We start from the raw sequence: 55,362 nt of genomic DNA, 5'->3' as shown, positions 1-55,362 counted from the left end.
AAATCTAAATAACAAAGGACTATCGAGTGCAATATAAAAAAATAACACAAAAGATATAAGTGTAATTTATTCTAAGGGTGTAAGCGGCAATGGGTAACCCGCGAAACCGAACTGATCCAAATCAATCTAAGGAGTTTGGATTGAATTTTTTTAGTATTTGGATCAGACCCAACTCAATTCGATCAAAATTCAGTACTGTATGGGCCAGGTAATGAGTTTTGTATTTTCAACTCGTTATCAACCCAACACAACCTGATCATATATAATAATAATAATAATAATAATAATAATAATAATAATGTTTGAATGATCATTTACTTAGGACAATACTAATTGTTACTCTTATTTAGTAATAAGTTTTGTGTTTTAGCTTAATAACATTATAACAATATATTATATTTATTTTAAATTTTATTTTATATTTTTGAGTTGATAATAATGTGACAGATTAACAAATTTATTTTAGAATTTAATTTGTATAATTTTTTTCTTTATAGATTGATAACATAGAATTTGCAATAATGTATTAAATAATTTACATTTATTTTAAAATATTTAAATTATTATAAAAAATAAATAAATATAATTATGTCGACCTGATTAATCCAATCTAATACAATCCATTTGTGATTGAGTTGGGTTAAATTGAATTTTTAAAAAAGATTGTAGGAATCCAATCCATTAAGTTTTGATTAAATTAAATAATAAATTTATCTAAATTCGACTCATTCTAACTCACTTACACATGTAATTTATTCATATTATTGTTGGTATTATTATTAACAGCAGTGTTGAGAGGACCAAACGTTGTAAGAATTCACAGAACCTCAGCACCAGTGAGAGCGACGGAGAAATTATAAAAGCAAGATTTTTACTTTCACGTGGAAGAATGTCAAGTCAGTCAATATGACCAACTTACTTTATTATTTTTTTTTCTTTTGGCCCCACATGCTCAGTCTAAATATTTATATTTTAAAAAATATGTTTATTTTTTTAGAAACGTATATTATTTATGTTTCAAATCTTTATGATATTATTTATATTTAAATTATAATTATTAATTTTACTTATTTACTTTTTAAAAATAAAATATTATCAATATTTAAATTTCTGTATTTGTATAGAGTTCATAAACAAAATTTTGGTAAAATCCTCCTTAAAAAATATCTCTTTAAAAAAAAACTCCAAGAAATCGCTTAATTATAAGATTAGTGTTATTTTAATTTAGTTTCCAAGGAACAGGAACGATGAGTAGTGAGTTTTTTTGTCACAAAATATTTAAGGAAGGAGATGAGGTCCCAGTTTAAATCCGGAAAAATCTCTAAACTCAAAGAGTGTTGTGTGAGTTTGAACAAATTTCTCAACATCATTGAAAAAAAAATCAAAGAAACAATAAATTAAACTTCACATTTAAGTTAAAATAAATATATATCGTAATCTTTTCAGAAATTACTTCAGCTAACTTTTCCATAAATTAATTAATACCTACATATAAATTTATTTTTAATTTATAGAGTTAATATTTTTACCTTATCAAGTCTTAGTAACAGAGGAGATAGAAGTTCTAAGCAGTTAATCTAAACTGAGCTATGCAAGAGTAATGAGTTGTTTTTTTTCAATATCGTGACTGTTTATTAGCAAGTAAATTTAGTTTGCATATGTGATGACAGTATATATGAAATATTCCGATAGATACCATGCATTTTGTGTAAGAATTAATCTAGTCAGGAATCTTAGAATCGAAGTATTATATAAAGCAAGTGCTACAATGTTCGTTCTGCCTTTTTATTTGATACTGTCTACCAACCCAACTTAGATTCAAGTGTCTTTCTTTCTTTCATCCATCGTCCACTTTTACATTTTCCAAATGCTCAGTAACTGTGCTATCAGGTAGCCTTCTTTTGGAAAACAACAATGAGGTGAGAGAAAATGTAAAGATATGATGCATGGTACATACATTCTTATACATCAGTACTGTTGTTTTTGTTCTTTCTATTTCCTTTTTCTCCTCATTCAGTTTCCCAAACAAAATCTTCACCCAGAAACTATAGATAATTTTCATCAAATTTAGTTAACAGAGTAAGTCCAAGCACACCAAGTTCATTCCATATATATGTTAAGGATACCATCGTGCAGTAATATTGGTTTGCACAATATATAATCATTCGATTGTCAGTAGCATCTATCATAAATATGAGATCATGATCATCTGTATTTATTGATGGACAATATGTGGGTAAGGTACAAGAGATCGACATATACGAGATTGGATGGGGGAAGAGAGGAACAATTAATCCAATGTCTAATTAATTGTGCACATCTATATTCAAATTTTGTAGATCTGGAAGTTGGGAACTCCCGATTTATCAGGTGCATAATGCATATAAAACAATATATGGTACTGATGAGAAGGTAATTAGAAGGCAAATCAAAACCAACACATAATTGCATATGCAATAGAAAAAAATGAACAACAGCAACAAAAGAAACAGTTTTAGGTGACTAGAGAAAATATTTATAAAAAAAAAAAAAAAAAAGAGTCTCCAACCCCAAGGTAGTACAGGACGCACCAAATTAAAACGTGTTACTGTCACACTTGAATCCTGAGCATATGCCAACATCCTTAGCCTCTCCTCTTCTTTTTGAAAAAACCAAGCAACATATGCCGATTCAAATGTAATCCCCAGATTTAGCCAACACAGGAATACAACAATCCAGCCATCCAGAAAACATGCATATATTTATGTGAAAAACTAGAAGAGAGGGAAAAAAGAAAAACAATGAAATAGTATCCACATGTTCAAACATATAAAGTATAAATACAAGATGCAAGGATGAATTGAAGAAACCTTTTCTAGGGTTCTATGAACCGGATGAGATTCTTCTGGAGGAACTGAAAGCAAATTAGGGTTTCTATATGCTTCCATTCAACAGGTGAAGCAGCCACATGATCTGTTCTTACCATTATTTGAAGGTAAACTCAGATCATGCTGGCAGCTTCAACTGCTGCAGGTACACGACAAGAGAGTATACAAATATATGACCCTTCTCTCCACAGACCGTAGCTTCTTGTAATCTTCATCTGTACTTGTTTAATTCTTAGGCTATGTATGTATATATATACACATCTTGTGTCGTTCTTCCTCGTCTCTTCAAGGTTGAGGATTGCGTACAGATAAGAGAGATGGGAAGATGGTAAACATATAGCTAGCAAAAGCATAATAAAAGTATGTGGTTCCTTTTTAGTTTTTTGTCTCCCTCTTTTCTACGTTTTTTTATTAGGCTACATTTTGGACCATCTCTGGTTCTAAGTAGCTAGTTTTGCTGTTTCCAGTGTCATCTCTTTTGTCTTATATGATGAAGATAGATCACTGTCTTCCCTTCTTTTTCTTAATTTGTATTTTTGTGCAAGTCTATACAGTTTTTCTTTTCCTTTTTTTAGGGTGTGGGGGTAGTATATATTAAAATATATATATTCATTCATTCATGCATACATATATACTGCTTAATACATACCGTATATATGTAACCATTTTCAATTTTTGGAACCGCATAAGAGATACTAATTTATGAATGATGCGTAAATTAATCCCTTTAGAAACATAAAATTCTACCATATTCTCTCTTTTGGGGAAGGATAATGTATTTTGTGGAAAATTTTGCATGAAAGGGATATATATATTTATATATAACACAAACAAGTTTGATAGGGGAAATTTAAAGAGTAGTGCCCAATAATCACGGGTTGTGATTATTGTGAATTGGCCATTTTGGTAACTTCACAGATGAATTAGGGAGGGGAAACCACAAAGCATTAGAAGATGATGAAAAGTAAAACAAGGAGAAAGATGTGTGCATGTGGTCCTATTGTTGAAACGAATTTAATAATATCACGCTCACGCCACCACATGCAGACACTCTAGCGAGAGTTTCTATATATTTCAACGGGCTTTAAAAACATTGGTTGGGTGACCCTTTCATGCTTTTTCTTTCCCTCTCTTTTTCTCATATATTGTTTGTGTTGTATGTAAGGTAGGCATCAGTTAGAATGAACCAAATAGAGTATGGGAACAATGAGTATATAGGGGACCATTGTGCAATTTGCACGGATCCGATTGATCCGTGTAACAAGGTTCACACAAAAAGGAAAATAAGCAAACCAACAGAGGCAACATTTTCAAAACTTTTCTCTCTCTGCAAGGGATAAAGTGCTACACATCATTAAACTCAATGTTTGTGATTAAATAGCCTTTAGCTCCCTACACGATAGAATAATTTCTCTTTTTTGTTTTAGGAGGAAAATAAATAAAGAGGAGTAAACATTGTACCAACGTAATTCTTTAATTGATGTTTTGCAACCGACATGTACATAATTGCAACTTCCTTGCATTTGTATTGGTCCCTTTCTCTTCTTTACGAAAAAGGGAAGTGATACCTAGCTTTTGCTCGAACTTTTCTACCTAAACTTCCACTCAACCATGTTATATCAAGTTAACCTCAAAATTAAACATCATATATATCTGTCTTTCACAAATGATAATAAATTAGGCAAACTAAACATTGGGGGCTGTTTTGACTTGGGAGGTTCTTATTTCTTTTTCCTTTCGTTCTTTGTTCTTAGCTTCATATATGAACCGAATATTCTTGAGATGCAAGCAAGCTGATTGCGATACACATGCATGCGCACACTCACCTTAATTTTTTTTTCTTTTTCTAACAACCAACTATATATAGGGTCGAGGCAATAAAAAATTACTTAATTACTATGCCACAAAAAGAGTTTAAGTTCTTGCGAACGTGTTTAGTGGGTTATTAATCTTTAGCACTTTTGGCATGATTAATTGTTCCGTATATTTCTGGTCATGTAGTGAGTTCAGCCAGCCTTATAATTAATTTTGTTAACCCAAGAAAAAGAGTTTATTCAGTAAAATCCCGTTTTACATGTCCCAAATATATGATGAATTGGTCTCCATAAAGTGATCGTCGGAGTTCTTGCAATGTTACTCAACCCAACGTTGGGCACATGGTATGTGTTAGAATTATGAAAAAGGTTTGTTTGGGTCGTTAAATATGAAAAAGTTGATGTTTCAATTTTATGGCACGAGGGAAGAAACGCTGCCATTATGAGAACTGACAAGGTCAGTTGTGACTAAACTGCAACCCCGAACTAGTAGTCACCCCAACTCCAAACTGTCCCTCCAAGGAAAGGAAGAGAAGCATTTTGAATTGAGACAAAGAGACAACGAAATCTGCTACTGAATCAAGTGCGACCACAAAAGTTTAAGGTCTGTTTATGCATGGTAGTTGTATATTTTAAGTTGTTTTTATTTTTTTTAAAAATACTTTTTTATCTCTATAGTTTCATTTACTTTATTTTAATTCTATAATTTAAAATAAATATTTTTAGTCATTATATTTTTTTAATTATTTTCAATTTTTATAATTTAAGATAAATTTTCTGAGTTTTTATATTTGTAGTTTTTTAATCTTAGTCTCTAATGCTATTTTTTATTTTATAACTTTATCTGTTTTGTATTAACATAATAAAAATGTTCAATTTTGTGAGCGTAAAAAAAAGTGTCTCGATAATGAATATCATATGAAATAATACAAAAGAGATATTCAGCGTTGAAAAACATAATTTAAAATAATTTTAACAAAATAAATTTTTATCAAACCTACAAAGTTGAATAAGATCTCTATCACCTCAACACAAAAGAGACATTACAAAAAAAAATTAACAATAAAAACTAAAAAAATTAAAAATTGTAAGTATATAAACTAAAAAAATTAAAAATTGTAAGTATATAAACTAAGAAGATTCATCTTAAATTATAGTGATTAAAAATGATTAAAAAAATAAATATAAAGACTAAAAAATTTATTTAAACTATAAAGACTAAAATGTATAATCATTAAAAGTATAAAAACTAAAAAATATTTTAACCAATTTTTTTTTATGTACATACTTCAGAGTGTTCCAAAAGAAAATGACTTTTACATAGACATTTTGTTTTTACAAACATAATAATCATGGATAAAATAAAAAAAGTCACTTTTACTTGTAAATATTTAATTTAATTAAAATTTAATATTTGGACTTATAATTGTTTATTATTTATTATACATAAAACCTAAAAATCTATTATTATATAACTCATAATGAACGAATAAATAATTTGCAGGTTAATCTAAAATAAATATTTATTTATAAATATTTAATTTTGATAACAACGTTTATCCTACAAGTTAACTTTTGTTGTTGTGAGATTTATTTTAATAATAATAACACTTGTGATAACAGCAATAGTATCAAAATGTATTAACAACACAATAAAATAGTGTTCGGTTGACGATAATGATGCTACTTTTGGTTTTATGAATAAGAAACAAATATTTGAAAGCGATAAAATTAGTTAATTTTTTTTATAATCATATTAAATTGCTCGTTTTAATTTATAATAACATAATTTAAAATTTTATTTCAAACATATTATAAAATCAAACAATGAGGTTTTTTTTCAACACAAGAAAGGCTGATTCCGTGAAAGAAAGAAAAAATCAGTACTGTATTATTGTTTAGAATTAACTTGAAATAGCTCGCTACATATATACTGAACTAACATAAAAAAAATATTGCTACTTATTTTTACCTAAGCTTAATATTGTTACTCATTAACTTCCTCCATTTTGCGTCCTCAAATAAATCGATTAAATTATACTCATTATTTTATTATTGTGACATTCTTATTATCCCAACACATGTATTGTAATAATGTAAATAAATTAAGGAAATAAAATTTTCAATATAGATAAAATGGTTCACATAAAAACCTTTAGAAACATTTTTCAATATCCAAAATATTTTGAAAATGAAACTTGGAAAATAAAACTTTAAAAGGTTACAAAATGTTTTCAAAATAATAGGTTCAACTCCATATACAATTACAATTTATGTCCTAAAAATCCTCTATCTCGATGTCACAATATCATATCATACCCATAAGTCAACTGTTGACATTCTAGATGTCACTCAAAGCCAGATCTTCCTCACCTAAAACATCCACAAATTGTACGGTGAGAAAAGAAAACATCTATATGTAAAGCACATAAGGAAAACACAACACAATCTCATCATTACTCATTACTTAATGAAATATTCACAAGCATTTCTATATATCATAACTCTATCAATCATACATCATCTTCACATCATAATTCGCAATCACACTCATTCATCTCAATCTTGCAATTAACATTATCATTTTCACATTCATAATTCACACAAATCTTACAATTAACATTATCCCAAGGTCGCGCCACAACTGAAATAAGTGATACGGGTTAATTGTCTCACTCATCCCACACCATGCCAGGGTCACGCCCTCCCTGTAGCATCACTTACCCAGGGGTCGTGTCATCCCTAGTCATTGATGTGAGGAACCATAATCACATCACAATCCACACAATTCTTGCAATTAACCCTATGCCAAGGCTACCCCACATTTGACATAAGTGATACGTGTTAATTGTCCCACTCATCCCACACCATGTCAGGGTCACGCCCTCCCTGTAGCATCACTTACCCAGGGGTCGTGCCATCCCTGGTCATTGATGTGAGGAATTACAATCATAATCATATTCACATTCATCACATCTCATCTTATAGCTCAATAACATATCACATACACACAACGAATAAGTCCAACAAAATAATGGTTCACATACCTCTTAAATAATTCACATCTAGATCATCAATTTTTTTATCATATAATATAACAATAACATTTATAAATTAATATAATACTCAACCGAATCACCAATTTAATACAATATTAAATCAAATAGTAAAACTCTCAATTTTCCAAAACCTAAATCACAGACACTTTTCTATAATTTCGTTCTCTCTCTCAAATCATCATTTTTACAATTTAAATATATATTCATAATCCTAAATTCATACAGAATCACATAAGACCAATAATTCTCCAAACAGAAATAATTATAAAATTACTCATAATCTTATGAGCTTCCTCTTCTACCCAATTCCCTCATATAACTTTGCATACAAATAATTCCCTTTTCCGTATCTGGATAAACAGTAACTGAAACTAAAACAGAGATCTCCTTAGTCTCCTCCTCTGAATACCCCTCGGTCTTCAGAGAGTGTAGAAGGAAAAGAAGAGAATGTAGAATAAAGGAGTCAGAACTGAAAGGTGTGCCTTTTGGGAGTGCCAGAGCTCTTTATTTATAGGCATCAAGCGTCGTCAGAATGACCCGTTTCAAATCTAGAACGGCCTGTTCTGGAATCTGATGGCATGTGTAAAATTCACATCCAGAACAGTCTGTTCTCAAACCAGAACGGCCCGTTCTGGGGTTGCATTTAACCCATAACGTTTATATTTGGAACCGCCCGTTCTTAAACATTACGTCTCGTTCCCAACTAGGGTTACAAGTCTTTTTCGTAGTTTGGAATGTCCCATTCTCAACTAAGATTTGTAGGCAACTTTAGTATTTTGGAACGACCCGTTCCAATCTGGAAACGACACGTTTTGAGATACTAATCACCATCGTTTTAGTAGTTTAAAACGACCCGTTCTGGACTACTAAATCACCTCTAATGGGCTTTGGGCTCTCGTACAGTGAAAATCGAGCTGTTACAATTATAAAAGAGAGTAAAAACAGAAAAGTCACCAATAGTTTCACAAGAATACAACACTTCTTACATTGGACAAAGTCAATTCTCAAACTCGTGTACATGGAATTCGAATTGTAAACAACTTCGTTATTAACTATTTAAGCCCGACTTACTAAATGTTTGATTGATTCTCTTTAAGTAAATAAAAAAATTCATTCAAATTTAATACTGAATTTGACTATTTAAATGAGTCAATATATAGATCGATCCTATATTTTATTTTAGGGTATGTAAACAATATATAAAATCATTTTATATATAAATATTCTAAATACGTATATTGCATAAAGGAAATAGGCTCATAATTTTGTTTAAAAATTATTTGCTATATTACATTAAGCAAATAATAGAATTTCAACAAATATCAAACAAACGTAATACATTTTCTATTTTATTTAATTTTGTGCCATTGTCATTCGTCAACAGAGTATTATCACATCAAATTAAAACTTACACGCAGCTTTTTTTCTGTACCTGTCTAGAGGGTACACCAAGTCTTCTCGTATTCTGAAGGCCGAACGAGTACTCCGATCCAACGCGAGTGAGGGGTTGGTACCTGCAAAAGGCACTCCAACGCTCAAGTCAGGACAAGCACCAATATCGAGAGTAATTAATGAACAGTGACGTTACCTTTTGACCTGAGCTATTTATACTGACATTTATGGGCCTTGGACCTTATGGGCCGTATGATGTATTTACCATATTAGGTAATACACCTTAATAGTAATTATCCCTTAAGCATAGATTAACTATCGAGTGATGGACTTATTCAGGTGACCGATTGGCGATCGGCCACCTGACTCTGCCATTCGTTGGCCGATAGAGATATGGCCGAATGCCCCTACCTGTACACTTTCCATTAATTTACTAACTTTATTTTCTTTATGATTTTATAGTTTTACCTTGCATTTTAAATTTGACTTGTGTGTCTAATTATTTTGTTAACATATATTTGATAAATGTCGTATTTTAAAAAAATAAGTGTTATATTAATTTTTTAATGTAATATTACTTTTTTTATATTCTATATAATATTTATAAAGTGGTTATCGTGTCATATCTTTCATAATAAAAAAATTATTTATTAGATTAATTTTGTAAAATTATCATTCTTTTTCATCTATTTATTAATTTTTTTTATGTGCAAAATAACCTAAAATGACACTTATTATAAGACATAAAAATCATACAACTTAAGAAAAATGTGAAAAAAATTAGCATTGTTAATGATTGTATTAAACTTTGAACCAATGCACTCACTTCTCCTCATGTTTATTAAAATGACACACACATCTTCCTTATAATTTTTAAAAATCACTTATCTTTCTTAGAATAACATTATTAGTTAAAGTAAGAAAGGAGAAAAAATAAAAATCAATTTATATTCTATCGATTATGTATGTGTGTATCATTTATTTCTAGATTACTTACAATATTATGTATTTTTAATGAAAATTTTCAGCATTCTTTAATTTTGAAATAATAATTTTTCAACTTGTTATTTGAAATTAGTATATTTTTAAATCACAATATACATGAAATTTATGATATAATTTGAGAGTTAAAATGTAAAGAGATGAAATCTCATTTAATTGTTAACACTTGCATTGATAATTTGTTTTTTTTTTAATAATACATTAATAATGTGTTATCTTATATAAGAAATTACATGTGCTAATATGTCACTTAGATAAAATAAGAATATTTAATATTCACTTATAAATTAAAGAAGAAATGTGTCATTTAAAAGACCTAATCCAATTTTTCCAAAAAAAAAAACAAATAATTAAAAGAATAAGGGGGAAATTATACGAAACGATTGGCTGCAAGAAGTTATGACTAATGATGTCCACTCATATTATTAGGAAAACTCTTGGGCCTGAAATTATAGCAAGCATTTTTTGTTGAAGGATATAGCAAGCCTTTATGGTATTGGACCAAAGGGGAGAAAATTGTTAAACATTTGCTGACAAGCTAGTGTTTTTTCACTTATATTTTTCTACTTCTAATATCCTTGGTTGTTGCTTGAAATGAAGAAAGAATCCATCACAAGGGTAAGAAATAAATCATTATATATAATGAAATAATATAAGGATGCATAGAATATAAGTAAAGATGTTTTTTGTCGTTAATAATAAAAAAGTTATAAAAAGTATATTTAAATTAGAGAACTTAACTTAAATAAGCTATAATAAGTATTTTAAAAAGTCATAGTTAAAGTTTAATTAATTAACGATGTAAAAAGAATATTATGCAGGTGTATTAAATATTAAAAAAAGAATTTGGTCCTCCAATCGAATATATTTATTAATCGAATGTTTTAAATTTAAAATAATGAGCTCGCGGGGGGCGTGGCAATTTTTGTATTAAAGTTTTTGACATGAGGTAGATGAATGGGAATCGGGATTGAAGTTGAAACGCAAAGGAAAAATGATACCTCGCGTTAAACTTGGAAGGCAAGGCCTGCAGGTATGTTGGATTTTGATTTTGCTATATTAAAGTTTTTCATTCATAGCCTTGCCTTGGTTGTATCTGAATCTGAATATTTCATGACAGGTTTCTAAGTTAGGATTTGGCTGTGCGGGGCTTAGTGGAGTGTTTGATGGTCCTGTTCCTGACGAGGTTGTCATCTCTCTCATAAAGGATGCATTCAGTAAGGGAATCACATTCTTTGATACGTCCGATTTTTATGGACCCAACACTAATGAAGTTTTGGTAGGAAAGGTATATATTGCATTTATTATTTAATTACTACATATATATGATATATATCCCTCACTCATATTCAATCAATGAGTGCGTGGATTCATGGGAAAGTGATTCTCAGGCACTGAAGGAGTTGCCACGAGATGAAGTTCAGCTTGCAACTAAATTTGGGATTGTGAAAGTTGAGTCAGATAATGCGATCGTAAGAGGTGATCCTGAATATGTGAGATCATGTTGTGAGGCTAGCCTGCGGCGCCTTGGGGTGGAATATATTGATCTCTATTATCCGCACCGGATTGACACAACAGTGCCCATTGAGGAAACTGTAAGTGCTACCACCTACAATCTACCTCTTTTATACTTTTATTTCAATAGTAATAGTAATAGTAATAGTAATAATATTAATAATAGTAACAGATGGGAGAGCTTAAGAAGTTGGTTCACGAGGGAAAAATTAAATACATAGGATTGTCGGAAGCTAGCCCGGACACAATTAGGAGGGCCCATGCTGTTCATCCAATTACTGCTCTGCAAATGGAGTGGTCCCTCTGGTCTCGTGAAATTGAAGATCAACTTGTTCCACTTTGTAGGCAAGTACTGTTCTTTGCTCTTTCCACATTAACTTCGGCCTAAAATCAAAACTCAAGCTTAAATTATGTCTATATATATATATATATATATCAAATTTTAAATGAGTTAGATACTAATGAATGTGTAATCTATCTGGTGTGTATATATATATAAAGCAAAGGGGTGGGGTTTTAATTAATTTTTATATTATAGGAAATTTTATAGATTATAACTTTAAGTTTATCAATTGAATAAATAATTTTATTAAAGGTTATCCAAAGTGTTATTTCAAAAATCACAAGTATGTTTTTTTAGAAAATAATCCTATTCGAATTGAGTATATTTTATATGTAATATTGCTTGTTTACTTTTTATAAAATATAAATTTTATTAATATAACTATTGAATCATTTATTATCATATTGATAATATATAATGAATATTAAAATTTAGATAAATTAAAGATTCATAAATATAAATTTTTTTAATTCATATTTAATTATAATTTAAAAAATATATCATATTGATGAGGGAGTCTAAGAGTATCCAAAAGGGTTAACTCATTTTAATCATCACCAAAAAAATTTAAACCTCTTTATTCAAAAACATTGAATATATATAAGTCAAATCTCTTATGTATTCTAGAAAATTATAAAGTGATCTGATGATTTGGAAGGAGGAATATAAGACTGAAATGATAAGAAGAGATGAATTTAAAACTCTCCGCTAACATAACAACTAACTGTTAATATTTGTTGATAAAAAAAATCTCTTATTTATTCTTCATTGAACTCTTATATACTTGGAAGTAAATTTCTAATACATACACTAAAACGAAGTTAATTAATAAATTTTCTACTGATGTTTAATTTGTTTGAATTAATGTATCAAATTCTTTTTATTAAAAAAAAATTCAGTGTTTAAAGAAAATTGTTTGAACCTCTAGAGTTGATATATTGTTATACGGTTGAGATAGATGTAACTGGACTTAGATTGGATATCCATTGTTATCTTTTGTGCTCATCAAGAAGAAAAAAAATATGGAACAAGTTTAATAATAAGACTTATTCCGGCAGGGAAGTAAGTCCCTTGCGTGTGTCTTGTGTATATACTGAAACTGGAACCTTTGGATTCATGTAGAGTGTAGTTCCCTAAGTTGTTTCATTCCTTCTCTATACCTGACCATATCCTTGGGGAATCTTCGCTAAATGACTTTGGTGAATGTTGAACATTTTCAGGGAACTTGGAATTGGAATAGTACCATTCAGCCCCCTTGGCCGTGGATTTTTTGGTGGTAAGGCAGTCATAGAAAGTGTACCTGCAGACAGTTATCTGGTATGAAGTGAAGTCAATAGTTTCTGTTTATGGGTCATACTTTCAGAAATGTTGTGTTGTTTTTCTTGTTTCTAATAACAATATTATGGTCCTTCATTATTCACCAACATCCTACTTCATCAGTCAGTCCAGCCAAGGTTTCAGGGGCAGAATTTCGACAAGAACAAAACCTTTTACTTCAGGATAGAAAAGTTAGCAGAGAAGCATGGATGCACAACACCACAACTAGCTCTTGCATGGCTTCTACATCAAGGGGACGATGTGGTGCCCATCCCTGGTGAGTGATTTTTCCATTTTGTCACCTGCAAGTATATATATGTTTACTCATATAAGTTTCTGTGCAATCATATCAATTAACAATGATGCATAGATATCTGTCTTCTGAAACATGGCATGACATTTTTATGAAACCTTATGTGTTGTAGGAACAACAAAAGTAAAAAATCTTGACAACAATATTGGTTCATTAAAAGTGAAGCTGAGCAAGGATGATTTGAGGGAAATTACAGAGGCGATACCCATATCTGAGGTGGTAGGGGATCGAACTGTTGAGCCTTTTATGCGTTGCTCGTGGAAGTTTGCTAATACTCCACCAAAGCGTAGCTAGATACCAGTTCTGCCACACCTTGCAACTTATAGTTTACCAAATTTAGTCACATCTCATGCCACTTAATTGCTATGTTTGAGATACGGATTACTCTCATGTAACTTCTGATACTATTCAAAATAATTTGTATTGCTAACTTCTGCTATAGTAAAGTTTGCAACTATAGCACATTATTATGGATAAACAAGAATAATAAAAACAAGATTTTCATTATTTTTAAGGAATCAATTTCGTGGATGACGACTAATTGAGCCTGTGCAATAGCACTGATATAGAGTGAGTAATGATATGTGAATACTCTTTCACTCTAAACACGTCATGACACTCATCATTTATATTTAATTCTGTGTAATATCACCCCATATCACTTCATACCTACATTTCTCTTTCTTAAAAAATGTGGAACAGATTTCTGGTGTCCACAAATTTTTATTTTACCAACATGTGAATTAGCCTCGGTGGATGGAGCCTAAATCCTTTATGTGACTTCAGGTTCGATTGTAAGATTTGTGTAAGAAAAAGATGTAGATGGGAGAACACTCAAGTACCTGACTGAATTTTTAGAGATGAGATTAATTTCACGATTAAAATTAGATACAAAAGGAGAGATATTTTTTAATAGCGGATGTTTTGCTTAGCAATTTTTTTCCCTTTTCTAATATTAAGTAAACAGTAATTTCTGCTCTGTACGACAATAAAAATAATAACTTAAATCATAATTAAAATGCTAAATGTTATATAAGGTAAGAAATGATAAATGTAATCATGAAAAAGAAAAGAAAGACTGAATAGTAAAGAAATATGCAAGATGATGTAAAATTTGGATGTTAAAGCCTTAAAGGTTAGGTGGAATTAAGGCAGAACAGGAGTGGAAACGCAAAAATGGAGATACCTCGTGTTAAACTCGGAAGGCAAGGCCTCGAGGTATATTAGATTCTCCTTTGATGCCGTTAACTTGAAGCTTTTTATCCATTTGTGAGTATGATTTTATCATTTTCATCACCTTTGTTTTGTTTTAATAGGTTTCCAAATTGGGATTTGGTTGTGCGGGGCTTAGCGGTGTCTTTAAGGCCCCTGTTCCTGAAGAGGTTGGCATCTCTCTAATAAAGGATGCATTCAGAAAGGGAATCACGTTCTTTGATACATCGGATTTTTACGGACCCCACACCAATGAACTTCTGCTGGGAAAGGTACACCTATAAATCCTTACTGTGACGAGTTGCTAATTCGATCATGGAAAAGGGACTTGATAACATTAACTCTTCTTCACTCTCAGGCACTCAAGGAGTTGCCACGAGAAAAAATTCAGCTTGCCACCAAATTTGGGATTGTCAAATTTGAGTCCAACCATGTCATAGTAAAAGGTGATCCTCAGTATGTTCGGTCGTGTTGTGAGGCTAGCCTACACCGCCTTGGTGTAGAATATATTGATCTCTATTATCAGCACCGTGTTGACACAACACTCCCCATTGAGGAAACTGTGAGTGCTAATATCTTTTGATTTGGCTCACCTCATGTTGGTGAGTGCCAAGGTTATTCCTAGTCCATTGAACAGAAGACTAATTTCACTGATACTGTAATTATCGCTAATTTGACAAGTTTTCGAAATACCATGAATATTAATTTTTCTTTGAATGAATAGATGGGAGAGCTTAAAAAGTTAGTTGAAGAAGGAAAAGTAAAATACATAGGGTTGTCAGAAGCTAGCCCGGACACAATTAGGAGGGCTCATGCCATTCATCCCATTACTGCTCTGCAAATGGAGTGGTCTCTTTGGTCTCGTGAAATTGAGCAAGAAATTGTTCCACTTTGCAGGTAAAGTTCTACTCTTTGATGATAACTTGAATACACTATCACACAATTGAAATTGGATCGTTTCCTCCTGGGTTTAAACATTACTTGGGAGATCTTTAATTGTTTCAAAAATGATAGCAACATACTTTATTTTTTGTGATTTCTTTGGAGGAAAGTTGGTTGGTTCATGGAGATTCTCTTTTGATGAGAATTGGTTCACTTTTATCTATTCCAACAAAATGTACTTATGTATTGGAACTTACTTTTGTTAAGATGTACTATGCTTTAGTTAGGAATATAACCAGAATATTCCTTAGAAGACTTGAACAATTCTCTTTCCCTTAGTTAACTTTGGAACTGAACTTGGCCAGTTCGTTTCTAATAGCTTAATAGGGTATAAGAGCTTATGTAGTCTTAATATTGGGTCATCGACAGATGTTCAATCTTGTGAATTCTATGCATCATATGTGTTGGAGATCCCTTACCGATTAGTGAGATGACCATTATAAAGTGTATGTAATCATCATCTTAAAAGCTAATTTTGCAGAGTCAAATTAGGTTCAAACTCAATATGTCCAATTTTGGGCCAACTCACATTGGGTAGGAATATGGCTTAAGCTAGTTTTTTGTAGTTAAGTCCGGTCTGTTTCTAATAGCATTAGTTTGGACCTTTTGATTTCTTTATTGAGTGTGCACTCATTAAGGTTTTAATTCTTTTCTTAATACCATTCCTTGTCCTTAATGAATTTTCATTAATAATTTCAAATGGCTTTGTGAATGGTCACTACACTTACAGGGAACTTGGAATTGGAATAGTACCATTCAGTCCTATTGGCCGTGGGTTTTTTGGTGGTAAGGCAGTCATAGAAAGTATACCTACAGATAGTTTTCTGGTATGCAGCAAATAGTTTCTGGTTTTCAATATATCACGTTATAAACTTAATTCATATTTTGGAAATGGAATGCTGTGTTGTTTTCCTTTCTGATCACATCTTTTACCACCAGGCAATGCAACCAAGGTTACAGGGGCAGAACTTCGACAAGAACAAGATCTTATATTTCAAGATAGAAAAGTTGGCAGAGAAACATGGATGTACAACATCACAACTTGCTCTTGCATGGCTTCTTCATCAAGGGAATGATGTGGTTCCCATCCCTGGTAAGTTTTTTTTTTTTTTTTTTTTTTTTTCATTTTTGTCACCTGCAGCATGAAATTGGAAAACATTATTCATGGAGAATCATAAATTCAACAACCTAAAGCTCTGATACCACATGTAAATTGCAGCCTTCATATGTCATTCATGATTCAAGACAACTACTGCATAAGGATTTTAGAAATTATGATTCTCACATACATTCATAATAGTAAGAGAGACTTACCTTGATCCATGACAACCGTAATGAGAATAAGTTATTCAATCACGTTTCTTTATCTATCTCTTTCCATACTTCATATCCTCATGTCAGATAGAGGTGGTAAGTATTATGGAAGATATGATGAGAGTGGACAACATCCTGGTCCATTTGCTAAGTTCCTTGAAAAGCGTGGTATTTGTGCTCAATACACAATGCCAGGTACACCACAACAAAATGGTGTTTCAGAAAGGCGTAATCGAACCTTAATGGATATGGTTAGGAGCATGTTAAGTAATTCATCTTTACCTATATCATTGTGGATGTATGCTTTAAAAATTGCCATGTATTTGTTAAACAGGGTTCCTAGTAAGGCGGTTCAAAAGACACCTTTTGAATTGTGGACAGGTAGGAAACCCAGTTTAAGACACCTACATGTTTGGGGTTGTCAGGCAGAAATTAGAATATACAATCCGCAAGAAAAGAAACTGGATGTAAGAACAATCAGTGGGTATTTCATTGGTTATCCAGCAAAATCAAAAGGGTATATGTTTTACTGTCCTACTCATAGTACAAGAATTGTTGAAACTGGAAATGCTAGGTTCATTGAAAATGGTGAAATCAATGGGAGTGAAACTTCACGAAATGTGGAGATTAAGGAAGTTAGAGTACAAGTTCCTTTAACTAGTGCTTTTACTTCAAGAATTGTTGTTCCCCATGTTGTTGAACCAAACAACAATCAAGAAGAACAACAAATTAATGATCCTGTGGTTAACAATGAATCTATAGTAGAACAACCACAAGAAATAGTATTAAGAAGATCTCAAAGGGAAAAGAGATCTGCTATTTCAAATGACTATGTGGTTTATCTACAAGAGTCAGAAAATGACTTAAGCATTGATAATGATCCAGTTTCATTTTCAGAAGCTATTAATGGTGATAATTCTGGAAAATGGTTAGATGCCATGAATGATGAGCTTAAATCAATGACACAAAATGATGTATGGGATCTTGTGGAATTGCCTGAAGGGTGCAAGAGAGTTGGGTGTAAATGGGTCTTTAAGACTAAGCGTGACTCTCATGGCAATATCGAACGACACAAGGCTCGACTTGTTGCCAAAGGTTTTACTCAAAAGGATGGCATTGATTATAAGGAAACCTTTTCTCCGGTTTCTAAGAAAGATTCTTTCAGAATTATCATGGCATTAGTAGCTCATTATGACCTTGAGTTACATCAAATGGATGTTAAAACTGCCTTTTTGAATGGGAATTTAGAAGAGAATGTTTATATGGATCAACCAGTGGGATTCATTGAAGAAGGAAAGGAACACATGGTGTGTAAACTTAAGAAATCAATATATGGACTTAAACAAGCTTCCCGACAATGGTATATTAAGTTCAATGATACTATTATGTCCTTTGGATTTAAGGAAAACACTGTTGATCGGTGTATATATCTGAAGGTCAGTGGGAGCAAGTTTATATTTCTAATTCTATATGTTGATGACATTTTGCTTGCAACTAATGATCTTGGTCTATTAAGTGAGACTAAGAAGTTTCTTTCTAACAACTTTGAAATGAAAGATATGGGTGAAGCAGGCTATGTGATAGGAATAGAAATATTCCGTGATAGATCACAAGGACTGTTAGGCTTGTCTCAGAAAGCCTATATTAATAAAGTTTTAGAGAGATTCAGAATGGATACATGTTCAGCATCTCCCGTTCCAATACAGAAAGGAGACAAATTTAGTCTTATGCAATGTCCAAAGAATGATTTGGAACGGAAACAGATGGAAAATATCCCTTATGCATCTGTTGTTGGGAGTTTGATGTATGCTCAAACATGTACAAGGCCAGATATTAGCTTTGCAGTTGGTATGCTTGGTAGATACCAAAGTAATCCAGGATTGGACCATTGGAAAGCTGCAAAGAAAGTCTTAAGATACTTGCAAGGGACAAAGGATCACATGCTTACTTATAAGAAATCTGATCATCTTGAAGTGATTGGATATACAGATTCAGATTTTGCCGGTTGTATAGATACAAGAAAGTCTACATTTGGTTATGTGTATCTTTTAGCCGGAGGAGCAATTTCATGGAAGAGTGCGAAGCAGTCAGTCATTGCTGCATCCACTATGGAGGCTGAATTTGTGGCATGCTTTGAGGCCACAGTTCAGGCTAATTGGTTGCGGAATTTTATTTTGGGACTTGGAGTAGTTGACAGTATTGTCAGGCCGCTGAAAATTTATTGTGATAATTCCGCAGCTGTTTTCTTTTCTAAAAACGACAAGTATTCCAAAGGTGCTAAGCATATGGAATTGAAATATTTTGTCGTTGAAGAAGAAGTTCAGAAACATAGAGTGTCAATAGAACATATTAGCACTAATCTTATGATTGCTGACCCTTTAACAAAAGGGTTACCGTCCAAAGTATTTACTGGCCATGTAGAGAATATGGGCATTTTGTCTACCAGTGAATGTTGAATGTTAATGTTGTTATTAATGCCTATTTGACACTCTGAGCTCATTTAATATGCAAGTTTCTGAAATTTGTGTTTTCTACTTTATGTATATGCATGCAAATTATGATGTGGAAAACATATTATGTGTTTATTAATGAAAGAGTGACTTTATGTTTGAACCCATTATGAACTTCTCATTTTACGGTCATATTAAGGAGAAGGATAATATAGTGGTACATGGAAGGAAATGTGTTGATTAAATGACATGTAACCGCCATGACTCTTATTATTTCTGTATCTTTAATTATGATTATGATGGAGCCAATTTATCTAAGGTCTTTAATGCGCATTATGATTTATGTAATTATTAAATCATGAAGTGTTATGAGATCACATGAGTCAAGTGGGAGAATGTTAGAAAAATATTAAATAATATTATAATGTGACTCATGTGAATTAAAAGCTTAAACGTGATTTAATAAAATAAAAGGACCTATTGGCAAATATGGGAAGTTACTATTTTCAAATCTTATAACCGCCGATAACCAACTTGATGGAAGTTGGTTGAATAAGAGGAATTTTTGGGTTCTATCTCTGCCATAGAAACGACTCTCGTTTTTGCCATCAAAGAAAGTGACACGAGGATATGAAGTATGGAAAGAGATAGATAAAGAAACGTGATTGAATAACTTATTCTCATTACGGTTGTCATGGATCAAGGTAAGTCTCTCTTACTATTATGAATGTATGTGAGAATCATAATTTCTAAAATCCTTATGCAGTAGTTGTCTTGAATCATGAATGACATATGAAGGCTGCAATTTACAAATTTTAGCGCTTCGCCTTTAAAATCCTTCAATTTATGCCCATCAAGTTTTGATAGTATAAATTTCAACCCCTTTTGTATTCAGAAGTATTTGGTTCATAGAGATTCATCTATTAAAACATACTGCGAGATGAGACTGTTCAGTGAGTAAAGTGTAGAAAAAAGTGAACATCATGTAGCACTAAAAATTTTAAGTTCTAAAACAACAGAAGAGAGGAAGATATTGGTTATACGACTGTTGATGAATTATTGTGGTAAAATGTTTATGGCGGTTGTGGAAGGTGCTGTCTCCTTTGTATGGAATAAACATGGTGTTTATTGCTTTGAATTGGGAATTTTTTATAACTCATTGGTTAACAGTTTGTGCGTCAACTGAACATTTGAACAATCTTCCCCGTTGACTGAACCAGTAATATATACACAGCCATGTTACTTGTTGTGCAAGTTCTAAAACATCTCGAGATCTCTCAATCTCTTAACAGTTTTAACGTATGGATTAAATTTTTACCGAACCTCATTTTGTAGGAACAACAAAAATAAAAAATCTAGACAATAACATTGGTTCATTGAAAGCGAAGCTCTGCGGCGATGATTTGAAGGAAATTACTGAGGCAATACCAATATCTGAGGTGGTAGGGGATCGGAATATTGAGCCTTTTATGCGCTGCTCCTGGAAGTTTGCTAATACTCCACCAAAGCATAGCTATTGATAATTGAGTTCATTCTAGGCCTAGATTTTAAATTTTATTTATACATTTTATTTTTTTATGAACATGATGTACACAGTATCTTAAAGTTGACAATGGACTAATTTTTGCTTGCAAGACGTGATTTTCATTAATTAGACATTATTTTAGAATAGACAAAAATTGAATTTGGGAGCACCAAATGATCTCGTGTCCCATATTAAATTATATATTTACTATCGACTAGAGTGCTTTTATATGTCTAGTTTAATAAATTTATGAGTTTAATTTCTAGGACTCCAGCAATCAAAAATTTATTATTAATAAGATTTTTAAGGTAAATATTAAAAAAAATTAATGTTTTGTACGTAGATGACATTATAAAAACTCATTATGATTATATATATATATATATATATATATATATATATATATATATATATATATATTTATGATTATTCGTTAATTTAAATTAATAAAACAAAATATCAAATAATTTTTAAATTTTTTTAAAATTTGTGAATTTGATATATGCATTAAGAATTTTAAATTCAATAGTTGGATCGTTGAGATTTGGTATAAAGCATGAGTTATTAAATGGAATAAGTCTATCTCTTATATATATATATATATATATATATATATATATATATATATATATATATATATATATATATATATATATATATATATATATATATATATAAATTCATGCATATTTGACAAGTTTAAAAAGTAAAATTATTGAATTCTTAATTTCCAGAGTTTAGCATATCTTCTGGCTAAATTATTTAACCCACTGCATGTTTTGCTTTCTATCTTCCATTTTTGTCATTACCTTATCAAAAAGTTCATGTATTACAACATAGACTAAAATAATAGAAGATATTTAGTGAAAATAAAAATATTTATTATTATTATTTTAAATAAATAAAAGTATTTAATTTCAAGTATATATGTTTCTTAGTTAATAACTTAATGTCTATAAAATGCCCGTACCGACAAGGTTTGAGCAGAGCTTGTAGATATACATTTACTAACGATATTTTGTAAAAAAAATGTATGTTTCTAATATTATATATTAAGAAAGAAACTAATAAAAAGTTAGAAAAACAATTTTGAGAAAAATTCATTAAAACCAAATTTCTTTATCAATTTATAATTTCCTATTCAAATTTAACAAAAAAAAATTAATTGGATTTTCCACTCTCAATAGTTTAGATTGTCCAAAGACTTCCAAATCGTCCTAGTTTCGATTTTATGACTATACTTGAAATAGTGAATAAGTACTAGTTTTGGGCAGGCAAAATCCCAGACAAAACACCCTATAGATGTGACTAATCAAAATAATTTGCAATTATGTCAAATTTCAGTCATTATTTAAAATATGTGGGAGTTGTTGGGCACTAGCATCGGTCAACAGTTAATATAGCATGTCTTTTTCCATTTACAGTCAACATCTTTGTTAAGTAATTTTGAGATATTAGTTAAGTAATTTGAAAACATCATAAATCAAAATGACTTATTTGGCTTGTGACTTTAAAGAATTTTAAAATGATTAAAACTTTAAAAATAAAATGAAGGAATTTAAAATAAAAGTTTAATGGCAATGCATTTATAATATAAATTTATGTTGTCATCACAAATCACCATTTATGTAAATTTATTAATGTTTACAACTTTAAAAATCATATCAATCATGGTTTGTGAATGATTAACAATGTAAAATCACCGATCCATATAACACTTAAAATAATACTATTAATCTGGTATATAATCAAAATTAAATTATTTTATGTACATTAAAATATTAAAACCTAAGAAATGTTATTATGAAAAACTAACAAATATGAATTATTCAATATAAATAAATATTTTTAAAAATAAAATAAATTTAAAACTTAAATATATCTTTAATTTATTAGTATCTATAATTTAAAACAATCTTAGTTAAGCATCCATACTTAAACATTAATGAATTTATCAAATATTATTACACAAAATTCACCTACCAATATCTTTATTAATGAAACTATCAAATCAAATTAAATTAATATTACATAATTGTCTTAATTTATTACCGATAATTATACTATTAATAACCTAAGGGATTAAAAAAGCCATACATACATACATACAAGCAAAACTTTCGATACACTTATTTTGATCCTTATTATAAGACATTTTTACCAAATCACACAAACCAATATAAATAGTTATCTTAATTGATTATTGAACTTATAAAACAAAATTATCAATTATCAATTTTATTCTTATTATTAAATTAATAATTTTCATAAAGTGAAGATATCACTTCTCATTACAGCTTATGCATCAATACCCAAAAAAAAAATGTTAATTGAAGAGGGTTTAAGAAATGGGACAGAAAAATACACATTTTCACAATCATTAAAATGACAAACAAAGAAAAAAATAATTTAATGTTTTTTAAAACCTATAAGATGCTTTATAAAAAGGACAAAAAATTCTTCTAAATTATGCTTTCTAATAAAGACCAGAGGAGAATTCTACTGGAATGAGATAAACCCGCACCCGTTAAACCATCTTAGGGCAGCTACTAAACTATTTACTGCCCAACTTTGGCGATTATAGTTGTACTTTAAATACTTGTTGACAACTGATGTTGCAAAATGCGTCAGATAAAATTTTCCACGCCTAGTTCATAACAAGTAATAAGCCATGCACCCCAACTACAGTTCAGAACTCTTCCGTTATTTAATGATGGTATAGAATAATGGTACAGGGATGAACAGAAAACATAAGCATGAGAGCATGACCCTATTTGGTTCTGGTAGGGGTGATATTCCTATATCCTATTCCTAGTGGTGTAACTCATGAGGATGACACCTTCAATGCAGTCTAGCACCTTCCAGATTCAGTCATTTAAGGTAATTGTAATAACAGTGTAGTTTACAGGTTTTAAAACATGTCAAAAGACACAACAGATAACCATGCCGCTTGATTGTTACCTCCTATCACAAATTGTCACAACCATGTAGATATATTATGCATCAGTTTTATTTGAAATGAGAGACATTAGAAGTCATAAACCATTAGAAGTCATTCACGAAGCTGAACATAACATTTCCAATCAAAATTTCTAAGGGAGGATTAGGAGCAAACTTTAATCTACTTTTTCCAGGGGATCAATGTTCCTCAATCTTCTTCAAACCCTTCATGTCCGTCGTTTCAACACTGCGTTAAAGGAAAAATATCAGAAAAATCATACAATAACGCTATATAACCAGAATACAAGCCCTCTTAACATGCAGATGAGATTGTAAACAAATTTGCACTAATTAACCTGTTTTCATTTGTAGTTTTCCCCAATCCAGCCCCCCAAAAAACAATTTCTTTCCATTAGGGAAAAAGGTATAGTCCACATGCAAGTCAATTAAGAGTTGATTCCGAAATGACAATGTTTCAAACAAAGCAAGACATGATATAATTCCTTATTAGATAACATTGCAACTGAAAAAATAGAATGAATAGCTGGATCTTGTAGACTTCTTAATGTTTCGTTTGCTAGAGCTGGATTGACAACAAAACTACATAAAATATTATAGTCGGATGAATAAACAAAGAAAAATCACAATCCAATTAACAGGAACAAACAAACAAATTGCAAGTGGCAAGGGATTTGATAATTCTGTATTCACAGCAAAGGAGGGTGAGAAAGCAGGGGTAATCAAACTTGATAGATGGTTTATAACTTACGTTGTACCATGCAGCACAATCTTCTGAACTTTTGTGAGCTCCGAACCTGACTGATTGTCCTCAATAAAAATTGTCAAGCTGATCAAGTAATTATAAAAAATTAGCAGCTACTCCCATCAATTAGATGATAATAATGAGAGACAGTGAGACACCTTTCAAAATGAAGGAATTCAGGAAAAGAACATACCTACGAACATTTTGGAATTTGACATACTTCAAAATTACTGGTTTCCCCTGTCAGAGAACAATAGGATAATTGCATGTTAATTATCCATACATGTGTGGAAAAGATTTCTTCAAAATTGCATTGAGGCATACATCATGAACATGGTTGAAGAGTTATAGAATAACTACCTTAAGGTTTTCTTCGGACAAATTTGCCACATCACTTGGTGGAAAGTCATTGACATTACTGTCATTAACAAACAATCAGCAACAATTGAATCACGTGATGCAACTGCTATGACACACAAACAAATTTAGCAAAACTATACCTAAATCCCATGTGTTCCTTGTTGGAAAAGAGCTTCACTGTCTTAGGGCCTAAAAGACAACAATTCAATCCAATTATAACCACATCAACATGAAAACAAACGCAGTAGCAAATCACTGAAGATCATATATATAAAATAAGCAGAATAATAATCTCTAGCATCTGAATTCAAAAACTAGAGTACAAGTTCCCAAACAAAAGAACAGATGTACAAGGAAATCTTCTTGTGGAATAGTATGTTACATCTCATCCTCATGCCACATTAATGAACTAATTTATCACGCACCGACAGCTCTTATACTGTTACTTTATTAAAGAATAACTGCTGTGAGAGGAAAGCATATTTTAGGGCCTTTTTTCAATAGACCATAGGTATCCTCCATCGGGGGCAATCCTAAATCATGTTCATGTTAAGTAAGACCACTATGAGCATGTTGAGTATTTAACATACATGCATACCCAGACTCAAATTGGAGACCTCACAGTCTTTTAGTTTGAGAAAACGTTTTAGGGTCCGATTATTGATTAGAATTTTATGTAGATGAACATCTTACCATCATCTTCAGGACCTTTGATAACAATGGAATAAAGTTTAACTACTTGTGTGAAAGGAATATAGAGCAAAAGCTGCTCATCCGCATCACTCTCCAGATGCAAACCATCGTCTTCTCTGTAACCCTGTTCATCAACAAAGAGAGTAAGATAACGAAGCAAGGCAATTGGCGCGAGGGGGGAAAATACCCAAAAAGAAGGACCCTTTTGCAAAAAGCAGAAAACTTGGGGAAAAGGAAGATGGGATTGTGAAAGCAAACCTGTTTGATAGCATTGGGGAGAGAGTGGGTGGAACTCTGATTGAGGCATTCAACCCCAGACCAGTCTATGAAGTCTAAGAGATCAACCTAATGATGAGATTGAGAAAAGAGGAATTGAAGGTGAGAAGTGTGAAGGAATCGAAAAGAAGAGGATAGATAGAGTTTGAATCTTACTTGACCCTTGTGAATAGCGCTGGCTGATTCCCCAGACATTGCTGAATGCTGAATGCTGAATGCTGAATGCTGAATGTTTATACGCTTTTCCCCAAACAGAAAGACAAATCAAATATCAATGCCCAAAATCCAACCCACCTCCCCCCTCCCGTTTTTAATAATTAAAATATTAATTTATGATCAAAATCAATTTATAATTATTTTATTAAACTTAATCGTTACCATTTCTATTTTATTATATTTTTTTACTTTTTAAAATTAACACCTCCTCTCTCCTAATATTGATGAATTTAAAAGCAACCTCTCACTAATTTTATCAATTTAATGATAAGTGATAAGTTGTGAGAATGTTATATCGTTTAAAATTAATATTATTAGTATAAAAATTAATGGACCATTTTAATTAACAAATATACTTTAAGAGAACAATGTAGAATTTTTTAACTTAAAATAATAAACTAGAATAAAAAGAATAAGAGAACAAATTTTCTTCATTCATGGTTTAATATCCATTCTCGTCCTCATCTCTGGTTTAATATTTGTGCTGATTTAATTGTCTTAAAGAATTTTAATATTTAATTATGTGTGATTATTTATTATAATGTGAAATATTTGTGATTTTTTTAATTATTAAGAAGTCTCCTAATTAAAATATGAGATAGATAAATAACTCAATTATAATTGTAATATAATGGAAAGATAAGCTAAAAATATTGTATTTTTTTGCAAAAAATAATAATTAATTTTTGACGGGTACGGATATACTTGATACTCGACACGGACAAAGATGAGACAAAAATTATATACTCGACAAATACAAGAACGAGAATAGGTTTGAACTGCAAGGACGGGGACAGGTATCATGAAACTCGTACCCGCCTCGTCCCGTTGTCATGCCTATTCAGAAGGTCTAATTGTTCTTTAAATATAATTTGTTATTATTTTTTTCCACGTTGGTGTTGCCTGTGATTTAAACCCGACTAACCCTTTTTTTCTCTTTCAATTATATACGTATTAAATGCTATTATTAAAAAAATTATATTTAATTGAGATTTTATTTTTAATATCTAGTTTTGATATAAAAAATGTGGAAAAAATTATTTTGAATTAAATTAACAAAATTAAATTAATGCACTTTCTTAATTAAGATATAAATTATGAAACTAATAAAAAAAACGTATAAATTATGAAAGGTTAGGATGATGTGCATAATATTTTAAGTGGTCCTTAATTATAATTATTATAGATAAAAGAAAATTAATGTATAAATTAGTTAAATTTGTTTATGGAGTGGAGAGGAAGTGCAATATAATTAAAATATTGTGCCCAATATAATTGGGGTTGATTTATTGAAAATAATTTAATTAATTAACAACAAACACAATTAAGTCATATAATTACTTGTGTTTGTCTAAACTTGCAAGAAACATACATGGGTAAATGATTTAAAAAGTCACAATTAAAATCTCTTTTTCTTTGTTATTTCCTCTATGGTTCCTATCCTAAATATTTAAGTTCATTTCTAGGAAATGTAAGTATGGGTATGCAATATCCGTGTTTGTTATTGTAAAATTGTAAGTTGTAATACTGTTATAATCACTTCTAGTCATTTTATGTTGTTAAACTTAGTTGTTAATCAATGTTGAGAGACTTTAGGGTTTGAGAATCCCTTAAGAGTTTCAGTAGTGTTGGGATGGAAGTTTTCTTTAGACAAAAATCCAATTTGACCCAAGGGAAAGAGTATATAAGGTTTTTATTTTAAACAAAGCCTTATAAACTTATTTTCCTCTTAAGTTTAGAGAGAAGATTCTAGTAAGATAAGCTCTGGTTTGTAGTTTCCTTCTCCTCCAAATCTTCCATTTCAATGAGATACTTCTCATTTTCTAATCATGAGTTGCTATGTTGTGATTCAAGTAGTGGAAACCTTGAATCAAGTTGTTGATCTTATGTGGGGTTCTATTTCTTTCTTCCCCCTTGGTCTCAAGCTACTCGAGGTCAAGGATGCTAGAGTTTTGCTATTAGTGAAATTATTGAGTTATAAAATGATAAATTGGTTGTGTTTTGAATGGGTTCTTTGCAATTCATGGTTTTGTTTGGATCAAATCAGAGGAGATTGAAATGAAAGTTGGGGGTTTTGGGTTATTGATGAAAAATGTGATGATTTGGGGTTTCATGTTGATTCTAAGTGTATATATGTGTTGATTGTGATGTATGTAATTCTTGTTTGATGTTGCATGTGTTGAAACTCTGTTAGATTTTAGGTTGTAACTCAAAATCAGGTTCTACATATGTAGAACTTTGATGTAACACAAGGCACGCTTTCATGATGTCAAGCGCTATTATAACTCAAGACCCTTTGTCTCAATCATGTCAAGCACAAGATCAATGGCATTGGATGTGAAGAAAGGGACTCATCTCAAGTTGACATGGTGTCGAACGTGATTTGAATGGCTTCGAGTGTAGGAACCTTGAGAGGTCCCTGACTTGGTGACATCGGGCCTTAAGTTGAGTAGTGTCCAACGTGGTCAAGCCAAACCTCTTTGCTTGAGATGGGATTGGGCGTGGTGTTTCACCATGCTAGGCACAAGGTCTCAAGAGCCTCTACCTTAGCCACACCAGGCATGGGTTGAGTAGCTTTGAGCACTGATTGCTGAACAAAAATATGTTGATGTAATTGATGAGGTGTTGAATATTTGTTGACTTAGTTGTTAAGTGAATAAATGATGAATGAGCTATAGAAATGAAATTGTATGTGTTGTTTGATTTGATGAATTGTTGCATATTGTTAATTGAGTTGCTAGTTAAAAGTTGAGAAGAGTGGTGAGTTGTGTAGTTGTGCAGCTATGTTGAGATTTTTATATGCATGATGTTGATGTGCAATTGAGATGTATGATGACTAATAAGTTGAATATGAATAATAATGATTGAATTATGAGATATAAAGTTTTATGTTGATTTCGTTATTGTATTGAATATATAAAGAGTTGTCGTGTTATGGAGATGTGATGATCATTTAGAATTAGAAAAAAGGTTCTCAAAAGTTGCATATTTCATCGTATGAATATTATGTTATGGTAATTCGAGAGTCCAGTCTAATAAAAATCCTTCTCAGATGGAAAGTTGTAATCCGTCAAACAATCACCTCATACCAGACCTTATACAGGGAAAGTAGTTACAACAACCGATATTTGAAAAATGGCCGCAACAAATAGTTGTTTGCAATAATGAAGTTTTTTTTATCCGCATATTGCTTCCTCTGGAATCGCAGTAAAATCGAAAGCTTATGGTGGGATTACAAGATGATGAAGAGAAAAAAAAAATGAATAGTAATTAACAGCTAATAGAGTATCGGAGAATATTTATTATTAATTTATCATACAAAAATAATAATAACACTCGAGTTATAATACATCTCAGTCTTTATTATACCCAAAAACAATACAGTAGATCACACAGTAGTCATCATACGCTAATGACTAATGGACAACAATAAAAATTTACATCAATAATTGGCCAAAACAATTTTGGCCATCTCTCTAGGGGTCTCCTAGCTCCACATAACCATACCCGTCGACATCAACAACATAACCATCCAATGTAACTTTCCTGAGAGGACTGAGGCTGAGTTTCCTGGAACAAATTAGCACCCCTTCAGAATTCAGATTTCTACAAACTTATCTGTTTTTCATTTTCCTTTTCAAATATTAACATTTTCTGACACGACTTGCAAATTAAACATTAGTAATAGCTAGCAAGAAAAGTATAAGATGAATAGAGGAGATAGGTGATGAGTCCAATCTCACCTTCACTACTGTTATCACTGGTTGATTTTCCAACTTCGATGCCAAGTTTGGAACAATCAGATCCAATAGTACCTTCAAAGTACAACAAAAAAAGTTGACTTTAATCAACATTCTGTTACCCTTGTGAAGAAAGAAAAAAAGGGTCTTGGATCCTTACATTCACTGTAACAAGGATAAACGGAGATGTTGAGAAGATTATAGAAATTGGGTTGGCACTGGCAACTGTGTGTATATGTTTTGTTCTTCACGCATTTACCTTCCCCACAGTAGGCCCAATAGCAAGCTATATCATCATATATTTTTATTTCATCAGAAATTAATTGATTAATAATATGAACTATGAAACTTAGTCTATAATAATTACTAAGCACGTTTAATTACTTACGATCAAAAGCTGACAAGTTGTGTGGAACACTCTTCTCTGGAACTGGCGGTGGTGCTGGCTGACATCCACCATAGTTGAGGCTACCTGCACATGATGTTAAATTAATTAATTAGTTTTAGGCCTTCATCAATCATATTCTAATTTTTGACTAAGAGAAAGAAATTTACAATTGGGAAGGACACATGGAAGAAAGCTATTAGCATATTCATCGTCATCATTGTCTTGGGTTCGCTTCCAGCCAGAGTCGCATTCACAAATGTAGTTCAATGGGTAACTTGTGTTCGCTACGCACGTTCCCTTCCCACATTCAACTTCTTTACAAACCTTTCCTGTAATATGGAATATCCTTAATAATTATGTCAACACTTTAACTTCTAACTCTCTCTAACGCATTAGATAAAAATAAAATATAGACACACAAAAAGAAAAAAATGAAATAAGTTGGTTACCGAGGATATCATCAACAATATCCCCTTTGGCAGCCATGGGTAGCAGCACAATGAGAAGCATGGCCATAAGACCCAACAACTTGGAGGAACCCATTTGGTATATGATTTGAACAATAAAAGAGAGACTTGAAGAGGGGAAATTAAGTAATTAAGAGTGTATGATGCATGGAAGAACTTGGGTTTGGTCCTTATAAATGATATTTGTGATGCATGTTACTGTTTTAGGATAGTTACACCCGTGGATTTTCGTTATACAAGTTTATTATTATATACTTGTTTTATTCATATCCTACGCTACGCGTACACCGGAGTTTTGAATTAGAAATAGGTTTCTCATGTTTCGTGGGCAACATAAAACAATTATATTACAGCGCCAATTTTCTTCTCCTGCTGCCCCGTATTCGAAGAAATTTAAGTTTGTCGTTGCATCTAGAAGAGTGAATAAGTCTGCAAAGGAACCTTCTTTCTACTAAACAATAATGCAGGTATTAGTCAAAATAGAGGAAAAACTGCACAAACTAACTACGCCATACATTGACATAAATGGTTCAAATTATTTTAACTACATTTAATTTTAGCTATTCATTACGACTGTAGGATGAAAAATCATTCCTTCATTAATAAATGTTCAAGTATGGAGGCTTAACTAAGATTGTTTTAAATTATAGAGACGAGCAAAAATAAGTTTTAAATTTGAGTAATTAAAAATAAATTTGTGTTATAATCTCGATTAATTCTTAACAAATCAATATTAATAGTTTCTATAAATTGTTATAACTACAAAATAAATAAATTATGAATCTAGTAAATTTCTTGAACTCAACCTATCTAAATTTTATAACATGTTGTGATGTGAACACAAAGATGCATAGCCTTCATGATGGCACTGATGGTGTCTTTGAGAATTTTGATGAACCTCTAAAGATGGTACTCACTAGGTCTCTAATGTCAAAGTAAGTGTTTGAATGAGTAATTTGTGAAATTGAGGAATAAATGCATACCAATGTGGAAAAAACCCTTTATGTAAAAGATATTTGATGAGAAAAGTCATTAAATTCAATTATCTCACTGAGATTTCAAGTGGCATAAAAGAACTAAGTACAAGTATATTTGTCTTATGAAGTCCACAATTTATTATATCTTAATTTGTGTGTTTAAACTTGATTGTCAATTGTTAGATTAAATATAGTCATCATAACAAACACTTTTTAAGAGATCAATTGTTATTATAGGACAACATATACTTTCGATGAAAAAAATCAAAACAAATTGAAGTAATCTGAAAACAATTGTCTCAAATCATTATTACTTTACAAATTTAACGTGTTAAGAGTTTGAAAGTCAAGATAACCTAAAACAATTGCACCTGTTTAACGTTATTTCGCCAAGTAACATTACCTTAAGAGATTGAAAATCAAAATAACTCTTAAAACAGTTGCCCTAAATCGATATAACTTGATAGACATAAGAACAATTTATTGTAAAAAAAGATAAGAACAACTTGAGAGATTAAAAACCGAAATAACCGTCCAAACATAAAATAAAAATAAATAAATAATAGCGACAAGTGACGGGATGAAAGTGAGTGACACATTTAGTAAAATAATTTTGATGCGTATGTTGAACATTCTTTTTGATGAAGTCCGTGTTCAACATTAAGTTGTAGATAGTGAATGGAAGTTCAATGGGAGGGTTGACCATCTTTCCCTTATTTTAGTTATAGTATGATATGCGCATCTTTGGCCAAGCCACGTTTGACACGCGCATGTTCTACACAACTCACAAATCACAATAAATTACCGTCACGCCAGGTGGAGAATCTCAACTCTAAATGCCACGCATGTACACGACGGATATGTATGCAAATAGTTTACTAGCCGGTGCATCACATCACATGGACACCATACTAGAGCTGTCAAAATGGGTTTGCCCTGGTGAGCTAACCCGGCTCACCACGGGTTCGAGCCGGGTTGGGTTAAAAAAAATTTAAAAATTTCAATGCAGGTCAAATTTGAACCCGGCTCACTAACAACCCGACTCACCCGGGTTGAACCCGTGGTGAGCCGGGTTGGCCCACCAACCCGTGATTAAATTTTTTTAAAAAAAAATACAATAATTATTGGGTCATGGTGCAGTCCAACATGATACAATAATAATTTAATGTTGGATTGTGATTTGTAATTTTTATGATTTTGGATTGTATTTGAAGTTTAAGATGATTTTGGATTATATTTGAAGTTTAAGATGATTTTGGATTATATTTACCTATTTGAGATTATTTAGATTTGATTTGATTGTATTTAAAATTATCATTTAATGTTTGGGATGAATGATTCATTTATAGATATCTTAGTTAAGAATCTCAGATTTTTAAAATAAGTTTAAATTTTTGGGCTTTAGTTGTATATTAAGAAAAAAAATAAAAAAAAATTATTTTTTTTAAAGGTGAGCCAACCCGTTTAACCCACCAACCCATGGTGGGCTGAGCCGGGCTCGATTTTTTTGAGCTCACTAATAAATGAGCCGGGTTGGATTGGTCCACCAAATGGTTAACCCGTAGTGGGTCGGGCCGGGTAGCCCGTTTTGACAGCTCTACACCATACTATTCATTTATTATTCAAATGTGCCTATTATATATATAAAGTATTTTTGTTCTTCTATGTAAATTTGCTCAAATATGTTGAAAGATGAATTTAATTATGCGTTAAATATAAATTTCTCTGAGTATTTTTATGAAAACAATTTATCTCCATATGTTAGTGTATATATATATAATCTCAATACAATAAAATATTTATAAAATTAGTTTTGTTATAAAAAAAATTTAAGTAAGAAAATAAATGCATTTATATTAAAATTATTATAACAATAAATTTAAAAAGTCATATAATTTTATTTTAACAATTTGAATGTTAACATGATTTTAAGTAAATTATTTATTCTCATAAGTTACGTGTAAATTATGAAATTTTCCTACTTGCTTAATTTTATAATGAATATAAATACTCAAACATGACTAAATGACTTGAACATGAAATAATATAAGGTTATTAACAAATACAAGGTGATTCAAAACAAGTTCATTTCTAATTAATCAAATTGATTTCCGACAATATGTAGACACAACTACATCGATAATATCAAAAAGGCACTCCAAGTATAATGTGAATAAGTAAGACGATAAAGGGTTACCTTATCAAATCCCTCTAGAGGGAGTGAATTCATCCAACATTTCTCCATTCCACAACATTCTCATCTTGGAGGTTAATATGCAAGCCCAAACCAAATCTAGGAATGAGTGGACAACCTAATATCATGAAGAGTATCCTTAATGAAACTCCGCTTTCTCCAAGTTTATTTTAACAACCATCCTTACTTGTTTCCCCCTCTTGGAATGCATGGTATGCCCCACCTCTTAAGTTATGATAATATTATCACTATTATGCTTACAAGGGATAAAGTTGCACTAGTCAGGGCTAACCAACTCTTCCATAACTGAACAAAGTTGATGAGCCAACACTTTAGAAAGCACCTTACAGGAAACATTGCACAAGTAAAAACTAGAATTTTCTTCTTTAGGAATATGTCTTGGAATGTGAAAACCCAAATAAAATCTATGCTTGGATATCATAGAACAAATAATTTAGGTAAATATGTGACCAACTCACCTCTAGAAGTTGATCCACTAACAGTTTGATACAAGGAGAACTTAATTTACTCTAAGAATAAATTTACTTAGACTTATTTCACCCAATAACTCATATTATATATCAAATTTCAACAATCTTACTATTAAATTAAAAATTCTTAATATATCAATCAAGTTCATAAATTTTTAAGTTTCAAAATTATTTTATACTTCATTTCATTAATTTGAATCAACATATAAAATGTTTATATGATTATCCGTTAATTTGAATTAATCAACCAAAGTATCAAATAATTTTCAAATTTTATAAAAACTTGCAGACTTAATTTATACATTAAGAGTTTTTAATTCAACAATTAGATTGCACAAATTCGATGTAAAACATGAGTTATTAAGTGAAATAAATCTATATTAACTTACTCTTTAAATAAGTTAACCCCTCATCTATACATATATATATATATATATATATATATATATATATATATATATATATATATGTATATTCTCATTTATTTTATTTAAATTCACTTATAACTCAGAAAAAACCTTTTATGTAAAATCTCTCGATGGATTGTTCGAAGTTCTAAATGAAAACCTTTTCTTAACATATTTTTCATCATATGCAAAAAAAAAAAAATAGTATAATCATTCTTAAATTTTAATTCATAAAATCACACAAGGATAGGCTTTTTTTACAACTACATTCTAGGTCCAAAATAGATCGGGTTGAAACACTTTACATATCTTCTGAAAAAAAAAAAAAAACTTTAGATAACACTTGCAATACAAATATTTAAAAATATAAATCATGTCAGTTCAAATTCAATTCCGCCTAAAATCAACTTTGTAAATTTAATTTTGCAAACACTCACCCAATCACACATAAATGAAATAGGTGAGTAGTTCACACTGTACATGTTTAGTTCTACCTCATACACAAATGAGATCCACGTTAAACTTTAAGCAACCCGCATAAGTTCTTACATTTTTTAGCGGATTTAACGCAAAATTAATTTTTCACATTTTGTGATGAAAAAAAATCTAAAACTCTGATTCAAAATTATCTTGATTCAGACCTGTAAGAAATTGTCAAATCATTTAACTCTTCACCCATTCCAATATAAAGGATTAATTAATCAGATAATAGATAATAAATGGATTAGTTTAAAAATAAATGAATTACTTGTGGTAGAATATTATTCACGTCAAACATCATAATAAGATTTACAAATCTTTTTATGATATAATTGAGGGTAAAGTGGGAAGATTTCATGAAATTCTGTTTGAAAAAGAAGTTGAATATTTGGAACATTCTGTCACAATTCTCTTTTAACATAGTTATTATCTATACAACTATTCTACGATTAAGAAGCGATTGCCTTGTGTATATATTATATATAACATTACTATAAATGTAATATACATTTGAGTTCTCTCCAATGACTGCATGCCAGTTTTATATACTCCATTTTGATATCTATGTATGTATCTGAAAATCAATAAATTAATCGGGAATTCTTCCGTTTCCACCCTTGCCTTCTTAGATTTTGCTTATAAAATTAATTTTCTCCGTTGAATGGAATCCAACATTTTTCAGTAACGTTGGGAGGGAAGAGGATCGTTAACCATCAAAACTAACATTAAGAAAACGTTTGCTACTAAGAATATTTTTATTTTATTAAAAATCTTAAATTGAGAATCTTTATTTTTTATTTTATAATTATTTAAAACAAATCTCAAAAATATACTATTTTGGGATATTTTTCTTATTTTTTTTACAAAAACATTTTTATAAAGAGATAAAAATCCAACTTTCCAATTTAGGAAAAACAAATTGATGTATATAAAAAAATCATATATCCTTTTTCAAAATTATATGTGTGTTTTTTTCCTTCTACTTCTCTTTCTTCCTTTCTTTCTCAATCTCACTCCTTCTATTTCTCTTTCTTCCCCTCTTTCTCACTCTCCGTCTCAGTCTCGGTCTCTCTCACTCTCACTCCCCCTCTCTCTTTCTCTCTCCCTCTCATTTCTATTTATTTTTTCTTATATCTTATTATTTCTTGATCTTATTAATTTTAATATTATTAAAATATATTTTATTTTTACATTTTAATAATATTTGTTAACACTTTTTATTTTTTATTTTTATTTAAATAAAATAAAATAATATTTTTATTTTTGTTAATCATAATGTAACATTTTTTATTTTTTTTACCAAATTCTATATTTAAATAATTTTAATAAATTGTTAAATTTTTAAAATAGTTTAAAATCATATTTGTAATAAGATTTAAGTATATATATATATATATAATGAATTTATTTTAATAAAATATATTATTGTAAAAAAACATTTATACATCCAAAAATATACTATTGTAATCAAATATGAAAAATTTTGAAAATCCTATATAAATATGCCCAGAAACTTTTATAAATAATCAAATATATTTTAATTATTCTTAAAAATCCCAAAATTTATAATTTTCCGAAATTATGATTAGGTATGAAAAAACCTCTTTCCAGCCAAAGCCCCCTAATGTCTTTCCATTCTTTATCATCTAGCTAGGTTGTGTCACACGTTCTAGCCATGTCAAACATTCTGACTAGGTTTAACTAGCAACCGCTGGGTATATACATAACTAGGTCCTAAAAATCTTTGTCCATTTAGCCTGCAATTTAAACAGATTTAACCATGATAGTCGATTTCTTGCCTCAGATGTGACAAAAAATTTACGAGACCCACTATTTTTTTTTTCCTTCCTCACTGTCTCTTCTCAACTAAACAACCCCTAATTTTAACTTCCACTATTTTTTTCATTCATCTCTATTTCTCACCCTTTTTCAGTGTTACCAAACACAGCACGAGTTTTTCACCCATCGTGTTTATATATCTGCTCATGTGGGAAAGAATACTTGTCATAGCGGCAATAGGAAAACAAGCCCTTCGAAGCTTCATTATATTATCAAAATTGCTTACGGGAATTAAACATGAAGAACCTAAGCTTAAAAGTAATGCAAGTAGCTCAAAGCTCACACGCAAATGGTAGTCGATGATTCACAACCACTCCAAACAAATGACTCAACTTTCTAGTGTGTTTTTGTATAATCGGTAGCATGCATTCCAAAGCAACGAAGCGGAACAGTATGAATCTTGATGGATTAAAATGAACCCACGTTTACATGTACCAAACAGAAAAACAAACACACTCCTAACCTCTTTGGCTGCAAGCTTCATTAACCTCTTTGGAGGTAACAAAAAAATGACAACATGGGATGGCTAGCAAATGAGAGGAAAAATTAAGAGAAACTCAACTGTGCAACCCTTCATCTTGCTGGGAAGATCATTAAGGTTTGCATTGTTACGATTTTATCTTTTCTCGTATACTAGTCTGACTACATGGTTTGAACTGTGAAGAATAACATGCTACGTGCAAGGGGTCAAGTTAGAGATATCAGTGAGGGGACAACTTCTCAAATATACATGAATAATATGCCACTGAATGCATTAATTGAGATCAATACCCCACAAGTTGGAAGCTGAAATCCTAAATTTCAAGCAAACAGAAGCAGCAGCAAATAATTTGAAAACAGTCATTTCAACTTAAGCCCATCAGAACAAGTGTAACAAGAATGAATAAAGCCGGAATCAATGCTCATTCATCTAAAATGTGAGGATGTTCAATGTTGAATGCTTGTATGCTACAAAAATAAAATCTTTTTTTCTAAGAAACAGCTTCCTGATTCGAGTACCTGTACTAGACAGTGACAATGTAAGACCTCCGGTCTATAATATGGCCACTGCATGTATGAATTCAAGGGATGTTGGTCTCGATCTCAGTCAGATGCTGAAAGTGAAAAGGAAAAGTAGCCTTGTCATCGTTCTGTTTTAACAGCAGGGGAGTGTGATTCATTGACTTTCAAAAGCATTTTTGCATTTACAGGTAACAGGCGATACAAACAGAGAACACGAAGTAGCACAAGGAAACTGATGACACCAGTCGAGTGCCACTAGGACCAAAGATAGTAATTGTCAAAAATATACCACTTGCTTGGTTACATAATGTTGGGTCAGAGACAAATTCATTAATCATTACAAGAAAAACACGAGAGGTATTAAAAACAATACATGTACTAATCCCAATTCCGAAATTTAACTGAAAATTAAGGAATATAAACACATTTTAGACAATAATAGTTTATAACAAAAATCATTTACCTTCTTCAGCTTCCTCACCCTCTTCTTCTTCATCTTCATCATCACTTCCTTGGTAATCAACCCCATACCTCTGATTTAAATAATCCAGCGCCTCAGGCGTGAGCACGAGCTTATCCGCATTGAGAATATCGTACAAATTCAGCGTCCTCGGCGTGAGCATCTTCAACGTGCCAATGTTCCTGCTCGAGAGCCTCACGTTCTCGGGCACCTCCGTCATAAAAAACATGCTCTTCTCCTTGGGGTCGAGCCCCCACCGCTTCATGGCGGCGATGAACTCGCTCGTCCGCGGCTTCTCCGCGAACTCCGCCGAAAAGTCCTCCACAACGACGGTGTTCGCGGCGGCGCTGGCCATGGCGGTGGAGATGGCAAGGCGCTTCTCCTTGCGGTTGATCTTGATGGACCAATCCCTGGGCTTGGGCCCGAAGATGACCCCTCCGCCGGGCCGGAGCGGTGTCCGGTTGGAGCCGCGGCGGGCGCGTCCCGTCTTCTTCTGAGGGTAGGGCTTCTTGCCACCGCCGCGGACCTCACCGCGAGTGAGGGTGGAGGCGGTGCCGCGGCGCTTATTCTGGAGGCCGGTGACGACAGCGCGGTGGACGACGGCGCGAGCGGTGTCCGGGGGGGCGGAGCGGAGGTCGAGGAAGGACTCGCCGATCTTGTCGCCGGAGAAGTTGAGGATGGGGAGGGGGGAGGCTTTGCAGGAGATGGAGAGGGATTTGGGGGGTGAAATGGGGAACTTGAATTTGGAATGGGTTTGGAGCTGGTGTGAGGAGAGGAAGATAGAGGATGAGGTGAAGGAAAGAGAGGTTGGTGTTGTTGGTGTTGAGAGGGAGAGTGAAGCCATTTTCGAGTTCAGAGTCCTCTGCTTTCACTACCTTCTATCCTATCCGTTCGGAAGATTGGATTTGCGGGGGTATTAGCTAGGAAGGGGCATTTTTGTCTTTTTATTTAATATATACAAATATATAAAATAAAAACATCATAGTTTTAAAATATGTATTAAGAAACTATATTTTCTGTTTTTATTTCTAAAATTTAGAAAAAAAAATTACTTGATATAAGATATAAAAACATTTAAATTATAATAAAATTACATATTTTAAAAATAACTATGATATAATATGTATATATATATATAATTAGTTTAAAATCTAGATGATAATCTTTTAGATTTAACTTAATCAAGTTGAATTGAATAAATTATTTTTAAGATTATTTGCAATTTGTTCCAAATTTATTTAACACATTTAAAATTATATCTACAAATGAAAAATTATAAAATAAAAATGTAATAAGTAATTTTTTTAAAAATAATTATATTTAAATATAATTGAATAAGAATATTAATGGCCGATATTTAAACTATATGTAATTATGTAACATTGCCTATTTGTAAACAAATAGTAGTATATGAGCATAAAAAAAATTTATTTATTAAATGGATTATTTTTTTTCATTCGTATTTTCTTTTTCTTGTTTTATCGTGCTACAGGCTATATAGCTTCTCTTTTACATGTAATTGTTTTTGGTTCAGCTCGAGTTGCTTTACTAAAAAATATCCGATAAGATATTTTAATTTGATTATTTTTTATTTAAAATATCTTTCATGTAATTTAATTTAAATGTTACAATATAATTGGACAAAATCTTGTATTTAACTTTATCCTCTTCAACAGAAGATTACATGAATTTGGTTAAAGGAATCCTTGGGAAAACAGAAAAATGAATACACTGCATGTCATAGGGCAGATGCAGCAAATAGTTTCAAAACACTCATTTCAACTCAATTCCACCTGGATAAGTGTAACAAGAATGAATAAAGTTGGAATCAATGCTCAGTCATCTAAAGTATGTGGATGTTCAATGTTGAATGCTAAAAAAATAAAATCTTTTGTCCAAGAAATAGCTGCCCGATTTCTAGTACCTTACTAGATAGTGGCAATGTAACATCTCTAGTCCACAATATCATTAATATGGTCATTGCATTTATGAATTTTTACATTCAAGGCCAAAACCTGACACTTTTGCATTCAAATTTAACTGAGGTAGAGTATAGTCTATGCAATCAAAGAAAAGCGCCAACAAAATACAAGAATATAAAAAAAGGGTTTTGAGACACCAACCTTCGCTTCCTTTCGTGGCGAGTAATAAGGATTAGGATCGTGAAAATGTCTATCATCTGCTTCATGGATCATTTTGAAAATTTGAGTTATCATTATTCATTGAAGGGAAACAGAAAAGGCTAAATGAAAAAAATGTTATAACCTAAATAATCAGCTGGCTAAGTCCTCTCGTGTGAGAAAAAACACTGAACACTAAAAATGACTACGGTAAACATTATAGCAGATTACAGGGATTCTTCCGGGTTAAAAGTGTTCTCTTTAAAGCTCTTACTCAACCAGATAGCAGTTTCCCTTGGGGAAACCTTTCCAGGCCCAAATGGTTTCAACAGAACCCCTAGTTCATCATACCTTGCCTGCTGTAGCAATCTTGCACTGAATTCAAGTAACCCTTCTAAAGCTTCAGCCCTTTGCTGGAATGATGATGGATCAAATTGTCGACGGCGCAAGTCAGAAGAGGTGTGGCTTGAAGCACCTGCTGTTGCATTTTGATCAGAGGAACCACTTTTATCCTCATCAATTTCCTTTAACATGCTCTGCTTGATTCCCTGCCAAGCATCCATACAACCAGCCTTAGAGGCTCTATCATATACCTCTACCGTGCATTTGTCTATCACAGTCGAATTGTTGCCATGAGATGCGAAGCCTGAGGAACCTTGTGCACGGGATGATGTTCTATTGATGGGAAACAAAGAATCTTCATATGAAGATAATGGGAATTCAGCTATCTTATCAATTCGTGGAGAATTGACTGAGATATCTGGTGAAGATACGTGACTAAGCAAACTGACGTTGGGCCTACAAGGAGGCTGCCGAACACCACCCTTTGCTGGCAGTGGAAATGATGCTCTGCGACTAGTATTAGCAGATTTTGTGGTATTGTGCGAAAGAGGAAGCTGCAATCAGACTTTAGAAAGTCAGTCATGTAAAATTATATTTTGTTTACAATAACTTACCTTGTTAGACCAAAAATATCAGGAAACTCCTTCAGTCTCAAATATTACAATCCACTCTATATAATCACATTATAGAAATCTACCCGATCGTAAAACAATGTTAATTTTATAATATTGTTACGGTTTAACTTGTAACTGAATAATTTTTTTCTTTTTCTTTTTGTAATAATACTTGTTACAGAGAGAATTTAAAAGATGATTATTAAAACCAGAAATCATTTTTCTAGTAATTTGTGCTCTCCTGTTTTTAGAATTTTTCAATTAATATAAATGGTACAAGACTTATTTGACAGGGAAAATAAGTCTAGAAGTTGTACCTAGATGTAAATAGAGACCTAAAAGATATAAGCTAATGATTTTATAAAATTAAATTAAAAAATAAATAAAAGCTAATGACACGAAGGGAGGTTTCTATAATGAGACAATAAGAGTTGATTGTAATATTTCAATCCAGGAGGAAGGTTATTGTCATTTTTACTATATGTCAGTGTAGTTCAATACAACCAATCCATTCTTTAGAAAAATACTGATAGAGGTCCAGAATTGTGAATTGTGTAGTTAAAGTGTTAAACATTTAACAAAGCCGCACAGGTGGCATGCTTAACTCTAAATTTATATATAAACCAGGTGACAAACATCCCTACACCCCCAACCCAAAGAAGCCAAAGTCATGTGCAAAAACAATGGATTTACAACTTTCCTTACCGCCTTGCGATTCTTTGAGGATTCCACTGATTTCTTGTTGGTGGTGGAGGCTTTTGAGGAAGTGAATCTTGGAGTCTTAGTAAAGCTAGAAGTTCTGGAAACAGCAGGCTTCTGGATTGACTTCACTTCATGGCTATCTCCAATACGTAGTTCTGCTAACCTTTGATTCAAATAGTCAGGAGTACAATCTATTTCTAGGGTGGAGCATACAGAATCTTGATCAAATCCAGATACACTAGGCTTTAGTGTCCGGTCATTGCTGAAAGAATGTCGCTTATCCCTATAGATGGAAACAGGATCATCTTCTGGCAACAAAAATCTAGTTTTCTTCATGTAGTTGGATTCTGGCCAATGAACTGGCAATGTGCTTTGCCTGGGGTTATTGATTTTGAGATGGACCTTAAGAACATAAGGTTGAAGATGAGGGTGCCCAAGCAACTCTGAAGCCTACAACCAGAAGTAAACACTTCAAATAAGAAAATAGGTCCATATGACAGATCAGATTTGAACTCGTAAGCAAATAGCATGATAGCTGACCACAAGGCCACAACCACTGGTAAAATTTAACATGATAAATAGCAGCAGACACCAGACAAGGACATATATCAGAGACAAAGGATTAATGAGCTAGAAATAATCAATCTAACTAATGGAGCCTTAGAGGATAGGGGTGATATTGACAGGGCAGCCACACAACTACAGCAAGATACCCAAACAACAAAATGGATTTTCATCCCTCAAACTTAAGAGGCATGAAATGTTTTCCTTCATAGGCATAACCTCCGTGTGAAAAGCATTTAAAAGGTAAGTGAGAGGTTAGAGGTGACTCAAGCCTTTCATAATCTATGCCACTTCAAGGTCATCCATTTTGCCTCCGAACTTCGAATGTTTTAAGGACACAAATATCAGTTTTAAAATCCTCAGTCAATCTGGCATTATTAATATACCCCCAACAATTGACTATAACAATGTAGAATTTTGGCCATTCTCAACTCAATTAGAGATACTTTGGCTATCGTGTTCCTGTGCCTCTGTTGATGCAATGTAGTACCAAGAATATTCCTCTTGTACCGAACAAGAATCATTTATATAAAAGAATGAAAGGACAAAATAAAAAATCACAATAAAATATATCAAAATCTATCAACCCAACTCATCTCCAACCAGGCAAGCCAAAAGAGATTTCTTCTGTTAATCAAATCCTGACACTCCAATTAAAGTGGAGAAAACACAGTTTAGTGAAGCAAATTAGAATACATGCCATGGGAAAATGACATCTCAAATCCAACAAAGTTTAGGAATGTTGGTTGAATTGCATGCTTGTTCTTCAGATGACAGCATAAATTGCTATATCTATTCAACAACTGATTCATCACAAAAAAAAAAATATATATATATATATATAGTGCTAGATGTTGCAGCAATTAAGTTCAATGAATTATTCTAGGTCAGGAGAATTTTACATACACTGGGCCTAAGCTCTGGATTTTTCCGCAGCATACTTTTAACAAGACCTCGACTGCCAAAAGTATAACAAACATGACTAGATCAATCATATAGTACATAACATTAATAATTGATCACTATAAATTAACAAGAAATCCCACTTTGAATTTTCTTTGGCAACTGTCAGGTTTGGAAATTTTTAGGAACTAGGTATATCAAGTGCTAAATTTTACAGCATAAAAAAAAGACAATGTGATTCACAAATGGCAAGATTAATAAACTATATAATGAAAGACTATAGGCATACAATGAACTAGAATATTTTGTTGGCAGTGGAGCGACTATGGACTTGTTAATCTTGTTAATCAATGCTTGTATATCCTGTTCAAAGAAATTGAAAGATAATTAGGAAGTTAAAAAAAGTTTACAGGGCAGATATGAAAGCACTAAATACATATTGAATCTGATTCGTTATATAATCATGCATCTAAATAAGTGCTGATAATGTATTGTGAAAATCATAGTTATATAATAATAATAACAACAACAACAACATAACCATGAGTTCAAATTCAAAACATAACAAATTAGGATACAAAGATAATGTAAATTAACGAGATTTTAGTCTACTGATCCGTCCACATAACAACAATATCCATGTCTAAACATGGTAGTTTGATGGTAGTCAATTTGATTGGCAAATGTTTGTCTGATTGATAATAAACTGAATTTGTTCATTCAACAATAGAGATGAATGTAACAGATATGTTCCATAAAGAAATAATAATAACAACTTTTAATAAAAAAGAAACTTACAAATGCTTTGAATGCAGGCTTATGCGCTGTCATTTCATATATACAACATCCTGGATAATTGATTTCAGATATCATACACACATAAAAAATCAATGATAGAAAAATTACAATGAACAAAACCATAATACAAGTACTAACCCAAGGACCAAATATCTGATTTAGAACCATAAGGTATATCAGCAAGGAGCTCAGGGCACATGTAGCTAGGAGTTCCCACAACCTACATCACAAGAAAACCACTCATTGATGATTACAAGTAGTCGTGTTAAATTAACAATAAGTAAATTCAATTCAAAGGTTACACATCTTACGGAGGAAGCAAGATCATCTGAAGTCAACATTTTGGCAAGTCCAAAATCACCTGCTTCATCATTGATCACTTGTAAACAAAACTTTAATCATGATGCCTTAATTAAAGTAAACAAAGAATGACTTACCGAGACGTATGTCACGATCTTTTGTTAGGAAGATATTTGAACACTGATAGAATCACGTGATTTTCTCATAAGTATATGGCTCAATATAAGTTAGATGAAAATAGAAATATCACTCTTATGTACGAAGAGACCTACCTTGACATCACGGTGAAGAATGTGGCTCATGTGCAAGTAGTCAAGAGCCATAAGAAGTTGAACGAGCCACTTACAAAGTTTCTGCAAACAAACCTCCCATTTTAGTTTTAGATGCAAAAATTTGAATATTATCCTTATTCTAAGTCCAAATGAAAGGAATTAAAATCTCGACAAGAAAAAAGAATTCAAAAACAACCTCCTCCAGAAATAGGACACCATTAGCTTTCTTTATAGCTTCCGCCCTGTGTTTACATCAATGATGTATTTCAAAAACACATTCAGACTCCAGTTTACAAGAGTTGAAAGAAAACAGAGCTATACACTGTATGCTAGAAGTTAGAGGACGAGACTTACATATCTCCTCCCTCACAATAACCTATAATGATGCAGACATAGCAACCCTGAGAACGAAGGAGCCAAAATAGATCAAAAGTTAAACATCCTCAAATGATTCATACACTAGGAGGTTTCCTAGCAATCCTACAATATAAGCTCATTTTTGGAAAGCAGCTAGTACAAGCAATTCTTAATTCTTACAATTAACTGAGGAGAAGAAGAAGAAATGTAAAAATTAAGAAGCAGAATACCTTTTCTACCCATGAATCTTTGTACTCCACAATAAATGGATTTCTTAATTTAGAAATGAGTTCCATCTATACAAGCCAAGACAAATAAATGTTAGTAGAACAATGTGAATCATACACATCCACAATTTCACATCAACATGTGAGTGTTGCTGCTACGTTTACTGCCTAATTTATATATTAAAATCAGAAACTTGTCTTTAGGCCCATTAGCAAATGACACTCCTCTAGTACTGGAACACAAACAATGCAACATGCAGCATGCAGAGGGAAATATTTTAGAAAAAGTCACAAGATAATCAGTTAGTGCTCTATCTGAACCACTATTTAAAGCACCAACCTCCTGGTGTGCAGATCTACGAGAGCGCTCGGTTTGACGAGCAAGGCGAATCTTCTTCAGCACGTATCTATATAATCAAAAGACAGAAATTCAAAAGCATTAACAATAATGATTGATGGAATTGCAAGAGTGAAAAAAAAAAAAAAAAAAAAAAAAAAAAAAAAAAAGAGGTAAGGTTGGTTTGATTCTCACTTTTTCTTCTCGTGCTTGTGCCTCACAAGAAGAGCAGAACCAAAAGCACCTTTTCCAATTTGCTCAAGTACTTCATACTGCTCCATGTCATCAATTTAGTAAGAGAATTCCACCCCTGGGTACATTTCAAGTCAAACACGTTAAATCCTTACAATAAAATTAGATGACAAAATATGGAAGGCAAGAAAATAATTAAACCATATTTGAAAGCTAAGACAATTATTGTACTGCACTAAGTGACTAAGAAGGGAAATTACACTAGCAGCGAAGTTACTCAACAATTGCATATGCTTGTAAGTTAACCTTTGCCATTTTCCTTTCTCAAGGAAGAATAGGAAAAGTACAACGCAATAAACCGGTGATTATTCCGCAAAAAGAAACCAACAAATAGTAATCGACAATCAAAAGAAAACCAAAAAACAAAGGAGAGGAATAAATTAGTCAAAGACCGGAATCAGCAATGCTCGTTAAATACGGGATACAGAACAATAAGATCATTCAAAGAGAGTAAACACGGATCACACTAAGTTATGTACCAAAATTGAATAATCAGGACGTTAATTAATAATTACTTGACAAACAGGTTCCACCACATAAATGATTAACGTAGAGCATTAGTATGTTTCCATTTATAGCGAGAAACCTAGAGAAATAGAAATTGTAGATAATGTATGCGGAAAATATTTTCTCCGTTGAACAACGACGAGGCACAATTCATGCTTCGCTACTTGAAGCAGTAACAATTAGCGAGATCAGTAGCAGTACGCGTGATTTGCTCGCTCACCTACATTTCTCGAAAACACAAGGCTCTGCAATAATTAAGCAGTAACAGAAACATGTATCCAAATAAGCGTTACAAGCGACGAATCAAGGCCTACAGAGTGAAATGCAAAAGTAAATAGTAACATTGAAGTGAATGTGAAGAGTACAAAGGAAGAAAACGAAGAGAAATCTGAAGTAGGAAGCAGGAGAGTGAAGAAAGAGCAGGGAGAGAAGTTGAATCAGGAAAAGGAAAAGGCGAAATGCACCTGAGTTGAGTGAGTCGGTGGATGTGAGAAGCAAGATGAAGTTGAACGGATCGGAGGGATCGAAAATGCAGAAGGAAGAGGAGTCACAAAGCGGAGAATGCGAAGCAGAAGATTGGCGGAGGAGCTGCAAAACGACACCGTTGTTCGGGAAGAAGAAGCAGCAGACGAAGTTGCAGAAGAAGCTCCTTCGCCATTCTCGTTCAGAGAAAGAAAAGGACAAATATAGAGAGAGATTGCATTGCAGTAGTATTATTTATTAAACAACTTGGTTGAGAAAGAGAGAGAGAGAGAGAGAGAAACCAGTGTCTCGTGAGGAGAGAGTTTTACTTTGCCACGATGCAAGAGAGAGAGAGAGTAATGGGAATGAATGGGAGTGAAGGAGGGAACATGATGGGTGAAATTAAAACGAGACTGATATTTTTTTTTTTCCCGGTAAACAAAACGAGAGTAATTATTACGACGCTCTTGTTTCCTGTTTTGCGAAAAGAAGCAGAAACCGAGGGAAAGTAAAAGAACTGGGAAGGTGGATTGTCTGTTGTCTCACACACCGGTCAAGACTCAAGACTATTCTATTCACTATTCACCACTACTTTATCGGGTTTTGTTTCACATATGTACTGTGACAAATTGTATCTGTAGTCTGTAGAGTTCAACACTTTTTATTCCACTTTATTTAATTATTTTTTGTTTTATTTTTAATTACTTTTTCAACAGTTTATTCCGGTTTCTTTTTCATTTTTTTAAAATAAACAGATATATAAACTGTTCAATTTTATTAATAGTCATATATTATTAATATAAAAATTTTAGACAGTCAACAAGGAACTAAATTATTATTGGTGTGATTTTTAATATGATTACGTATATATCAACAAATTTATTGTATAAGATTTTTTTTAATTCAATGACCGTGTTAAATTACTTAACAGTCTCGATACATAATTATTTTATTCATACTTTTATACAATTCTTTTAGAATTAGAAAAGAGATAAAAAGGTAAAATATGAGATAAAATAAATAATATCGTATAAGATTTTAATCGTTAAACATTGACGATATAAGATGATTATTTATACAATTTATTTTTATTTATAAAAATTATGATGACGGTTATAAAATTTGAATTCAAAATCTTATAAATAATATTTTTAATTATTTTTCCTTTTATATGTTAGATTGACTCTAATAATTTTGTTGATACAAATTTTAACTAGTTATTATAAAATTAAACAATTTTTTATTATAATAGTCATTTATTATTAATGTAAAACTACTTTATATTAAAAAATACATATGCTTTTTATAATATAAATTGATAAAGAGATAAAAATTATAATTTAATAATTATACATTGATAATATAAAATATTTTTATATTTTATTATAAAATTGTGATATTTTGTAATTTAACTATATGAGAAATGTTAGCTATATATTCTTTAAAACACTTTTTTAATTGATTGAAATTTATTAAAAAAAATGAAAAATTTAATAAATCTCATATCTTATATAATGATTCTCTCTTAATTTTATATTTTTAATAAATTTTAACTAATAAAAATAAATATATCAAAAAAAGTATATTAAAAATTATGTTAATAACACTTTTTCTTATCATAAAATAATTTTGTAACATGGGAGTATAGCTTATTTTTAAAAAATTAAATTATAAAAGGTTTTACAACATACTAGTATACAATGTATAGTTGTCTCATAAGACTCAAGTCTTAAGATGATTTGGCTCCCACGAACAATGATGCGCGTTCTTAAAAAAAATGAAGATGCAGGCTATAAGAAAAAATTTATATATATATATATAATATGACAAGGCTAATTAACAAACTAAGGAACTAAATTTTAAGAGTTTTATGTTAAATATAAATTTTATCACAATGTTAAAAGATTTAATGGAACAATTAATTACACGTGATACTTTGGTTCCCAACTTTATTGCATATTTTTGTTTTTTCTGTTAACTTCTTTTTCTATTTTATTATTTTACTCCAGATTCAGTTTATGTGTTTTTTATAATGTTACCCAGTGAAATTTGATGTGCTCGAGTCTGAATCCCAGCATACGAGACAAATTCTTCACATTCATTAATTTATTAACAACTTTATGTATCACCGATCATGATTTTTATATAGCATATACAGAGTATATAATAAGATGGTATCAGACTATCAGATTACTCATATCATGTCCCCTTTTGAGATTCATTAGATAGAATCATTTTTCAGTCTCCTTAAATTTTTTCCTTATAAACATTTTTAACTCGGACGAGTTAAAAAATTAAGATATAAACGACATGAATTATTTGTATGTTGTTTACATTTAATTTATTATATATTGATTTAAATTTATGGTTTTGATAAAAACAATTTTAAGATTTGCTTTAAACTTGACTGAAAGAATCAATCGACTTAAAATTTTGGAGGCTTAATATTAAATTTTGGTGTGTATAATAATTAGGAAATATTAAATTCACACACAAAAAAAAAAGACATACAATGGTAAATTATAAGTTTTTCTAAAAAAAATATTATTATAGAATTTTATATCTTAATATTAATTTTTATGTAGATCTCGTTTTTAGTATGATAATATCTATTTAATATTAAATTAATAAATCAAAAAAAATTATGTCAAATGATGTTTGACAAATAAAAATTATTTCACAAATAAGTTACTAAATCAAGCTTAAATTTTATATTTCTTAATAAAAAAAATTGTATAACATTTTTTAATATGTTAAGCTTGAGAATGGTATATTTATCATAAATCAAACTTGAATTTCAAGTGTAGAACTTTAATCAACTCATTTATAGCTGGTAGGTAATATATACTAAAAATCCACCACCAATATATATTTATGACTAAAATTTCCATTTATTTGAGAAAGTCTTGTATTCCGTAATATAAAAAAAAAGTATTGTATACTTAACAACATTTTTCATTAATTATAAAGTTAACAAAATTGATTATTAAATTATAATATAACAACTTGATAGATTATTATACTTTGTATAATAAAATTATTACGCAACAAAAAACATAAAATAATCAACTATATTAAGATTCTCGTACAACAATCAGTTGAAGATTCATACAACAAATATATATATATATATATATATATATATATATAGTGTAGAAAAATTAAAACAATTCATATTTATAAAACTAGAAAACATCAAGTTCTTTATGAAATTACGTAATTACCTTGTACATATATACATTATATATTAAAATATACAAGTATTGAAAAGATAAACTCTATCGCTAGTCAAACATTTATACAACAAATTAATATTGTATCAAAACAATATATACGCGACTGATCATCTTCAACATGACCATCCACCAACAGCCAAGCCATCCAAGCTAATTTTGTTACACTCTCATACAAAGTATGATCATTGCAATCTAATCACAAAAGAAAAATTAATAAATTATAAACTTACGAAATAATTAACATAACAAATAATGAATTTACAACTTATACGATAGGAACAACTTAAACAACATCCAGCTAGTTCATAACATAACATCAACTAAATATTATCAAATACAACTACAACTTACAACATAAACAACATTCTCAACATTGAACAATTATTATGTTGTAATGCATAACAACTTATAATTATGGAGATTTCATATAATAAAGGTGAACTTTTTAAGTGTCTTGACCCTACCAAATCACTATGTCTAACCTATCATAGCCATATCAAGTAGATACAACGTTGGGTTTCTTTTAAGCACTTGGTAAACAACTTAAACTAATTTTTCAGGTCTCGACACTTAAACTATAAAAGTCTAATACTATTGTAAAGGTAGACCAATTTAGGTGCGAATCTACTATGACCTTGGTATGCATATCTAAGTCTCACATGAAAGTAGTCTACCAAATATTATGCACATTTTCGATGATCAGTTAAATATTTTACCCTTGACTTTATATGTTACTTAATTTGGTTACTTTATACATATATGTTTTTACCTAACTTCGTACGAATTTACATTTAGTCACTGTATGAACAATATGGTTCGACATGACTCCCATATTGTTCCCATATAAAACCTAAAGGGTACAACTTAAAAATAATTACACATTTAGAAGCCAACTTACTTACTGAAGAGTTCATAACTTTGGACTTTTGGAACACCACAACTTATATCCACACAATGGGATATTTTAATTTTTTAAAACAACTTTACTCTCCTTTAGCCTTTATGTATCTCAACTTAGTCATGTATCTCATCACAACATGTTTATACAACTTAATCAATTATCAACTTTCAACTTAACAACTTAAAATTTCACTATACATTATCATAAATCAATTTATAGTAGTTTATAATCATATAATGTTATGCACTCACAACACTATTCAATATAAGGTGCCTCGTAGGCATGGCAACAGGGCAAGGGGGGAACACTGAGGGTAAAATTTGGGTACCTATCTCCGCCCTCGACGAGGTTTGGGTTTCCCCACCTCGCCCCGCCCCGCCCTCACTCCTAGACCTTTTTTTCTTCTTCTATTTATACTAAATATGAAAAAATAAGATAATACAAACTTTTGCATATAAATGTTTCTAATTTTAGTTTTTTTTATATATAAGGATAGTTTTTTAATTATATCATAAGCGAGGCAGGAACAAGTATGGGAGTGGGGGCGGAGCGAGTATTAACATCATCGACCTCACCCCCGTCCCTGATTTTACCAATCGGGAAAAACATGAACTCAAAATCAAACTTGATCAACACAGATTTTCCCCGTCCAAATCGGGACGAGTTGAGGCAGATACTCATAGGGTTAAGTTAGGATGTCATGCTTAGTGCCTTGTGCACATCACAACACAAGTCAACACAATGTGTCTCATGCACATCACAACACAGTTCACCACATAACATAATTAAATCAATACAATTGCTACTACAATCATTAACATCATTATTGCTAGTATTGACATTGTTGTCGGTACTATCATTGCTAACATCATTATCATTGTTACTGGCACCACTACATAAATGCACTCTTAAACTAATTTTAATAAGATAAAAGAGTTTTAAAGTATGTTATTTTAAAACCATAAAAAAACTGTTAAAACTATAAGTGTTCATAAAACTATTTTGAACTAAAATATTTTGAAAACTAAACTAAATTATGGCTAGTATTGATATTGTTGTTGTTGTTATCATTGCTAACATTATTACCACCGTTGTTGAATGCCATCCTTAGTGCCTTGTGCACATCACAACATAATGTGTCTCATGCACATCACAACATAGTTCACCACATAACATAATTAAATCAATACAATTGCTACTACAATCATTAACATCGTTATTGCTAGTATTGAAATTGTTGTCGGTACTATCATTGCTAACATCATTAACATTGTTACTGGCACCACTACACAAATGTACTCTTAAACTAATTTTAATAAGATAATAGAGTTTTAAAGTATGTTATTTTAAAACCATAAAAAACTGTTAGAACTAAGAGTGTTCATAAAACTATTTTGGACTAAAATATTTTGAAAACTAAACTAAATTATGGCTAGTATTGATATTGTTGTGGCTGCTATCATTGCTAACATCATTACCATCGTTGTTGATACCATTGCATAAATGCACTCTTAAACTAGTTTTAATAAGATAAAACAAATCAAATTATTTTGTTTTAAATCCATAAAAAAACTGCTAAAACTAAAGGTGTTTATAAAACTATTTTGAACTAAAATATTTGAAAACTAAACTAAATTATTAAAAATTGAAATATTTTTTTAATAAAAACTAAACACTTAAGAAAATTCCTACTGTAATTTTAAATAAATTTTTATTTTAATTTATTTGTTCATGTATGATTTGTCTTCACTATTTTTTAAAGAGAAAAAAAAAATTATTTTTCACGAATCACATATTTCTTTCTCTAAATATTTAATGCAATTATATATCTATATATAACTTCAAACTTGAAAAAATTGATCAAGTTGAAACAAATTCCTCGTTAGTCGATAAGATTGTTCAAAAATTACTTCAAGTTATACTATTAGAAAACTAAATTGAATTAGACTATAAAAAATACTGAATTATTTTTTTTATAAAAATTAAATTGAACATAAGTTTGATTTTAAAAATTAAATTACTATAAAAATCAGTTTCATTCAATTCAAATTACAAGAAAAAGTATGATTTATAGTATAAAAATAGTTTAATTCGATATAAAGTATATTTTAAGTAGAGATAGAATATCAACTAGTAGTTCTATAGTTACTTCTTATGTGAACTTGAATTATTTTGTCTTGGTTATTTTGTAAGTAATTTTTTAAAAACGATTTTCACTGACTTATTATTTAAAAGATTTTAATTTTTTTCAAATTAAATCATGTTAGACACAATTTAGTTTATTAATATAAGTTTGAGAATAATTTTTTTTTATTTATAATATCTTAGTTAAATTTACAGGAAAATAAAAGTTTAGTTTAGTTTAAATCACAGTATAATTCAAATTATTAAAACTATAATTTATTAAATTAGAAAAAAATTTGTTTGATTTTTTTCGAACTATTTTATAGTTTAATTTCCTAGTTTTATAGTTTAGTATAGTTAAGATATGGTTTAGTTTAGTTCTAACTTTTTTCAACACCCCTAACTGAAGCTAAAACCTTATTGCAGTATTAAAAATTTACAGACCCTTAATTTAAAGATTTAAAATGAAGGAGGAGACGAATTTGGATAAAACAAAAAGGGAAACATGAGGGCAATTTCCCTAGACTAGGAAGTAGACATTGAAAGCGTTGTTGTGGGACACTCCCCTTTGTTGTTTGCCATTGCACCATATACCGATAAACAATATCTCAAATCTTTATCGACCACCTCTTTTTTTTTTTCTTTTTTTTTTTTTCTGGAATATCAATCGTCAATAACAGTGATTAATCTTCTCGCTACATTGGAAACACTTCAAAGGATGAGATAGCTGGCCCAAAAATTTAATACATAAGACTCTATTGTAATATTTTTTTAAAAATGATTTTATTTTTTATAATTTTATTTATTTTATCTTTTAGTTTTCATAATTTTAAAAATATATTTTTAGTACTTATACTTATTTTTTAATATTTTCTAGTTTTTACAATTTAAGATATTTTTTTATTCTATGCAATTTTTTTAAAATTTTTTAATCCTTATCATTAAATTTATTTTTATAATATTATTTTCATTCATGTTAATATGACAGATGTATTAATTCAATTTTATATGTCTTAAATCATATTTATTTTGCTGAAGTTACTTTAAATTATATTTCTTGATATTTTGTGTCCCTTTTATATCCTTACTTGCAATATTGATTATTGATATACCTTTTTAATCCTGACAAAATTGAAGCTTATTACATTAACACAAAACAGACAATATAACAAAAAGAACAACAATAGAGATTAAAAAAATTATAAGTATAAAGATTAAAAATATTCATTTTAAATTATAAAAATTAAAAAATATAAATAAATAAATCAAAAATATTATTTTAAATTATAAAGATTAAACAAGTAAAATAAGTGAAACAGTAAGTAGAACAATTTTTTATTTTATTTTTATGTCGAATGAAAAACTTTTTTAGCAACTCTCGTGGACAAGGGCTATGATCTCTCTTTTGATCTGCATTCTCACGCTCTGACATTTCTTGTCAGGTGTAATTAAAAATTAGATGGTAAAATTAGTTATAAAATAGACACATCTCCTTTTAAAACAATAATTCAACTTACACACAAGTCTAAATACATAATATTGTTTCCTCCTTTTAAACATCGCATGCAAGACTTTATTACCATTCA

At 30.9% G+C, this 55,362-nt stretch overlaps 6 protein-coding genes and 1 long non-coding RNA gene across 9 annotated transcripts; 2 read left to right on the top strand and 5 right to left on the bottom strand.

The window, feature by feature from the left end:
* Positions 1 to 2,183: 2,183 nt before the first annotated feature.
* Positions 2,184 to 3,583, bottom strand: LOC114915398 (uncharacterized). Its single transcript, XR_003803379.2, has 2 exons — positions 2,850 to 3,583; positions 2,184 to 2,753 (listed from the first exon to the last, which is right to left on the bottom strand). It is a non-coding gene; the product is annotated as an uncharacterized LOC114915398 (long non-coding RNA).
* A 7,450-nt stretch (positions 3,584 to 11,033) lies between these two features.
* Positions 11,034 to 14,129, top strand: LOC109794109 (perakine reductase). The gene is made up of 7 exons (XM_029270104.2): positions 11,034 to 11,167; positions 11,255 to 11,422; positions 11,526 to 11,729; positions 11,822 to 11,994; positions 13,213 to 13,309; positions 13,433 to 13,586; positions 13,735 to 14,129. The coding sequence occupies exons 1-7, from the start codon at positions 11,129 to 11,131 to the stop codon at positions 13,914 to 13,916; spliced, it is 1,017 nt and encodes a 338-aa protein (XP_029125937.1). The 5' UTR covers positions 11,034 to 11,128; the 3' UTR covers positions 13,917 to 14,129.
* A 553-nt stretch (positions 14,130 to 14,682) lies between these two features.
* On the top strand, positions 14,683 to 21,174 carry LOC109790988 (perakine reductase). The gene is made up of 7 exons (XM_083059807.1): positions 14,683 to 14,840; positions 14,939 to 15,106; positions 15,193 to 15,396; positions 15,559 to 15,731; positions 16,507 to 16,603; positions 16,716 to 16,869; positions 20,876 to 21,174. Exons 1-7 carry the CDS (start codon positions 14,799 to 14,801, stop codon positions 21,058 to 21,060), a joined length of 1,023 nt encoding a protein of 340 aa, XP_082915933.1. The 5' UTR covers positions 14,683 to 14,798; the 3' UTR covers positions 21,061 to 21,174.
* Positions 21,175 to 23,898: 2,724 nt separating this feature from the next.
* Positions 23,899 to 26,408, bottom strand: LOC109791663 (PITH domain protein (DUF1000)). Its single transcript, XM_020350985.3, has 8 exons — positions 26,254 to 26,408; positions 26,080 to 26,166; positions 25,822 to 25,945; positions 25,269 to 25,317; positions 25,129 to 25,186; positions 24,962 to 25,008; positions 24,775 to 24,852; positions 23,899 to 24,252 (listed from the first exon to the last, which is right to left on the bottom strand). The coding sequence occupies exons 1-8, from the start codon at positions 26,290 to 26,292 to the stop codon at positions 24,204 to 24,206; spliced, it is 531 nt and encodes a 176-aa protein (XP_020206574.1). The 5' UTR covers positions 26,293 to 26,408; the 3' UTR covers positions 23,899 to 24,203.
* Positions 26,409 to 29,583: 3,175 nt separating this feature from the next.
* LOC109795272 (uncharacterized) lies at positions 29,584 to 31,114 on the bottom strand. The gene is made up of 6 exons (XM_020354725.3): positions 30,891 to 31,114; positions 30,609 to 30,770; positions 30,442 to 30,525; positions 30,214 to 30,339; positions 30,057 to 30,128; positions 29,584 to 29,883 (listed from the first exon to the last, which is right to left on the bottom strand). Exons 1-6 carry the CDS (start codon positions 30,982 to 30,984, stop codon positions 29,801 to 29,803), a joined length of 621 nt encoding a protein of 206 aa, XP_020210314.1. The 5' UTR covers positions 30,985 to 31,114; the 3' UTR covers positions 29,584 to 29,800.
* Positions 31,115 to 38,122: 7,008 nt separating this feature from the next.
* On the bottom strand, positions 38,123 to 39,663 carry RPL4 (ribosomal protein L4). The gene is made up of 2 exons (XM_020347358.3): positions 38,762 to 39,663; positions 38,123 to 38,390 (listed from the first exon to the last, which is right to left on the bottom strand). Exons 1-2 carry the CDS (start codon positions 39,600 to 39,602, stop codon positions 38,380 to 38,382), a joined length of 852 nt encoding a protein of 283 aa, XP_020202947.1. The 5' UTR covers positions 39,603 to 39,663; the 3' UTR covers positions 38,123 to 38,379.
* Positions 39,664 to 40,694: 1,031 nt separating this feature from the next.
* Positions 40,695 to 48,009, bottom strand: LOC109817724 (serine/threonine-protein kinase Nek2). 3 transcript variants are annotated; one of them, XM_020383058.3, is made up of 16 exons: positions 47,518 to 48,009; positions 47,274 to 47,363; positions 46,490 to 46,604; positions 46,298 to 46,364; positions 45,961 to 46,026; positions 45,728 to 45,774; positions 45,570 to 45,615; positions 45,374 to 45,454; positions 45,239 to 45,281; positions 45,113 to 45,162; positions 44,940 to 45,021; positions 44,802 to 44,851; positions 44,293 to 44,366; positions 44,007 to 44,058; positions 42,540 to 42,986; positions 40,695 to 41,774 (listed from the first exon to the last, which is right to left on the bottom strand). In XM_020383058.3, exons 3-16 carry the CDS (start codon positions 46,573 to 46,575, stop codon positions 41,106 to 41,108), a joined length of 1,860 nt encoding a protein of 619 aa, XP_020238647.1. In that variant the 5' UTR covers positions 46,576 to 46,604; positions 47,274 to 47,363; positions 47,518 to 48,009; the 3' UTR covers positions 40,695 to 41,105. The 3 variants fall into 3 exon arrangements, with proteins under 3 accessions (XP_020238647.1, XP_020238655.1, XP_020238664.1); XM_020383066.3 differs by lacking the exon at positions 47,274 to 47,363; XM_020383075.3 differs by lacking the exons at positions 47,274 to 47,363; positions 47,518 to 48,009 and adding an exon at positions 46,747 to 47,233.
* Positions 48,010 to 55,362: the final 7,353 nt, after the last annotated feature.

This window comes from Cajanus cajan, chromosome 7, assembly GCF_000230855.2.
Source record: "Cajanus cajan strain Asha chromosome 7, NIPB_CcT2T_4, whole genome shotgun sequence".
NCBI lineage: Eukaryota > Viridiplantae > Streptophyta > Magnoliopsida > Fabales > Fabaceae > Cajanus > Cajanus cajan.
Note: the sequence above shows the minus strand (reverse complement) of the source record. Positions and strands in the feature narration are given on the sequence as shown.

Excerpts from the sequence above, each read along its gene's own strand:
- RPL4 (XM_020347358.3), bottom strand. The coding sequence starts at position 39,602 with ATGGCTTCACTCTCCCTCTCAACACCAACAACACCAACCTCTCTTTCC.
- LOC109791663 (XM_020350985.3), bottom strand. The coding sequence starts at position 26,292 with ATGTCTGGGGAATCAGCCAGCGCTATTCACAAGGGTCAA. Across the intron at positions 25,946-26,079 it reads TCCCCAATGCTATCAAACAG|GGTTACAGAGAAGACGATGG; the intron begins GTTTGCTTTCAC and ends GTTGATGAACAG. Across the intron at positions 24,853-24,961 it reads AAATTCCAAAATGTTCGTAG|CTTGACAATTTTTATTGAGG; the intron begins GTATGTTCTTTT and ends TTACTTGATCAG.
- LOC109817724 (XM_020383058.3), bottom strand. The coding sequence starts at position 46,575 with ATGGAGCAGTATGAAGTACTTGAGCAAATTGGAAAAGGTGCTTTTGGT. Across the intron at positions 46,027-46,297 it reads GTAGATCTGCACACCAGGAG|ATGGAACTCATTTCTAAATT; the intron begins GTTGGTGCTTTA and ends TGGCTTGTATAG. Across the intron at positions 44,852-44,939 it reads ATCAGATATTTGGTCCTTGG|GATGTTGTATATATGAAATG; the intron begins GTTAGTACTTGT and ends TCAATTATCCAG.
- LOC109790988 (XM_083059807.1), top strand. The coding sequence starts at position 14,799 with ATGGAGATACCTCGTGTTAAACTCGGAAGGCAAGGCCTCGAG. Across the intron at positions 14,841-14,938 it reads TCGGAAGGCAAGGCCTCGAG|GTTTCCAAATTGGGATTTGG; the intron begins GTATATTAGATT and ends TTGTTTTAATAG. Across the intron at positions 15,732-16,506 it reads GAAATTGTTCCACTTTGCAG|GGAACTTGGAATTGGAATAG; the intron begins GTAAAGTTCTAC and ends CTACACTTACAG.
- LOC109795272 (XM_020354725.3), bottom strand. The coding sequence starts at position 30,984 with ATGGGTTCCTCCAAGTTGTTGGGTCTTATGGCCATGCTTCTCATTGTG. Across the intron at positions 30,771-30,890 it reads TATTGTTGATGATATCCTCG|GAAAGGTTTGTAAAGAAGTT; the intron begins GTAACCAACTTA and ends TCCATATTACAG. Across the intron at positions 30,340-30,441 it reads CAACTTGTCAGCTTTTGATC|CTTGCTATTGGGCCTACTGT; the intron begins GTAAGTAATTAA and ends ATGATGATATAG.
- LOC109794109 (XM_029270104.2), top strand. The coding sequence starts at position 11,129 with ATGATACCTCGCGTTAAACTTGGAAGGCAAGGCCTGCAG. Across the intron at positions 11,168-11,254 it reads TTGGAAGGCAAGGCCTGCAG|GTTTCTAAGTTAGGATTTGG; the intron begins GTATGTTGGATT and ends ATTTCATGACAG. Across the intron at positions 13,310-13,432 it reads TACCTGCAGACAGTTATCTG|TCAGTCCAGCCAAGGTTTCA; the intron begins GTATGAAGTGAA and ends CTACTTCATCAG.